General features: G+C 35.2%; 3 protein-coding genes across 3 annotated transcripts; 1 reads left to right on the top strand and 2 right to left on the bottom strand.

Annotated features, from left to right (window-relative positions):
• Positions 1-1,762: 1,762 nt before the first annotated feature.
• On the top strand, positions 1,763-4,956 carry LOC108765933 (retinol dehydrogenase 12). Its single transcript, XM_018514850.1, has 6 exons — positions 1,763-2,022; positions 2,715-2,796; positions 2,948-3,252; positions 3,356-3,475; positions 3,644-3,860; positions 4,769-4,956. The coding sequence occupies exons 1-6, from the start codon at positions 1,905-1,907 to the stop codon at positions 4,914-4,916; spliced, it is 990 nt and encodes a 329-aa protein (XP_018370352.1). The 5' UTR covers positions 1,763-1,904; the 3' UTR covers positions 4,917-4,956.
• Positions 4,957-11,896: 6,940 nt separating this feature from the next.
• LOC108765186 (uncharacterized) lies at positions 11,897-15,901 on the bottom strand. Its single transcript, XM_018513776.1, has 2 exons — positions 12,614-15,901; positions 11,897-11,986 (listed from the first exon to the last, which is right to left on the bottom strand). Exons 1-2 carry the CDS (start codon positions 15,899-15,901, stop codon positions 11,897-11,899), a joined length of 3,378 nt encoding a protein of 1,125 aa, XP_018369278.1.
• Positions 15,902-44,474: 28,573 nt separating this feature from the next.
• LOC108765987 (uncharacterized) lies at positions 44,475-57,182 on the bottom strand. The gene is made up of 12 exons (XM_018514974.1): positions 55,694-57,182; positions 53,946-55,229; positions 52,621-53,112; positions 50,967-51,092; positions 50,599-50,774; positions 49,591-49,763; positions 48,156-48,346; positions 46,970-47,220; positions 46,428-46,691; positions 45,776-46,095; positions 45,488-45,646; positions 44,475-44,581 (listed from the first exon to the last, which is right to left on the bottom strand). The coding sequence occupies exons 1-12, from the start codon at positions 56,842-56,844 to the stop codon at positions 44,543-44,545; spliced, it is 4,626 nt and encodes a 1,541-aa protein (XP_018370476.1). The 5' UTR covers positions 56,845-57,182; the 3' UTR covers positions 44,475-44,542.
• Between the last annotated feature and the right edge of the window lie 14,907 nt (positions 57,183-72,089).

The following is a 72,089-nucleotide window of genomic DNA, read 5'->3' as shown; positions in this document are numbered from 1 at the left end:
TTACCAGAATTGTACTTGCCCCTACTTAACGAATAATTTAAAACTTCCTTCCTACTCCTTTCATTTTTCCCTTTTTAATTTTTCTAGAGAATATAAATACCGAAGGACAAAACATAGAGGAACACAAAAATTCTTTTAACAAGTAATGTTCTAGAAAATTTCTTCCATTCTTAATAATTTAAAATTAAAATATAAAGACTGTAAACCTGCCAGTGAATAATTGTAACTCCTATCACATACGAGTAAAGGTATTTTAAGTAATCGTTGTCACTAATTGTAATCATGATTTTATAAAAATTTATATAAATATTTAATTGTAAATTCTTATTAGAACTTGGAAATTCTTTATGACACGGGGTCTTGCAATTGATAACGAACCAATATTAACAGTCACACAAAAATCAACTAATTTACAAGAACTTTTTACGATACATTCAACTTTTTATATTAAATGACCATCGTATATTATAAATGACTGAGATTTATTCTCTCATAATATTTAAATTGAAATTTTATTTTATATAATTTTCGACTTAAAAAATTATATTTTAGAACATACTGATGAAGGCTGAATATCGGCCGAAACATTTATAAATTTTAATTTTGTAATAATCAAAGAATTGGAAAAAATACGGGCGTTAGGGATCAAGCGCAGAAGACGTGGCGCAAATAATACACCTATGAAGCTTGAAATTTCTTTATTCAACAAACGCGCTTACATGTTTCGGCTCATTTTTTAGCCTTCCTCAGAGCAAATACAAACTAACATATATAAACTAAAAGTTATCCTGTCATGGTGAGCTCTCCTACATCGAGAATTTAAATGTCAGAACTAAATAAAAAGAATTTAAATGTTAGAGAATTAAACAAAAATACTAGCTAATAACTAAAAAGTGACTCACTGTGTCTGGCCGACTGGCCAACATATCAGGAACCGGTTTTTGAATTATTCGTGGTAATGTGTGCGACATGGTGCTTTGTAATCGTGATGAGCGTCCTTATTTTCGAGATAATTAATTATATTCTTAAAGTGTTTTGATAAATTAGTTTCTATATTCTCTAATTCGACATTTTTTATATTTCCCTTCTTTTTCATTTTCCTTTTCTTTCTTTTTGTTTAATTCTGGCATTTAAATTCTCGATGTAGGGGAGCCCACCATGACAGGATAACTTTCAGTTTATATATGTTAGTTTGTGTTTGCACTGAGGAAGGCTAAAAAATGAGCCGAAACATATAAGCGCGTTTGTTGAATAAAGAAGTTTCAAGCTTCATAGGTGTATTATTTGCGCGACGTCTTCTGCGCCTGACTGCTAATGCCCGTATTCTTTCAAATTCTTCGATTTATAAGGAGTCTTGACTAGTTTGATTCGCTATATGCTCTTTTTTTAACTTTTGTTTATAAATATCAAGTCGTTATTTACCTCTAAGTTCTACCTAAATATGATCGGAAATTTACAATTTATCCAGTAAATTTCTAATCATATTTATGTAATTTTCCAGTCATAAACATGTAATGTCCATATAAAATTACATGCATTTTTTTCAGTGTGCGAAGATCAGTTCACATGTTTTCAGTGTGAGAATCGCGGCTGTAGCGCGCGATATTTATCTCTACCGTCCTTCATTTTCTCCTACTTCCTATCATTTCCGTCTTTATTATGTAATACCTACGTAATATCTTATATGATTCATCCGTGAGCCAAATGGAAATGGAATAAAATTTTCCGAACAGCATTTCTAATAGACAGTCCGTAAGAATATGAACATACGAACGTGTGACTAGTCAATGAACGTCATCAAGTAATAAAATTGATCGTAAAATCAGTGAAATTGATAGTGAATGAATTCCAGTAAAAATAATCAATAGTATATTAATTAATCGTGAATCAAAAAGGACTATAAAATGTGGTGTTTCAATAAAACATGTACAAGTAAAACACGTCTTGATGGTAAAACTGTTGTGATAACCGGAGCGAGTAGTGGTATCGGCAAGGAGACTGCTAGAGATTTATACGCGAGAGGTAATTTCACTGAAATAATAATTTAAGTTATACTCTTAAACTTAAATAAAAAAAAATTTTTTTAAGAAATTTAAATAAATATTTTATATAAATGTGTGAAATATAAATTTGTTATTGATTAAAAGATAGTGATTGTGCTTCTAAGGCCCAGTTTCACAATTCCACAGATAACTCTTAACCGCGAGGTTCAACTTATTCATTATCTCTTTTCAATTCTAGAATTGGAAAGAGATGAGAAACAGGTTGAATAATACAAATATGATTTGATTAATGACAAGCGTGAAGATATCGGATATCATCATCAATATTTCAAGTAGTATCTCAAATAGTGTTTCAAGATGCTAATACGATCTGCGGTTCTTATTGTTTTGTGATATTTTAGGATCGTACTTAAAATAGTTTTAAATATAAGAACGCACTATGAATACCAGTAAAAGATTTTTTGAGTCCCTCAGTTACACCCTCAGCTGTTAATGATGGTGAAATGAAGTTTTAGGCAAATGATAATGTAATAAAGTCACCCAGAAGATGATAAAAAATTATCGAAAAAAATGGCAATTATTGAATAAAAATACATTTTAAAATATCAATAATTAATATTTTATTTTATTCTTAAAATCTCTATAAACTTTTCGAACAATTCAATAAAATGCATTTTCAAATACATTTATATAAATAATGTGTACATTTAGGTGCTAGAGTAATTCTGGCTTGTAGAAATATGGAAAAGACAAATAAAGCAGTTGAAGATATAAAAAGTAATCCACCTTCAAGGTAAATAGATAAACTGGTAACAAGAATTAATTAAATTCATTACTATATCCTTTAATTTTCTCTTTTTCTCTTTATGAAATATATATTTTAATTAAATTTTTGTATGTTGAAAAAATGACGATGTGGTTTTTAACTTTATGGCTATTTTTAGATTCAGCAAAAGTGAATACAAAAATATCGCTGGTGATCTTGCGATTTATTTTCTGGATCTACGTAGCTTGAAAAGCGTGAGAAATTGCGCAAAAAATTTGCTGACGAACGAAGCAGCTATTCACATACTTATAAATAATGCCGGTGTGGCTGCATATTCAAATGAAAAAACTGAGGATGGAAATCAGACGACACTACAAGTCAACTATCTTGGTCATTTTCTTTTGACACTTCTACTGTTGCCAAAAATGCTGAAGTCTTCTCCCAATTGCAGAATAATCAATGTCTCATCAATTGTACATATTTGTATGCAAAAATGATTATTGTAGTTTAAAAATGAAAAACGAGTGTTTATTATGTTCAGGATTTTCGTTTAAAGTATACAATATAATAAAAAATCTTATTGTAGTTGCTGATATAGACTTCGACGATATTAATTTAGAGAGATCTTATGCACCATTTAAAAGTTATGCACAAACTAAATTAGCGAACATTCTCTTTACCAAGGAACTCGCTCGTCGATTGAAAAGTATACCAAAAAACATTCTTACAAATTGAAAATTATGTTTATTTTATCTATTTCTTTAATCTACTTCTTTTATCTACTTAAAAATTGCTAGTTGATTGTTAATGATTTGTTATGTAATAAAAAAATATGCATAGAAGGTAGATTCTTACACAAGATTTCTGTTTGTAGCAGCAAACATCCACGGAATAAACGTGTATTCTTTACATCCTGGTATTATACCAACTGAGATATCACGATATAGCAGTGATACAATATTTGCAGGTGCAAGTTCTTGTTATACTTTATTTTCGCAATTGCTTTATAAAAATGCTGAACAAGGATCGCAAACAACAATATATTGTTGCATAGATGAAGAGATAGCTAATGAGACTGGACTTTATTACTCGTAAGAGTATATTATACTAAAATAAATAATTTTGTAGTTTTAAGAATAAATCAAATATAAATAAATTGTCCATATGAGGCTCCGCGATTGTTAATATAATATTTAATTAATATATTATTTATAAAGTAATAAAATGTAATTCACAAATATTTAATTAAAATGAAATGAGTGTAAGAACGTTTTTGGACATTTTCAACATTTTTTGGCAGAACAAATAAGTACTTAGTTTACTGAGAGAAAAAAAAATATTGTGGCAACTATAAAGTACAACTCTAAAATTTAAATACTTGCAATTTAAATACTTGCTAGTTTCCAAAAGTAAAAAGAACTAAAGTAGTACTGAATACTATAAAAATATAGTATAGTACTATAAAAATATAGTATTCAGTACTACTTTAGTCCTTATTGCTTTGTAAAACTAGTTGCAAGTACTTAAATTATTAGAATTGTTAATTTAATAGTTGTTAAAAGTTTAAACAAATCCTACAGCACATCTGAAAGTACAAGTACAACTTAAAATCTTTCAAATGAGTTTTTATTCGTGATAATACGATTTATTTTCATCAAGTTATGGCTGTTTGAATTGTTGACCTTCTGTATAATTACGTAGAAACACAGAAAATAACTTTTTTTCTTTTCGAAGTGCCATACCTCGAAAATTTTTTTGCGATGAATACATCATCAGAATTTGCGTAGTACATCAAGATTTTTAATAAATTGGGATAAGCAAAAACCACCCTAATTTTCTAAAAATCCTGATATACTACGCAAATTCTTACGACGGCACCATGTTCAGCGCGAAAAATCTTTGAGATATATGAATTATGATATTTCGAAGAAAAATTTTTTTTCATGTACAATGTAAATACAATTATATTTAATTTCGTATTATCTTTGTTTATATTTAGAAATTGCGGTGTTACCACTCCATATCGAAAGGCAAACAAACATCAATACCTCGAAAAATTGTGGAATGTATCCTGTCGACTTTTACATCTGGAACCTGAAGAAGATTTTACCACATTTTTGGAAACTGTTTCACGTCAAATGCTTTAAAAAATATCTTTATTCGTGAACGAATTTGAAATAAAATCTTTTTTATTTTAATTTTTAACAGATTAATTAAGGCCAATGTTTTTTCTGATAAATTGTATGATAATTCAGGTAATGGATAAAAGAAAGGGAGAAAGTTATTTATATGTATAATGATCGTATTATTTAAGAATTTTATTTACAACAGTGGATCTATGTTCTTGAATTTTACATGTGATTAATAACGACTCATATTGTTGAAAGAATTTCTTTGTAATAGTTTTAAGATAGTCTTCTTAAGATAGTACTCTTATTAGAGAAAGCCTTAGATCTTTTTCGTGATAATTGTGACTTTGTTCATTCGATCTTTGTCGTGCGAATGAAATTCAAAGGCTTTTATTAACAGATATTAGTGAAATGCAGAAAAATGTATAAAAGACATTTTTTATTAATAAATAGATAATGTAATTTAGTAGTATTTTACAGTGTCACGAATAATTTCATTAAACAATTATTATTGCATCAGCCATCGTTATTAAATCGTGTTTTGAGACTTCAAGACTATCACGAGAGTTACGAAATTCCAACTCGGATGAAGAGAAATCGAATGTAGAACCTTTTGAATTGTCGACCGAGCGAATAATCGAATGCCTTAAATCCCCGTCTAGAAAACTGTAGTTGACAGCGCGTTTGGACTTGACTTAATCGAAGCTCGAGAGGTGGAGCGAAAGAATTGATCTGCATTCGCGTTGAATCAGGATAAACCATCATATTAATCTGTTCCATTAACATTCGCGAGTGAATGTCGGCTTTATGACCGATTCAAACTAGTGAATCGCAATCCGTCAAAACGCCTTTTTCGCGGGCACGATGAACTTTTGAGAGGGCTATATTGAACGATAAATCGTTGATGTATGCACTACGGCGATACGTTCCGTCGCGTATAACGACGACTGCAGGAATTGCGCCACTCATCTTCCATGTCACGTTCAGAGTTGGTGCATCGAGATAGTCGGCGGGAAAAAAATTGATAGGCGTAAAAAAAAAACACCGATATTCCGGTTAATTATTTTTGTATTTTACATATGTATATGACTTCTATTCTATTATAATCTTATAAGAATATTCAAATTAAAAAGTAAAATTAACTCTTAGTATACACGACGATTCTCCAATCCTTTGCTTCACACGATGAGTCGTTCGTCTCTTAGATAATTTTCACTATTTTTACAGCTATACAAAAATTAAATGATTTTTACATATATTTTAACATATTTTTACATATCCGCATTTATAAGTGTATTTAAAAAATTGTATACAATCATAGACGGCGACTTTTGTGGGGTGTGTGTGGAGTATTCCACACATCAGAATTTTTTATGTTTGGAATTTCACACATAAAAAATTCTTCATAAACAATTTGAAAATAACAAGTGTTAAACTAAAAATAGTTAAATATTTTTGGAACTTTTATTTCTCGAATCTCAATCAAAATTTCAATTACACACACTGAGCGAACCAAGCGCGGCCGATAAAATATACACGCAGTTCTCTTTTAGTAGTTCGTATTTTTCTCCGCGAAGAGCGCTAGTCTATAGTTTTCCGTGCACATTTTAGTAACTAGTCTTTATTTTATTTGTGTCGAAATATACGAATTCATATTCGTATATTCGATCATATTTAGCAGCTATATTGCATGTGCACTCCGAGATTGATGAAACTTTAAATATTGATGCACCTTTGGATGAGTTCATTAAAAAAAATAAAATTCGAAGTTTAACGTTTGCTCTACGAGATTAAATTTATTAAATTTTTTCATTAAGTTTTGTTTTATAAGTTTAAGTATGTTTCAAGTTAAACTATAAATATTTATAAAATATTTATAATTTCGTTGTTCATCATTTTATACGATTATAAAAAGATTTTAATATGGAGATTAATTAAGTTCTGGAAATTTTTTGTCCTCTCCCCTTCCTCACGATCAAGTTGCTCAACTCCATACATGGCAAATCGACAAGTCGCCGCCCCTGCATACAATAAATATTATAACTACTGTTAATACTTGACGCTAGCTTTTCAAAGAAGAAATTTGCAGGATAATGATATAATCGTGTCTATTAAGGGGGCACATTAATTGAGAAAGAAGTTAAGTATAGAAGAAGAAGGTTTAAACATTTTCACAGACTCTTATTTATTCACAGACAGACAATGTCTGACAAACGTAAAATTACACATATTATTTTTAATATACAATAAGTACGAAATTGCATTTTTGCTCGCATTTTTTGCTCGTAGCAAAGAAATTGGTTTTTTATCAACGATGTCTGAAAAGCATGTTAGACCACAATTTGCATGTTCATGCTGACCGCAGACAGAAGAAAATGAGTTTATTACGTCCTTGAAGGTCAACTTTGTAGAGAAAGGAAGAGCACCGGACGACCGAATCTCGTTAAGGGCGAGTCTTGCATTTACCCCCGGCTACCCGAGACGTACTTGCACACGTTGAACAATTTATTGCATCTTTCTTGCGCGTTAAAGCGTACTATGAACCGCATACCTTATGCTTGGTTCCCAGCTGGGTCGAATCATAAATCGTACGGCTTTCTCCTTTGCTCTCTCGGACTTTCGTCCTCTGATCCTCGATCCACCACGGTCACTCTTATTTCTTATACTAGTCAGAAGACTCCTTCGTGCACCTTCAAGTGCAGCAACGTTCAAGCTTGTTCTCGTCGGATGTACGAGTTCTGCTATCTCTACTCGCTCGCGCTAGTTATTTGAATCTTTACTTCATGTGCCTTACGCGAGCTTTTACCACTCGCTTTTACCTTTCGTATGTTTACGAGCCGCTCCATTTGAAATACGAGTGCAAGCTACATCGTTATATGTTCGCAACATTTTATGCAATACTTTCGAAACAAGAACAATGTTTGTGTTAAGGGCTAGTCCATATTAACAAGATATACTTCTGTGTGAGATTTGAAAATATTTTTTTCGTGGATTTTTGGAAACATAAACTTATATTTCATTACATTTTAAATATCTCATAATCAGTGAAATCCTGTATTAATTGGACATGAAAAATATTTTAAACACAAGTACCTATAAAAACCTATAGCAGGATATTTTGAATATTTTCTGTAATTATCCAAATTTTAGTAATATTACGTAATATAAAAGAAATTTTTCGCGTATTGTTGTTAAATGTATAATAATATATAGTGCGAAATATATTGTCATATTATCGTTCTTGTAGCTACACATATACACATTGTAATTGTACTTCCACAATCTGCTTAGTTCCAAACCAAGAAATTATTTTTATTGCATATTGCAAATTTAAAAATGTGTGGACGTTTACAACTATTATAGTGGATCTCAAAATTATCCAGCATAATAGTTATAATTTTACACAATTTTTTACAATGCGCTTGAGATTAGAGAAGCCTCTAGGCTCGTCCGCTATGATTGTTGGTCGTCGATTTAATAAAAGTAACGGAAAAGTAACGAAAAGTTACTTTCTCAAGTAACGGTAACTGTAACGAGTTACTTTTAAAAATCGGTAACTAGTAACGGTAACTTGTTACTTTTCCTACTCGGTAACGAGTAACTGTAACTTGTTACTTTTAAAAAGTAACTTTCCATTCCCTGTGAATATCACTGTGATAGAGAAAAAAGTACAATTTATATAGTTATATCCGAATGCTAATATCTTTCTTCTTTCCTTAATAATTTGACAAAATACAATAATATGAAAAATTCAGACCTATAAGTCAGGCTAATAAGAGTTAACGCAGGTCAAAAAGCGTAAGGATTCTTCTCCCAAAAAGAAAAATTTTCTTCAATCAATTCGATGTTGTTGAATCATCTTTATTAAAAGTCTTGAACATTTCGATTCTCTTTCGAATCTTCTTCAGCAATCATCTTAATATTAATTTAGATTCTGCGACGGACAATATAGGTTACTCACAAGTTTCCAAAGCTGTAGTATTGTCTAAATAATATTTTAAAATTATGAAATGTCAAATTTATAAAAGATTTTTGATAGAGTAACTCACTTATAGCGCTCGCAAAATCCCATAATGAAACTTTGGATATTGAGTTAATATTAGAATTAAATTATACAATTAACAAAATATATTCTCCTTTTGTCTGTTCGGAGTGTCGAGTATTAATAACGGCAAAATTGAATTTAACAAAGGTCAGACACATAGATTTAAGTCATAATAAATAAAATGTTTAAGGTAGTACCATATATTTTCATCGAAACGTTTTAACTTTCGTTTTAAATATGTGATGTCTCTCTTATTTGTCATAGAAAAAATATATACAAGAATGAGAAACTTTAAGTTGGAAATAGTGAACAAGAAAACAAGACAAATTTAGCCGCAAGTATCACATGCAAACTCCTACATACATCACCATCCAAATTCTGTATATATAATTTATCTTGTTGAGCGTATTCTTTTAGTATTAATAACTATTGTATTTCCTCCAAACATTTGGTCTGTTTTTTGTTCCTGCACCAGACTGTTCTAGAACTCTCTTTCTCGCTTTAAACAAATATCAAACGTATATCTATCTCATTTTTAGTTCCAAAAGTGTACACTAGTTCAGCCACAGAAAACAGACCTAATGATGCATAAAAAAATACAATAAATTATTTGTTTTCAGAACGTGTTTTACGTGATGCAATTGTTACATATATAAATAATATACAATTTCTAATAGCTAAGATTTATCTCTGAAAATACTGGACCCTTCTTTGCAGAGAGCCTTTTCTAACATTTCGCAATTTCGTTCTGAAATACGTATACATATACATAGGTATATATATTTCATTGAGGGCGACTATTCGATAAGCAACAGCAAACAAACGTTACAGTATCGAATACATAATTAGTGAAATTCACAGTGAGAATTCTAATAGACAATTATATACGTCGTAGATAGAGAAGCATCATAAAATGTAGTTCTTCTAATTCTTCTTCAATTAGACGTATACGAGCGAACCACATCTTAATGAAAAACAGTTGTGATAATAGAAGCAAATAGTGGCCTCGAAAAAGAGATTGTCAGAGATTTATACGCAAGAAGTGATTTTATCAAATAATATTTTCAATAAAAAAGTTATTCTAAATCTTGAAGTTCAAGCCTTAAAATTACACTAAAAAAATATAGTCAATTTTAATAAATATTTAGTTGAATACTGCCAACTAAATATTTATTAAATATAAAGATATATTTCTTTGATACAAGAATTGTTAATTTGATTTATTATTTTTTTACTGAACAAATATTTATTTACTGTAAGTAAATGTTTAGTTGGCAGTATTGAACTAAATATTTATTAAAATTGGCTTTTTTTTCAGTGTATATACTATATGAAATAAATAAGATATATGTGTTATTAATTAAGAGGTGTCTAGGTCTAAAATATCATTGTAGGACTGTTCGTATTACGTTCACTTTTTGGTTTCGGAATCTTTATTTTCTCTCAATAACATCCGAATACATCTATTATTTCATTTTAAGTATATATAGAAATTTTGGATGATTTCAAACAGTATAATCTATGAGTTATGTATATTTTTGGGATTGTTCAGATAGTATTATTATAATTATAAGTAGTTATTTTATAGAATCACGAATAATTTTCATCAAACATTTATTCATCACGTAACCTACATTTATTGAATTGAGATTGAGACTATCATGAGATTAAGGAATGCAAATTCTAACTCAATCGAAGAAAAATCGAATATAAAATTTTTTGGATTGTCGACTAAGCGAACAGACATCGTGATGAAGTAACGCGTCACCAATACGAAAATATTAGCTATCGATAATGAAATATTTGTGCTTTTCACGTATCCCTATTTCGGGACCTGCGAATTATCCTTCTGCACCCTATATTCCGCCGGGAATGAAATATCACTCCCTCTGGGAGAATTTGATATACTGAGACACGTGCGCAAACCCCATTACATCACGTTTACGGCGACCACAACGTAGAAACTTGATAATTACATTACGTCACAACCCTCTTTTATGACAACTACATACATTACTATGAGGCATATGTGATTACAGTTTATTCCGACGATGCTTTTACACGTACAAAATAATTCAGCTTTAACAGCGATCCGGTTTTTTATAACTCATATAATAAGATGTAAGACTTGATGTATAATGCGATGCAAAATTACTTTTGATCTCTGTAAACAGCTTACATAAATAGTTTGTATAAACGAATAATAATCTTAATAAATCTATTGTATATCTTGATAAGTCTATTCTATAAATGTAAGAAGAATAATTAAACAAGCTGAGATAAACTAAAGCGCGCTAGTGTAATAAAATTGTGGACTGGAATTAAGTATTGTTATCATAATATTTATTTTTAAGATGTGTACAGAGTATATAGTGTTTAGTTTAATATTTTATATTTATACCTTCATGATTATTTAGGATCAATTAATCTTAAACATTATTAGAGATAATTCTAATTCATAATTTTTAGAAATATAGCGCCGTGATTATAAACGACTATAAACAATAGCTTATAAACAGCCAATTATCGTTTTTCGATAATTTTGTAATGATTATTGGTTTTGATTCTGCACAATATTATAATTTCATATTTATTCTATTATAATATATTATAATTAGCTCGATTAATTTCGTTCACGTTGCCGCGATTCAGGAAGTTAGAATTCGCGTTGTTAAATAATTGTCCATTCATTGATAACGCGGTGATACGTAAATATTTTAGTCGTTGTTAATGGCAATTTAGTATATATTTGTTACCAGGTTGAAATAAAGAGCCGAACGAAACGACAACTGCGATTATACACAGGACATGTAATTACCGATAGAGCCGCGGATTCGTCGCACAGGCTATCGTGTAGCAGCACGTATGTAATTATTGGGTTACTGTCAGGCATATCTTGTCGGCGAGTTTTATCGCGATTAAAACGAGATAGAGTTTGTGGCGGTGAAAACAATCAATACGATACCAATGCATCGTGTGTCAATTCACCGAGATTGAATTTCGACCGCGGACAATCTCGCTTTTTTCCGACCAATGTGAATCCCTAAAATGGATAAGTGTCAGTCATATCACACAGTTAATTTGTTAAGTCGATTACACGACGACTTAAGAGATAACAGTTAATGAAGTAATATAAAAGCTTATAAAATTTTATAAATTATTTTAAGATATATCAAATAAATATTACTGTTTCAATAATATATACATATTGACAAAAAATATTTTTAAAAGTTACTTTATGTTTTTTTATATATTTTTACTTTATATTTTTTTCCAAGTTTAATACAGTATTGTGTTTTTTCAAATTTTTGATAGAGATATTTCTATTTAAAGAAAATATCTTTTTCAGAATTGAAAAAAAAGGAAGAACAACATATAAATAGATCATAATTGTTATAACAATTTCCTTAAATACTGGAAATTAATTAACTCATAGCATAGTGTCTCTGTTATTAATATTGATATATATTAACATCAAGATGATAATATATAACATACAGTTGAATAAATCGTCAATTGATAAATTAGCATTTATTTATTTCGTCGACGATTCATTAAAAAGATTGTTTTATTCACATAATTTATATCAGATTCATATTTTTTTCATAGCGAGATCTATCGAACTATCGCAATGTACTAGCCTAATATAAAAAATTATAATGTCACTCACCGTCTTCAGCGTCTCGAAGTTTCCTCTCTTCAACATATCTATTAACCTCTGATGTTCCATTTCCTCCTTTGTCATATACATCTTCTTATTCTTCAACTTCTCGTTTTCATAATCGTCGCACAAGATATTGTGAAAATTCACCTGCTGTACCACATGATCCGGTTTTGTTTGCTCGACGGGATTTTCCGGCAGATCTTGCTCAAATTGCAGGTTCTTAACGAGAACTTCATTAACCACTGCACCACGTTCGTCAGCATTTTTTGTCATTTCTTCAACTACGCATTCTTGCAACTTTTCATCGAACTGAAGTTTATTCCGAGAAAGTTCTTCCTCAGCTTTCAACCTCGAGTCTTTCTGACTCTCTAGTTCATCGACAGGAATTGTAGCGGTTGATAAATTGCTATTCTCTCGCGAATGAATCGTCAGTTGGTTCTGATCTTCTCGTGAAGCGTCCTCGTAAACGCCCACGAGATCTTGGAGGATTGTCAACTCGTCTGGATCTTGTCTAATCTCTTCGTGACCTCTGGATTCTTTCATCTCTGGAGATCGAGACCTGATACTTGATTTAATGTCATCCTGACAAGATGACGCTGATTGGAAAGTGGCAAAAGTTCTCGCGGGTTCATTAAAAACAACCTGCTGCTGTGGATTCCACTTAACATAAATTGGATTTTCCTTTCTCTTATCCGATTTGCCGTTTGGTAAACTCTTCTGCACCTTCAGACACTGCTTCAATCCGATCTCCGGATACCTACAGACCAAGTTTTCGCTCTTTCGATCGTCCTCCTCAATTGTTTCAAGATATTCGTGTCGTAACTCGCCAGTTTTGTCGAACGTCTCGTCCTCGAGCGTCAATGGCGTTTCTTTGGCAGTTGATTCTCGATCTTTAGAAACGCCGACCTTTTCACCGTAAGGTGATGTTTGCAGAGAAGGTCGAAGAATTGATTCAAGGTCATCTGCGTGGATTACTTGTGGTTGCAGGCTACGTTCGTAGATCCTCTCCACGTGATCGGGAGAAGCATAACGCGTGATTCTGACGGACGGAACGATTTCGCAGACAGCAATCTTGGATCTTGTAGCATTCTGCTCATTCGATTGTTGCTGCGAATCATTGATCGTGGTGTAAACTCGGTTGTTTGGTTTGAAGCTGGATGAAGGTGTGCTAATTGACATATTCGCTCGATCTTGCGATCCTGCATCTTGCGAAGATACACCAAGATCTTTGCGCGGTAGGATCAATGGTCTTTTAGCCTCCATCGATGCTCCTGCGACCTGTTGACACCTGTTTCGCGGAGTACGTGACTCCACTTGACCTTGAAGAGCTCTAACACGAGCACTAACAGCTGAGCCATAAATCGGTTGTTCGTGTCGCGATTGATCGATCGATCTAGGCTCTTTTCGGACGTCGCTACAAAACTGAAGTCGGCGTCGCGGCGATTCGATCGCGACGCGGTCAGATTCCGCCGACGAAACGATCCTCGAGCTACCTCGTGAATAGTTTGCAGCGCATCTCGCCGACACTTCCGTCGATTTACAAGTCACCTCGACCGTTTTATCGGCAGCGCCGGGTTGCGGCGTCAGCCTGCTTGCCGTAGCAGCCGGCCGCCTACTTTCTCCGTCCTTATTTGGTGAGATCGGTTCGCCTTGGTCACTAAAGCTGCCTCCAAGCAATGGTAGGCCCTTCGTGGGGCCCGGCTCGCACGACGGGTCCATCTCCTCCTTAGCAAGTGAGTGCGCAGCAGCCGCCGACGCACAGTTTTCATCCATTCCGTTTCCAGAACGCTTCAAGGACGGCCTCCTATAGGAAATAATTGATGATGTCGTTGTCGTTGCTGTCGCCATCGTCGTCGTACCGATAGACATCTCGATTATCTTCGAATTGCTGTTAATACTTGTCCTACTGTGATCAGACTCACTTATCACCTTTGTCAAATTCATAATCCTACTCGATGCTGTAGGTTTCTCTTCAAGATTCGCTTCGACACGCCTGGACTTGAAACTCGAACCAAGGAGTCCTCTCTGAGGGATCCTGGAGGCTGGATTGGAATCACCAAATTTCGATGATGTGATATTCGACTGAGCACTGAAGCCATAATCCTGCTGCTTACTTCTCACCGCCAAGTACTCTTTGTACGTGCCTTTACTGGTGTTCACACCGACGTTCACCTTCTCCGGCCTGACGCGCTCCAACCTGCGATTCACGCGAGTCAGGTCGTCATAACTCGACGAGGTTCCTCCATTTAATCTGTCCTTCGCTTCGTCGGTCGATGTCCGAGATCGTGATTCTTGACCACGATATCTTCGCTGATTCTTCTCAGCGCTGCTGTTGGACCTCGTCAAAGGTTTTTCACGAGGAGCTGCCGGAAAGTTTTGACTGTGCGCTTGATTCAACCATTCGTCTACCCTTTTCTGGACTTCTCCTTTGCGTAGTAAGATCTCAGGCATCTTCGAACGACTACTTTCGATTGTATCCATTGTAACTGGCGGCGAAACATAACAGATATCTTGTTGATGTCCTTTATTAAAGTCCTTCTGTCTATCCCGCGAACGCTGTCTCACTTGAGTCTGCTGGTTCACCTTTAGCACCGCTTGAATTTTTTCCCTCGTCGGAATAGATTTAGTTTGAATCTTTGCACTGGATTTTACCTGCTTTGACTTTACCTGCTGCCGTTTCTGCTGATTCATCATTATTGCCTCGAAATTTGTCACACTGATATTACCAACATCACTGAGGTCCGATGATCTACGATAGTCTAGATCCTCGTATTCATCCAGAATATTATTCACCGATTGAGTGTCAATCGAGCTGATGCTCTTCGACTTGTTTCTCGCGACACTCTCGTCGCTGCTCGAGTAATTGCTCTGTTGCTGCTGCTGACGCTCTCGGCTGATCTGTCGCTTGGGACGTAGCTTTGACTTCTGATATTTTATCACCGCGTTTTCGAAATGCGACGAAGCGCCTTCGATCTCTGCGCTTTGGTCCGTCTTCGAAGCGGACGATTGACGCGCGTAACGTTGCTGAGACGACTCCCGCCGATGATTGAGCATCTTGCCGTCGTCAGACATCGGCAAGTCCCGCCTAGCAATTGCCGATAAACCGGAAGCCCGGAAGGTCGTGAAGTTCTGCACGTTCCGCGAACACGTGTCCTCCTCGACGTTCGTCAACCCTTTCGACGTGATCCATGAAGTGATCGGACGAGAGGCGCCGCCGTCCACATTGATCGCATCCTCATCGGCCAAAGGAATGTTGCTGCCGACATTGGATTTTGAAATGATCTCATCGTTCATCTTCTATCGCAAAACGGCATTTTAGTAGTATCTTCTCAAAGAGAATAGGAACGAATACTGATGACTCGAAGAGATCCTGAAATGGAAATATTTAAATATATAGATTCTGGTAAAAATGTTTGAGAAGAAAAAGAGAAAATAAATTTGAGTCTTTATAAAATTATATTTGATACACACTGAGAAAAATGTTCTAATTGGATCAACAAGAAGTATTTAAAAAAACGAATTCTGATTATATGAATCAGAATAAACATTTTTCCGGTTTAAAATTTTGAAATTGTGGAAGAAAGTTTAAAAAAAAATATTTTACAGATGATTTTTGCTTAAATGTCAAATAATTTTTCCTAACATCGTATATAATATTGATTTGTTCCGGAATTATGATTTAACATGAAAAATCTACAGTTTCTAAATAGACAACTATCGTGTAGAATACACCAAGAAAAAAAATTAACTAATTAAATTTTAATAAATATTAATATACAATGATAATAATAATAAAATGTCTAACTGGGCGTTAGGAATCAGCGCCGGATATAATATTGCGCAAAGCTAACTAATACCTATTCATAAATCAAAAATTCACTTTTGGACGTTTCGTTAATAAATATTTCTTTGAATAGTCCTAGCGGAATATTTACTAAATGTAAACACATATTTATTAGATACGAGAACCATTGATTTAACTATTTTTTCATTTATCATTTTTTACATTTTTTTCATTTATTTAAATATTTATTTACCGTAAACATTCTGCTAGGACTATTCAAAGAAATGTTTATTAAAATTTAATAGTTATTTTTCTCAGTGTGTATGAAAACACATATCATTATATAGACGTGCACGGTTATTTTAGATACACTGAGAATGGAGAAAATTAACGCAATTTGTCAACTAATTTTATCAGCTTTGATAACGGAATTAACTACGTAAAATTGTAGAAACTGCTCCTCCATGACTGCTTGCATACGAGTAGCAAAAATTATCCACTAGAAACATTCATGCAGGAACTGTTCCCGCAAATTCAACGTAATAAAGTCTCAAACTCGCAGATGCGTGACGTGAAGTGAAGGAACGTTCTCCTCATTAATTTTTCAACCTGCACGAAATTTACGTGCGTGTGCCGCTAAATGATACCGCCGCGGCTGCATTTCCGCTTGAACTCTATATGCGCATTATGCGCCATTTTAATTTACGGACACAGACTATTGTTTTGCCAGTGAGTCAACAAAGTCACAATAATTTAATGACAAAGGTCGGTGAAATGATTTCCGCAAATTTTGAAAAAAAAATGTCTGAAAAATTTCTGGGAAAAATCTGTGGTAGAAATGTATGCAATTTTTTTAGACACCCATCCTGTTATTGTCTAGTATTACTGTATTCTCATTAATTGTAACAGTACTATGTAGAAAATGGACAAGAACTTGATAGAATTTTATTCAGTGCTGAAACTTTTCCTAATAAAACTTTGCGTGGACACACACCTGCCCAGTTATTTTTTACTATTAAGTAGATTCATTAATTAAAGTACTGCGTAGTCCATTTATTGTCCTGTTTTTGTTCAGTAAAAAGTGTACAGATTTTGCGCATCTTTTATGCGCAGTAACCACAGGCAGAGCATTACATCTTGATTAGAGTTCTAAGTAGTTTCACTTCTCATTTATTAAACAGGGTTAATATAATTCCTTTGAGTAACTGCTAAAAAAATGCGTGAAATTTCTACCAAAGATTTAACAACATTTAATTCTGCAAATGAAAAAGTACGTGTCTGGGCTATGAGAATCAGAGCTATCTTACGAGATAGTGTTAAGTTTAAGATTAAAATTCCCCTCGGCAAAATTCGCTATTTCGAACTCAACCACGTTTCAGAAATCTCGCCGATCAGCGATAAATAGCAGAAGGCGCGCTTCCGTAACGATTGCAGCGATCCGACGCCGCCATCGTTTGCCAACATTGGAGGCACGTTTTATCGTTCGTGGAATTTCCGGTAGCTGACCGGTATCCGGTTTGAATTAATTCGGTTCCTGAGCTCGAGGACATTAAATATTATAATGTGTTTGCCCTGAGGAAGTCGTGCGTAGAATCCTTAAGAAACTCAAGAGATTAACGGAATTTAATATACCGGCAGAGAGAAAGAGAGAGAGAGAGAGAAAGAGAGAGAAACCGTGCGAAACAACATTATTTCTTCGTAAAGTCAGTTTACAAGTTTATGTAGCGCCTTGTACATTATTAGGAAAATATCATCAACGCGTCTAAGGAAATTTTTAAGCAATGAAAATAGTACTTTCTTTGTTAAAGCATATAAACATTCATTTCAAGCTTATAATATTTCATGCAAAATTGAATTTATAAAATATAGTAATGTACCTAAAATACTTATCTATATTAATATCTTCCCTAGCTCGACCGAAGTGATTTTCTTCTAAGAATTTTTTTTATATATTATAAAATATATAAAAAAGGAAATTAAAATGAATAATTTTATACATCTACAAATATACTAGTTAATTGTATTTCATAGCTTAAAGACTAAACTAACATTATATAACTAAAATATTAATACAAAATACAGCGACAGTAGACAAATTAGCTCAGACAAGTTTAGAAAAATTCTTTAAATAAGCAAGTTTTAGATGTTCTTATTCCGCTTTACATATTTTCAACGTGTGAAATGCAAATCAATTTCGAAAAGCATTCTCTTTGTGTATAACTGCGTTTTTATGTCAATTACCAACAATATACTTCTTTCCTAAAATTACACGTCGATAATGTATTTGTATATAATTAACAAGATGTAATTCGTGAAAATCTGGTTTACAGTTGAGAGATCATATATGTATATAGCAAAATAGTCTCGAATACAAATCGAACGAAATCGTGATTAATGAGATGAAAATACGAAAATTCGTGCTACTTATCGGACTCATCAACTGGATTAATTGCAAATTGCGTATTTTCGGCAAACAATCGGTTTTCAGCGATGATGTATCGCTCGACAAAAATAAAGATCGGCCCGGCGATAAATATTCATAAAACAATACACGATAAGGGTATGAGGCAGCTATGTAATCCGATAATATTCACGAGCGGCATAAAAAGGGAATGGTGGATTTTATTCCATTTAATTAGAATCCATTGCGCGATAGCTATCGCCGATATAATTTAACAATGCGTTAAAATCAGCGAACGCATAAAGTAAATATCAAACGAGAATCGCTCAGAACATCGGGAACATCGTCACGGGGAGGGTGGATGCAACTCATATGAGGCTGTAAGATCGTGCGCGCGAGTGGTGTAAATTAAATTAAACTGTCGCGGTTTCGCTGCTGTATTACTGCGAGCTCTTCTGGCACTCTAATGATTCCCATACAAGCACAGGCTTTGAAGCCCCCTGGCTGGAATTCTACTTTTAGATCGCAGATAACGCGTAACCCACCACGTCGTAACGAAACATGCGTGAATCATGCGTGACATGGTAACGTCGGCGTTAAATTGACCTTAAAATTCGGCAGAATTACAAGTCCCCTTGTTCGTTTGGCCAAAATTATTTGATTAATTTCATTTTAATTGAATTCGTTTGTATTCGCGTGTGCCATCCAATTACAAAAATTTTACATAAAAACAGATTTCTCTATAACTTTATCAAATTCATATCGCAAGTCCTCATGCGTTGGACCAGAATTATTTGATTAATTTAATCTTAATTTGATTCGTTTATATTCGCGTGTGCTATCCAGTTTACAAAAATTTCACATAAAAATAAATTGCTTTGTAACTTTATCAAATTCATGAAAAATAATGTATTACAATAGATTTATGCTTTTCGTATTATGAAATATGCAACGAAAGAATGGAGGCTGTCAAAATAAACTGAGAAAAAAATAGAAGTGCAGATAATCAAGGCAGCCCGACAGAAAAAGATATATCAGAATAAATTTCTCTCTGAAAAATGTTTTTATTAAAAGTTTTAATTACGTCATTGCGTAATATGTAAATGAGAGTAAGGATTGTGCTTACACTTGATAATATCCGTTTCCTGATAAAAGTATTTACCGTGTGTACCCCAGGAATGCGAGCCATAGATGTGCTAGCTAGCGTAATTAACGGTACTGGAAAATTCAGGTGTTTCCGCGAATGCACTGACCCGAATCCTCTACGCGCGCACTAACACGCGATGCACGAAGGTGACTACGATCTGCGGTGATTATCGCGATTTATCGTCTATGGACACTCGTCGCGATTCAACTCATGATATGATCTCGTTAGCAAGCCCTTAGTATTCGCCGTTGCGCAATGCTATTCCTTGCAACTTACAGCAGTTAGAAGCAAGATATTATGGTGTCAGAAGGAAAATATAACATAAATGACATGTAACTTTTTCTACTACATCTTGAAATAAATAATTTTCCACATATGTTTAAACAGGAACTTTCATCATTTTTAACGTAATCGTAAATATATGAGTGTGTATGTATTTATTTATGTTTTATTTTTGTAATATATGTATATATAACATACAATATATGACATGCGTACAATTTGGGCCATGACAACCTGATAAAAAAATAAAAAATTTATCGAATTTAATACTCGTAAAATATGTATAGGGTAACTCCAGTATATATATACGCCGCACCTATCAAAAACTTAATTTATTAAGTATTATTTACTATGTTTAAAATAAACGAACTATATCAGTAAAAACTTTGTACTGTCTACTACTAAGAAAAAAATATTAGAAATCCGAAATATTTAGTTTTCGTATTAAAAAATAAACTTTTTGAAATCTTGCATTTTTGCTATATATAGATAATGGGTGGATATATGGCAAAAATGCAAGGGTTTCAACAAACTAAACAAAAAATACGAAAGCAAAGCACTTGTATTTTGCTAAAACATGCTTTACTATTCCTCTACACGTATGTATCACGAAATAACCACTAGGTCTTTTACACACCTTACAGTAATTATTTTATGTAGATTATAATTTATGATGATGCTACTTGTTACATATACAGTGACAAATCGGTTCAACTCATAATAATTTCATTAATATTAATAGTAAGAAGCTAAAAAATTATAACTCAATACTAATATAACATAAAGGCATGTAACAAAGTAGTTGCGAGAAAATTACCCCCACTCCTTCTATTTTTTCTGACTTTCGCGGCGTAAATCCCACCGCGACGTATATACCGGAGTTACCCTATACGGAATATACATTATATTCCGTATGTACGAGTAATAATATATGTACATACATTACAGCTATAATCTCAGAAAGTTCTATTTCGCAAAATGCCTTTGCAGATTTGTTCTCACTATTTGCAAAAAGCAATATATTCCGCTAAGAACTGCGAGATGTTCACGGCGAATCGGTGCCGCGCATATACATAATTCATCGATTGACATTCCCGAATGAATTGCAGCGTTAGAATCGCGGTGAGACGACAATGGAATGCAAAAATGATCGCGTGGGCTTAACGACCATGGCACGGTTGCGTAAAAACGAGGGATGGTAATCGACCTACGATCGCGAAAAGCAAATACCTACTTTGGGAACTGACTCGTTAGCCGAGCGCGAGGTACTGTACACGCTATTTAAACCTTTTAACCTTTCAATTAATCGGGTAACGAGATCTTTGATCTCGTCCATCTAAGGTTGGCTACGGATCATCTGGATTATTTATGCTGGCCGGTGCTTTAAATTTCTTCTAATTTTGGAAAACTAAAAATAAATTAACTAAAAATAAAACATAAAATTTTATTCGGGTGCAAATGTACACATACATAATGTAATATGTTATAATGAAAAATATATAACAGCAAAATCAAGTATAAACAATTTTAATATTACTATTTAAAAAATTATTATTTTTAAATTTATATATTATTTAAAAAATTTTACAATTTTAATGTTATTTTAAAATATTAACGCTTTTATCTTTCTTTTTTCTTCTTTCAATCCTCTGCTTGGATTTGGACTCAATATGAAGGGTCACAGTACCATGCGATAACTTATTTTTCTTTTAATGGAATTTTCATTAAATGCTCTTAAAAGTAATAATAATATATACCGAAAAAAAGAGAGTAAGAGAGAGAGAGAGAGAACGAATATAAAAATACATATAAAATTTCTTATCATTAATCTCAACATAAAAATTAGATTGTATATTATGATCACTATTGGCCCCAAGGAATATTATCTATAAAAATTTTGTTGGAAGTACTCTCATAATATTAATTACAGGAAAGTATAATGGTCAATAATGAAAATAAAGAAAAACGAAATTATTAAGTATCATAATGTATAAAAATATATAGAACGTTTGTATAAAAAAAAAATTTATTTTCGTGTTATATTTTCTATAATATTTATTCTAAAAACATTGAAAATAAGATAAAATGAGAAAATTATTTATTTAAACGCGACAAGTTGTTGCAGTTTAATCGAGTACTTTATCAACATGTTATTTTATCAATATTTAACGTGCATTAACATGCATTCATTGTTAAACATCTAAATATAGCGTTAAATTATTGTAAGAGAAACTAATTTACTTGAATACTCTGATGAAAATGTTATAGTTTATTCTATTGAAATATTGAGATATAATCGATTTTTATTTTTCTCTCAAAATAAAATCTAGTGCAGAGCAAATAAAAACGTTTTATACGCAAAAGAAGAAATATTTATTTGATTTCACACTTGCTTATGAAAATGTTATATTTAATTTGGTTTAAATATTGATATTATTCCGACCAATCTATTGTTGTTTGTCTCTTAAAATAAAACGCAATGCAACAAATGGCAACATATTAAGAAGGAATAATCATGCGGACGGTGACACTTACACGCGCGGAAATCAGCTTTCAGGGTACTCAATCGTAATCGCGGGTGTTTTGTCAATTACTTCGTTCAACCGACAATACTTCTCGTGTAGAGACCGGAAGACACGGTCGTTTCCTGCGGTAGCGCCGTAATAAAACGTACACCGCACGTCTCGTAGCGCACACGAGAGCAATCTTATCGAGGATCGAGTACTCTGTGCGCGTTTAGCATACGTGCGCGCGTGTATGCGTATGTGATTAAGCGCCGTCGAGCAGCAACATTATCTGGCGATATGTAGGTGAGCACCAATCCTTTAGGAAGATTAATGACCCCGTATTATCTGGTCGATATAGTGTGGTGGTCAGGCTGAGACTTTTTAAACGTGCGGGAAGACCTTCGCCTTGGACTCTACTTCACCGCCGTTCGTTTATCATCCCGACGAGTACTTGTCGCGCGATATTTCCAATCGCGTATCTCGTATCGCTCGTAATTCAGATTTGCCGTTCGTTATGTGTCTACCATTCGTATGTATTACGAACTATTATGCTGCGCACGTCTGGTATCCCTCAGGCGTTCGCCGATGGTCGATTTTAATATCGCACATGTCACCATTATGCACGACATTATTTTCGAATTAAATAATACGAGTACGCACCTCAGGCAACAAAATAAATCAAGCTCGGGACTGCTTCAGCTTCAGTTTTTCCATCCTATTTTCCAAAGATAGAACAATCAGTCATTCACCGTCTATCTTTGGTTGCGATATAAAAATACGAATGTTCGTTAAATGGCTTTATAGTTTGCTCTACTGTAAAGTTTGTTTGCATATTTTATACACAATCTAACAGAAAATTTCTCTTATAAAATTTCTTTTCATATTTTAACACGTAATCTAACATAGAATTCTACTGAAGTAACGTTACGTTGAACAAGTCATCAATTTTTTATCGGACTCAAAAATCAGATCTATGATGCTTATAGGCTTATACCGGTAAGATTACACTGTTGGGATATGATTCTTGGTTGCTCAAGAGAGCCAAACTACCTCATATATTTCTTTCTTCTAGATATAATTTCTCTGACAACGATATATCGATTTTATCCGACCGCTAGCGTCTTTGCTAACTATTCTTTTAGGTAGTATATACCGATCCCTTCCGGCGAGTGGTCTCTGAAAACGTTGCGGTCCTCTTTCACAATCCTCTCTTGCCTCTTCCCTTCTTCTAAAGTCTAAACCGTTGGGCTATTCACGTCTTTGACAGAGTTGCCTTCAGGGTGGATAACCCGACCGCAGCTACGTGGGGCCTACGCACTCGAATTTTTCAAATGACTCGCTGTTTCTACTCATGTGAAGGAGTAGACAATTTCATAATTTTTTTATGCATAGAAACATAATAATTAATAATCTAGAAGTCTAGTTTAAATAAATGGACAAAATTTTTGTGGATTAAAATTTATTTAAAAATTATGAAAGTATTGTGTGTTTACATAAATACAGTGATCTAAAATAATTGTTATGGGAATATAAAATAATATTACGATTGTTTATTATAATAGTCGCACATCAAAATAATAGAGAAATTACTTAAATTATATTATAATATAACTATTTTATAATAATGCATAAGTACATATATGCATTATATTTCTACACGCTTCATAATCTTTCTGTAAAAAGTTTCGATTTCCGACAGAGTTGTCTCTCTTACGACGGCTCCAAGAAGTACTTCGCAACCTTTTTGCTCGTCTTAACATTCTCCGCGTAGGTCCCTTCGCTCTGGGTTGCACATGCGGCCCCCAAAGCCCGGTTCCCCCATTCTTTTGTTCTCGCCATGCTCTCTCTCTCTCTGTTATTTTTTTCTCCTATCCCCACGACGTACGACCGTACGAGATCTGCCAGAAGAGACTCGCTTTTTTCGACAAACAAACCACACGAACAAACAAATGTTATGAGCCGCCCGAGACACTGCAAAGCTAAACATTAGCTTGCTCTTTTTTCACGCAGCTAATTAACGTTCGCACATTACTATTACGTGTGAAAATGGAATTTATAGTGCTTCGACACGCGCGTTTTTTAATTTTGTTGTTTCTCTTTCCGAGCGGCAAATTCTTTTTATTGCCGTGTTTTAACAAAACTGTTAAACCATTTTAATTATTTAACATAATGAAAGAAGGTTAATTGTTCAGAATTCTAAATGACGTAATATTTATAAATAAATAAACGTGTGCTGAATTTGTTTCATTAAATTAGTTTTTAAATCAATGTGGGCCGGTATTTGTACACTTAAAAATACTAGATTTTAATAAATATTTATTTAAATAGTTTTAAGTAAACATTGACTACATGTAAACATATATTTATTTGATACAAAAATCATTAATTTGATTTAACTATTATTATTTTATTGAATAAATATTTATTTACTGTAAATAAATATTTATTTAATGTTATTAAAAAAAATATGTATTAAGATTTAATAAATTTTTTAGTAAACTTTTTTTCAGTGTACTAGATTCTTATTTTATTTTAAGACCGTTTTAAATTATGTCAAGATACTAATGATTCTGCGATTGATTTATGACTATCTTAAGATTATACTTCAAACAATCTTAAATGTAAGAACTAATGAATATTGGTCTTAAATAATTCAGTGAAATATAATAGGCTTGTTCTTTTTAGTTAAACTTCTTGCAAGGTTCATTTTTTCTCTTTTTCTCCCCAACGTGAAGAAAAAAGGAAGAAAGATGAACCGTGTAAGAACTTTAGCTAAAAAGAATAGATTTATGAAGTAAGATACATAAATACGATATAAGGATGTTCCCTTGGCACAGATCGGGCAAGTGCATTGGTTATCGATAGAATATTGAAGCCAAACTGAGGTACTAAAACGCAAGAACGAGAGATGACGTTTAATTCTTCGCATCGGATTGAAAGAATGTCTTTGAACTCAGTTTGGAACCGGATATGCTCGTTACAGGCCGCTCCTCGCTTCTATCGTTCTCCCCCCCCCCCCCCCCCCCTCCTCTCTCTTTCTCTCTTTGAGACAAACGGACGATCGGCAGCAAGTGCATTCACACGTAGATAACGCACACTAATAGTAATGAATGCGTCACACTCGTGTTGTGAGACTCATTCATGCTGATAATAGCACGACGCGCATGAATCGCTCAATGCGAGTGATACGCTTTTTATCGCACAATATGGATACGTACACAAACGTGTGCTTTTGTCTACTGTATGTATGTGTAAGTACGTATTTATTGCAAGCATGATCATTACGTTCACTTCAAACTATATCCCTCTTCCGAGGGATTTAACTCATTAATGCAAAATTACCATTTATATCTTTGTTATACTGTAACAGAAGCTACATATGCTTTTATTTTTGACTTGTTACGTGATATTGCAATGATATGGAATATCCGAACAGTAAAATGGATATCGTACATACACGGAGAGAAATTGGATGCATAAAATTATATTAAATATTAAAATAACAATATAATTTTTAATGAATCACGAAAAATGGTCGAATTATTTTACATTTTTATTATTTTACATCTTTATTATTTTGTATAACTTATTATTTTTTTTATTGTTCAATGTCACATTATTTTACGATGTCGATTATAAAAAATGATTCCTTGTTCTCGTAGTGTCACATAAATTAAATAACGGTTTCGAATAGACACACATCAATCTTAGAATACTGTTAGAGGATAGAAGATTTATTACTTATTGTTACATCATCACGTGCATAAGCTTTGATTACTGAAATAAACACCTCCTACATACTATTGCACTTTCCTTAACGGGACGATTAAATGTTCTCTTCCTCCTCCTCAAATCCTCCGCAGTTTCTGACTACTAACCGCGAAGCCGATTCTATTCCTAAAGTTAATGCAACTCGCTAGGTTGTATGTACATTGAGCTCCAAACCCGCTCAGTAGTCACTCAGTGTATCCAGAATAAACATACTGAATAAATATCTGACCATACATCTCTGTATTTCAAAAAGTATATATATATATAAATACAATTTTAATATATATTATATATGTTATAGGTTTCTCTCGAACTGGAGAGAATACAATTTTTTCTATAACTCTACGTGAATCGATTTATAAAAAGTAGATAATAGAAGAATTTATATGTGTACTAAATGTTAGAGAGAGTAATAATAATAATTATATCTCTCTCTCGTAAATTATTAATGATTAATATTCAGAGGAAACTTTTTTACAGACACGCAAAGATATATATTATAGGAAAAAGGGACTCTACAATAATTATGTAGAAAATTGGGATCCCGGTGAAATGAATTGGTTTTCACGCATACCTAATGCAGCTTTCATGTATAATGTGATAAATAAAAGATGTCATTATAGCTCAATAATGGATAGTTATAACGTATCAAAAGTGCTCTTCTGTGAGCACAAGTTTTACATCACACCTCAAAAACTATTCATTATCGAGGCTTGTCTATATAATAACTTTTATTTTTTACCATATTATCAGTCAGATGATCATAATCCGTGAAAAGTAAGTAAGTCATTTTACCGGAATTCAATTTTCCATATTAGTGCGGGGTCTTTTAAAATTTGGCAATTTTAATACATTTGAAAAAGTACGCATTTATTTGTTAGAAACGCACCTTACATATCATCTCTCGTCTGTTGAAAGGAGCCGTTATATTATCCTCAATAAACTACCGTGGTTGCGTATCCGGACGATTTCAGGTCACGCAGCGTAATCGACGCGGTGCAATTCCGTGTCGGGCGACCGGCCGGTATTAACCGAGAAACATCACTCCGCCAGTCAATGCCGCGCGACATCGACGGTACCAGTTGTCGATTGCACCCCGATTTTGCAATCTCTAATCCAACACCACGTCGCGGATTCGCTCCAACGCCAACGGTTGCATATCATCAAGCTGCATTATTGCTCGCCGCGCTCCATATATGGATTACCTTGAAGCGCGCAACGAAAACTTGTTCAATTCCCATCCGACCATCCAAGTTCTTCGAGTCACGAGCGCACCTCTCCGAGTTGCACTCGATGCATTTCTTCCAAGGTACCCCACCGTTCCGCGGATTCCGCGGAGCGTTGTAACGCGATTCGCCACGCAAAGGATAACTTCTCGCGCGGTGTCCTTCGACGTCGATGTCGACTGTGTACTCTCGTACACGACCGTGCGGTTTCCCGCGGCTCCGGTTTCCTCGAAGACTCAGATTATTGCCGTTCGAGATTGCACGGTGGATTTACGCGCGACCGATGAATTCCCGAAAAAGAGGTTCGTGGAAGAGAAGCCCTTGGCATCGTTGCTTGCTCACGCAATGCAGTATGAAAAGTGGAAAGGTGGAATTCCGTCTTTTCGTCTTGCCAATGATCAATAAATGGAAACGATAATTTTTAGCGAAACTTTATACTAATTTTCTTTAGGTACAACGTGCAGACTCGATGACTCATTAATAGTTACTGCAATCAGAAACATAAATAGAAAAACAGTTGAATTTTTCTAATAAATGGTCACAATATCTTGACAAGAAATTTACTTTTGCCATCGATTTTCTAAAAATATCTTCAAGTACACTAAGGAGATTAGCAATAATCATTGCTTTATATTGAATACACTTTTACAATATCCATCACACAATGCCACTCGCTTGCAACTTGGAACAAGGGACGTTGTTTACCGTCGTTGGAATTGGTCGACCGGTCTTAAATTTAGGAACCCAATTTCGGTTTTGTAGCGAGTTCTGTCAGCGAGCATTATCGAAGCAAATTAGCGAAACGCGCCGCACCAGCGGAGCAGAAACAATCCATAGCTGCGGCAAGCTGCGAAACTATTACTCTGCGGCGGAAACTGCCATTTGAAGTACCGCGAAATTCACCGTAGAAGGTAACATTGTATCGCGAGCCAAACCGATACTCGCAGCGCGTGTCCACGTGAAAATTGCAGTAAACTCGTCGCCGATATATGTCAAGAGATCCCTGACTGTGCGAAAAATTGTTAATGAATTTTCCAAAGTTCCACGCGTGAAACATGAATCTCAAAATGTGAAGAGTCCTTTTCGGCTGCTGATCAAACTGTTACCCTAGTAGTCACAATGGAGGCGGAAATAACCATCGTCCGTTACATCATTATTTCAAGATGTTCCATTTCACGTGTGGAAAAATGTCCGAGGATGCGCGTCGCGCTATGCGCAATAACGTTCGTTGCGATAACGTTGTCTTAAAGCTTTTAAACTTTCTCTCCAATCGCACACAATAGCATTGTTCCCAATTAGACCGCGGACATAATTGTACGTTTCCGTCGAGATTTTTTGCAGACCGGTATATCGCAGGAAGTCAAGTGCCGTTATCGTGTAGAGAGAGCACCGCAATTTAGAGGAATGGTACACTTCGCGGTACACTGATTGCTTCGTGACACCAAGCCGGTGATAGTCCCGATTTCACGAACGCGGCGTAACGATCGATAGCCTTCTCTATTTTTCCGCCGCGGCCGTTCCGATATCGCGTAAGAAGTACATCGGGAAATTACCGGCGCGACTAGGCTACGTCTCGTTCCGCGAATTTCACAGTCCCGTAACGGCAAATCGCCGCGTTAATCGCATCCTTTCATCCGCGATCCGCGCGAGGCGGACTGGCAGCGACGTCGCCGCGCCGCGGCGCGTATCGCGAGGAGGTAATTGTGGCCGCTTGTGTAGCACTTCGAAAGAGGATCCACCACTATCGCGTCAAATTATCCACTATTACCAGAATCGAGAGAATATACGCGATCTCGATATCTATGCAATGTTAAAACGTACATCACGTCGCCACTGTAAATCAAGGATAATCGTTGTGTCAAACGTAGATCTCTTAGAAAATTTACGGAGGTTTCAATTTTATAACTTATGTATTGTTTCGATAATTGCTTGTAACTTAATTATTTTGCGCACGCACGTAACTTAATGTTATTATTAGTTCCAGGACAAGCAAGTTGACACGTTTAGTTTAAACTTGGAGACGGAAAGTTCGGCATAATTTGTGAGGAATTTACGTTAATAACATAGAGATTAAACGACAGCTCTCGAGGAGAGTCCTTAAGAAACTAGTAACAAGCTCGAACTTGTCTGCTTTAATATTCGCGAATCTGTCATGAATTATGACTATGCAAGGATAATGCAGGGGTGCTCTAGTTCTAGTATGATTCAATCCTCGTCTTAACGAAGCGTACTAACAGATCATAAGATTATTGTACCACGTATCCATTATATAAATTTACGAAATAATTCGTGGGCTTCCAAATATTTAGACTTTCAAAGCTGACCGTCAGCACAATTTCGGGACTCGAAATATCTAAGAGATAATAATTATCGTTCTGAAAAAGTCACAATGTCGGAAAGTCGTGACAGCTGCGCTGATATATGCGAGGATGCAATTTCGCGAGCGGGAAAAGCCGCGGAAAAAGTAATGCACGGCGGAAGAACGAGGGAATGTTGAGGGAAATGAACACGGATGTAAACACCGAGCGATAGACAGAGACAAATGGGACGCGTTGCATGCCGCGAGATAAATTGAATTAACATATTAACGGGCGACGAATAAAAAATGCCGCGCGCCATTCAACGTCCGCCTTTCTCTCGCCATTGTACAAGATTAATCGAAAAAATTGTAAGATTAAAGGTATATCATCGAAAAATATCGAGAGTCCTCTCGGCGTTATGACAATTTTGATTAATCGTTAATTATTCCAAGGTCTCATTCGTTTTTTTTTATGCCGGGAGATTGGTAGAATTTTGTTCGATGGACTCGATGTGGATTATACAAATAAAAAATTATTTTTTTGATGAGCATTTATAAAAAAATTTCATAAGTAAACGAAAAAGGTTAAAGAATAAAGTTATACATGAATTACTTGTCATACAAGCATGGCGTAGCGTGACTCAATAGAAAGATAATAAAGATAAGTTAAAAGAAGATAAAGATAAGTCAACGGAATTGGAGCGATACACTTAATGGAATATCGTGCAGATACGTGCGAGTTACGCGGTCAATTGAAATCTAAATCGAGCGTAATAAGTAGTCGTTCGAGGCAATGCGAGCCATGATCTCGTGAGAAGAAGAAGGAAGCCCTTAATCGGCGCTCATTAATTTAATCTCGAATTAATGATAGATAAGAGAGAGCTTTGTGTACTTGGTCGCTATGCTCGAGAAAAAATATATCCGAATAAATTCACCGCGAGGATGAAAATGTAAGCACCGAACCGTTTGACAGATTCTTGGCGCAGAAATATACGATGGGGAAAAATGGGGAAAATCTCACGAATTTGCTCGAGGGGTTTAATTCATTTGGGACAAACGAACGAGTTCCGTCGCAGTAGTGAATTTATTAATCCGCGAACCTCCGGCAGATTGCAGGGGATCTACGTGACACATCCAGCAAGTAATAGCACAAATGGAGATACGCATCACTGTCGAATCCACTTTATTATTGATCTCTGTTAATTCTATTGAGAATCACTGTACATTCGATTTCTCGAATCGGAGCACCGATGCGCCAGAACTATGTAGCATCGATCCTCTCGATCGCGCTGGCGCGGCAAGACTGGCCGCCATGGATCAGGATCTTGATCGAGGGACAACGACCAGGGACGGCATAAAGCAGGGTTCAGGGACGAAATGCTATTAGCGATTTGTGAATAATATACTGCTCAAAGGATGTTTAAACTATATTCGATTGTTTCGCATTGATCTCGGAATTTAATGAGCTTTCCGAAAGTTTAAATGAGTAATATCGAGAAAGTATATATTGTATCGATTTAACGCTGTACATTTTGGAGCAAACTATAATAATTTCGTGCAAATGTGGTGCATAAATTTATAGAAGTTACCTTATAAAAGTTACAAAAAGATCACACAAATTCTGTAACAAAATCTTAAATTATAAAGTTGGACAATTTTGTAAATCCGAATTTAGACTTTGTCCGAAAAAACAAAGATTTATGAAAGAGAATAAATTAATTTTCAATTCGAACATTAATTAAAGATATAATTTAATCGGTGTTTACATCCAATGCAGCTGAGAATTTAATCTTCAAAATTAATTTTAACGATGAGAAACAGAAATATCCGATGTGTTATCGCAGTGTTAATTTATTATGACAGATTTCTATCGTTTTTCTGTGTTGCTTTGTGAATTCGTGTTTCGTAACTCGTATTGCATGTGAGACATGTGCGTATTGATGGAAGAGAAAGAATCGGAAATGTTATATAATTTTTCCATTGAGCAAATTCTTCATGAAGCAAAATACATATCGTTATAGAAAAAAGAGACTGGTCAAATTTATCGAGTAAAAATACGTGCATGAAATGTAAAGAGAGATATTTTTAAAATATATCTTAAAAAAAGATATTTATAAAGTATAAATAATATATTGCGAAGATTTAAAAGAATATGAAGCTTATGTCCATTAATGTAGATTACTTTTAATGTAGGTTTAACTTATTATACTCTTCATCTTTTTCTAGTTTTAAGAATTGTACTGAGATTAAAGTTAATCTGCATTAATAGAAACGGGCATTAATTGGAACTTATATTGATTATCTGATAGGAATACGCTTTATTCTTTTATTTTTTTAACATCTTCGTAACATTGAGAGAAAATTTTTTGATATTTATTTGTTATATAATCATATGTTATATATAACATTTCCATAATTATGATTATTACTACAATATTAGTTATAATAATTATGTATATTTAGTTCTCTATCAACAAATATATAAAATTAGTAATTAAAAGTAATTATAATAATTATTATTATAAAATATGTAATTATAACATGTAATTATAATTACAAATATCTCAAATTTTACTCTTTTTCAGTATAATCTAATTATATCTTTCTAAATTCGTAAAATTTAAATCTAAACGATTTATACTTTAATTTAATTTGTCAATTATTAAAATGGGACACAGAAATCTTTTATAAGAGCATCTTATTAACAAATATAAAAGAATCATTAACGTCAATGTTTATTGCGTAGATTGTGTAGATTGTGAGGAAACTTGGAATTCTCAATTCGCGAGGACGTGAGCGGAGAATCGCTCGAGCTGAAAGACACAAAACGCAAAGTTCTCAAGTTGTCAGAGGGAATGCGGCGAGGCTGGGTACCCTGCAGTTCTCTGTGGACGCCCTAGCCGCGTGCCCACATGGGCACGTACCTGTTCCCGCGGTATGCGTGGTACCCGCACCACTACCATCATCACCACAAGCACGCCGCGCCGAGATGCACACGCACGTATATAAATACGAGCATCTCTCCCTCATTAAGGTACTCGACTGGTTTGGCCCACGGCGCGTACGATGCTTTTCGCGCACATGCACGGTACGCGAAAGTGGCAGGTACACACGCGCGTTACAACTCTCACGAGGCCTTCCTCACGTGGTCGTTCGTATTTAATCCCGGCTTTATTTTCACGCGGTTCATTAACGACGGATCGTGACACCCTGTGAATATGTTTAATTAAAGAGACGAAATTATGAAAGGAGTCACGACGCGAAAAGTGGCCGCTTAGACGCATTACGCAAATTAACCCCTTTTCAAGGTCTTTTTTTACTAAATTTGAGAAAATATAGTACCACATATGAGGCTTTGTATTTAATTTATACAAAGAGATTTAAGGATATGTATTACATATATTCTCAAAGTAATGAAAACGTTATGAATAATTAAAAGGACGGAATTATGAAAGAAATCGGCGCGAAAAATGGCCGTTTAGAGGAGACGCATTACGCAAATTAATCCCTTTTCAAGGTCTTTTTTTATTCAATTTAAGAAAATATAGTATCACGTATGAGGTTTTTTATTTAATTTATACTAAGAGATTTAAGGATGTATAATGCATATTCTCAAAATAATGAAAATGTTATGAAAAAGTTACAGATTATTTTAGATCACATATTTAAATAAAGTATTTATTTCTTCCAAATCTTTGTAACTAATCTTTGAATCCCACTGAAATTTTGCTATAAATTGTTCTGAATACTTAAAGTACTTACATAAAAAGATTAAAATTTTTATTTTTCAATTTTAATTTATAACGATAAAAATAATGACAAATAAAATAAATAAAAACATGTTATTTAAGAAAAATATATTGTCAGAAACAAAAATGTTATATGTATATAGTTTATTTAAAGTATAAATATTAATAGATACATTTGTAAAACTAGATATAATATACCCTAAAAATTACACAGAAACGTCTTTATTTCTTTATAATCTTTATTTGATATTCTATTAATTTTAAATCTATTTGTTAAATAATATTCCAACATTATTAATCGAATAATATTGTTCATGATAACATTAATAACATTTATCCAACAACACTATTGGATATAACACTCAGAATGCATATTCAAACTTGAGACATATATAGGCAAGATGTACTTACATATCCGTCTGCAGACATGTTACATTCGCAGAAGGATACGGGAGTTTGACTATCGCAGCAGTTGCAGCAGTAGCATGTTACGCAGGTACAAGGAAGTGGAATATCGTTTTGCGAGCTGGCTGGATCAGGGGTTGCTGTGTCGTTTGGGAACGATGACGCCGTATTGTGCGGATACCGAGCGTCTAAGCGAGAGATACTTCCGTTCGCTGATGTTTCTTCATGATGCTCCCTGCAGCATCGTCCTTCGTCGGCAGCGGATGTGTCGTATCGTCAACGACTTTTGGCTCTCACCGTAACGAGTTTCCGCTGGCGCCAGCATTAGGACGAATCGTCGTACCAGTTGCTCCTTCGTTCTCGAGGCCCTTTCGTATTCTGTTCCCTTATTTTTGGCGAGATAAAGTAATTTTATCCAGCTAGCTTTTGTAATTTAGAAGACATAAAGCTGCAAATTATTGAAATTATACTTTAATAAAACTTAATTTGAAAATTAACAAGTTCGTACAGTGTATCTTTAAAGAATTTGTAATAAATTTTTCGTGGACGAAAATGTCAAAGTCATTTAAAATTATGAATTGTTAATATAAGTTTTTATATGTAAAATGATGAAACTTTATTTTTTTTAATTATTCCAACAAGACTTTTACTTCTTCAGAAAATTTTGTAATTAGTTTTTACCACCAAGATATTTAATGTCGAATTTTGAAAATTAAGAAAAAGAGATAAAGATAACGCGGTATACGTATATAAACTTTTGATAGTAAATTCAAATTTTAGAGAACTATTAGACTGTTACGTAAAATTGAGTTTACGAGTGTTAGGACATTGCGTTTAATGTTATATATGCATTTTGTCAGGTGTACTGTGTTTGATTTAATTCATGACAGCAGCCTCATTAGACATTTTAACACCAAGATTTGCACGCAACATTATTTATGGCAACTCGTGTGCGTAATTCGTAGCGTGTTAACCGGTTCATTGCATGTCGCATACGTAGTTGTAATATACATGCGTATTTGTAACCGCATTGCGTATATTTCGTGCCGGACAGAGGACTCTCAAATTTGCGATTAATGCAACACGCGATGCCGAACTTTATTTGTGCAATGAGAAATTATTTAAAAAAAAAACAGATATTTCACCAAATATATTTTTAAAGAAACATCTATACTTATATATAATGTGTTTTCCATATTTCACTAGTCAATACTGACATTATTCTAAAATTAAAGCGGAAATATACATGGAAAAAAGATTTGGCTAAAGTATCTAAAAATTTAGCTACACTGGAAAAAATAAATTTCAACAGCATTATTTTAATTGAAAATAATTTTATTGTTTCAATAACATTGTTAATGAAACAAATATGCCATGCTCTTGTTTTGATAAAATTTCATTTGTTTTATTAACAGTGTTACTGACAATAAAATTTTTAATTAAAATAATGCAGTTGTATAACGTTATTTTTTTAGTATAGATATAGATCTAAAAAAATAATTATATAGGAATCTGAAGCATGATAAACAATGTTGCAAAACGTTTTGACATTCTAGCAATCAGTTTGAACGTCCTACATAATTATTTTGATAGTCCAACAAAATTATTTTTAGATCTGTAGAAAAACATGCATGATCTAGTTATTTTTAGATATTTTAGCGAAACCTGTCCTTCCCAAGTAATCAATCATTAACGTTAATTATTTTAATGATTCGTAAAATTGATTAAGATAATAAATTATTTCAATTGTTATAACAACAAGCAAGTCTGAAATATCGATCGTGAAAGCAGCAAAGAAAGAGAGAAGAATTATAGTTCACCTGTTTGTCTCAATGATATTTCAGTCATTGTCCGGCGAAGACGGGCAATGCCTAGATAACTTTATAATTTCGTTGTAAATTATAGGGAAAGAGCATGCTAGTGATGTGTATTTACTCAAACCGGTTTCGACGCGCTCAAATCTTTTCGGTCGTGAAGAGACCTCTCTCGCGGTCACACAACCGAAGGCGGTTAGCATTTCATGCCGTATGTCTTTCGGTATCAACGATGTAATCTCCGTGAAATTCTTAATTCAAGCGTTGCAGTCGTATACTACTTTGTAATTTCGTCATATACAACTTCCAGAACGGACGAACAACTTTGCCGACAATTTTAATGTAAGCGATCATGATTTAATGTAACCGTCATGTTTTTCTACACAAGTAAATGAGTACATAAATGCACATAAACGATTTCTAAACACATTTTCTCTAACGTAATTATGTTTAACATTGATAAAATAACCATCATTCTAAGTTACATATAATATCTTGATGATACGAAATCTAGGACGACAAGTTTCGATATTTTTCGTGCGCGTAAACCGCAAAATGCAATCGGATTTATGGAAAATCTAAACGATCGATTTATGGTTAATTTAAAACGAACCATGAGAAGCAACGGCTATTTCTTATCGTTTATCTACTTGGATTACTCACGAGATGGTAATTTAGGTGTGCTGCGCGAAAAGCGTCGTGATTCAAGTCCAAGGAAAAACTGGATAAAGCACACGGCGCAAATCGCGATTTATTGGGACATGCAAAATGAGGGGAATTGCGTTCTATATCTTTACGAGCCGCAGAAGAAGTCGCGGAACGGCGTGGCGCGACGTCATCCTCTCTCGGTAGAACGCCCTGATATCCCTGAATAATTTCCCGCATCGCCGGGATCACGAGCGTTACGTAACGGGTTATGGGAAGCCGGCCATACACTCGATTCGTTATATGGATAATGGTAATAGAGATTAGAGCAACCGCGCGATAACGGAAGTGGGTAACTCAGTCGCGATCAGCACATCGACATAAAAACATTCATCGTCAGCAGCCTCGTGAATACCAGCTTTATTTTACCGCCGCGCCGCTGCGATAAGCGTGTGAGTGACAATATTTTATTATACTCTGAGATAAAATCTTTTTCGAGCGACTGATTATAGGCCACCGAGATAAAATTATCGACCATGAATTATGAAATTATTATGTGCCAACCATTACACGAATGAAGTCCGAACGTATCAAGTAAAAATAATTATAATGCATTAAGTAAAGATAAAATTACGATACGGCAAATTGTGATGGGATAAATGGGTAGCGCGGCAATGTCCAAATAACAAAATTAATAATTCGAACGTCTTTTAGATAGTTTTTGCAAAAATGTATTTTACTCTCTAGTGAAAAAAATATTATTCTTCAAACGTCATGGGTTCACTGGATCTTGATTTTTCAAAGGCTAATAAAACTCATTATAATCTTGAAAATATTTTTATTCTACCTATTTGATTTATCTATTTTGCAATCAAAACTAATAGGGGGGAAACTAATAATCAATCTTGCATTGATCTTTATTTAAAGTATAGTTAATAAACCTTCTACTAACAAAATTTGATACGAGTTCAATGGACTCACGACACTAATTAAGTCCGGTTCCACCAATGTAAGATTAACTTAGATCCCGTTTCTACCAATGTAATGTAATATTAATCTTGGTTTAATTAACTCCTTTTTCTAGTTCTAAGAGCCAGTTCTACAAATGTAAGATTAACTTTAATCTTGATTCTTACTCCTCACCTTGGAAAAAATGAAAAGCAAGTTGAACCGAGGTTAAAGTTAATCTACATTGTTAGAAACGGACATTAGATATCTTTTAGACTTCTTATAAGACATCTTGTGTCCCGAATTTGAAATTTGTTTTCTGTAATTTTCTCTAGAGAAATCTTTTCAACGTCTCATTTGTCTTTCTCTCATTTCTAACGTGGATACCTATACTTCCTCTTCATATAAACGCCGTTCAATTAGGTAGCGACTTTCCATGCTTCGGATTATGTTACCGAACCGCAAACCAGATCGAATTAAGCCAGTCGAGAAAGGCGGATAAACCTGAGTTAATAATAACACGGCGGATTCCTCTGTCCGGCACAATGGTCTTCGTAGAGGCGATAATCTACGATTCTCCGATAAATAACTTGGGGGGAGAGCGCGACCATTTTCGGCAGCTGAGATTTGTGTGCAATCCTCCCCAGTCGCGTCGTCGAATTATTCCGAATACGAACGGATGCAGCTCGGGCCCAACTCGCCAAATCGCCTGACTTTCGCCGCAGTTTCGCAGTCGGTCGTTTCGAAATTCAGCGTACGCTACCCGGGGGAGAACAATGCGCCACCGCGTCGTACCAAGGCTGTTTCATACTTATCGCCGCGCGGACCGGCCGTGAAGTGGCAAAATCGCGCCTGAATTTACGATGCAATCGTGTGTATACCAGCACAATTTTTCTTTAATCTCTGCAGCACAGTAATTTACGATCTTAAACTTTTGATATCGATATCTAATGTCTGGAGAAATTCTAATAAAAAAAATGGGACTGCGGAAAGTGTGCTGCTCGGAAAGGAAGTTATTCGGTCAAATATCGGCAAGAATTTCACCGAGATTAGAGAAGTAGTTAAGAGAGATTTTTCATACACGCACAATATTTGTTCTTCCGATTATTTTAATTAGTTTTAATATCTGTATTTTTTGTTACAGGTCAGTTTACAAATAGAAAAAGAATTATTTTGATGGTCAAAACAAAATTTGTATAAAACAAGTTTTTCTAATTAAAATACGAATGTCGTGCGTACTAATTTATGAAGATAAATTACATTAAGCTTTTGCCGGTACTTACACAGATGCTTCCGTTTGTGCAGCTTCAGTCGTAATTATTTTATGCGATCCGAAAGTTTCGTTTCATCATTGCGAACGTTCATTACCCGGACATTATGCGACGTCATTGCATGACTATTTTGAGCACGCCTTTTATTCGGCTCACAATAAGCCATTGACGTTGAAATTCAGCAAGTAAAAATACGAGAGGAGTGCTAAAAACGGTAGGAATTATAGACGAGAGGCAAAGAGCAAAAAGTTCGGAGAGTCAACGAAAGGAAGACAAAAGATCGCGAATTGTGAAAAAGGGCGAAGGGAGGGGGAAAAGGGAGTGAGTTGAGGAAAGAAAGAGACTGGCCGCGCACCGGGGTGGCACACTACGAAGGATATATTCACGGTGTTCGCCCTTTTGTTCTCGTAATCACCATTTGTGCGCTCTCAGATGCAGCGCATTCGTTCAGCGGCAGATGTGCGCGCGGCTGTTGCATCTCGCTGCATCGCGAATCGAACCGGTTTGTGCGGTTTTCTTTAATTTCAGCTTATCACGGTAGTACGGACGCCTCTCTGCGGAAAAACATCGCAATCGCACGAACTCGCGGCGCGATCGAAAACGTTTTTACCCGCGCGCGCGTATTATATATCACATAAATCGCCCGGGAAAGTTTTATTCGCGAAACTCTGCGCCGCGGTAGAATTATTTATACGAACGCGATATCTTTACGGCGTGGTAACGTAGGATGCGGCTGTACGATCTTATCTCGACGTTGTGCAATGTTGCAAAACGTATTCCCGGCAGGGAAAAGTTCGATTTTTACACAAATGTAATAAAATACGCAAATATGAATAAAGAAAACAGAGCGCAAGTCTATAGGAAGGAAATAAGCGGCAGTTCGTTCTCCGTGATTATTGTTGGGATTATTGTAAAATGTATTTATTGTTATTGATCTAAACATTGACTTTTTGAGACGTTAAATTTCAACAAACGAAATTGATACGGTACAGTGCGTACCTTAAACTCGTACTGTAAACTCATCGTATTTATCATTCGAACGTGACTTACTTCCGTCAACGACGGAGACGAATGCAGTGTCTCCTATGCATTTCGACGTGTTTACCGGAGGAACGTACCGTCTGAAAGGAAAGGACCTCTAAAAGGGATGACTATATATGTTGGTCGTTACATAAAATTATTTGTTGCGACTGAACGTTATTATATCAGTTTATTTACTCTGTTATCATAATATTATTATACAAGAGAAAAATCATAATTTATTAATTTTATATATGAAATTTCTCTTAACAATATGTCCATTTTTATACATGTCTAAATTTATTTTGAGCACATTTAATGCAAATACAATTTATTAATTAATTAGTCACAAATTTTTGCTAAAAAAAATTCGAATATGAAAAAAAATATATTTAAAAATATATTAAACATATATTAAAAATATATTTATAGAATTATAAATTCTTATTATTATATATTTTTGTTGTTAAAATTTATAAAAAGGGTTGATAAAGGACCTTTCATTTTTAAGTAATTTATAAATTATTTTTAATAATAAAAGTCCTTTATCAACCCTTTTCATAAATTTTATAACAAAAATATACAATAATAAGAATTTATAATTCTATAATAACAAATTCTCCCTAGTTTTTATTAAAGAAATATGTAACAATTTTTATATAAAATAGTGATATATTGAGTAAATGTATTTCCAATTAATCTGTATTTTAACAATCAATTTACATTTGGTAAATATGTTTATTTCTCTTCTCTCTATCTTTAAAACTTATATTTTTATAATACTCGTTAATATAAATACATACACAGCATAAATTTAACATAATACAATATAATACAACTTATATTTTATACAGTAATTAATTTGACATACATTAATTATACATATTAATCATATTTGCTTTACAACATTCGCATAAATAAATAAGGAAGAGAAGGCTCTGCGTAAACGACACACAATCATAAAATGTATTCATTCCGATCACGCATTACAGGTAGGACACTGCTCTACTTTTCATTGTACTGCAAGAACTCACGCGGTCAAAGTCACGCTGTAAATAACACTGTACTGCTGTTATCCTCATTTTCACCAGACACTCTGTAACGGCAACAACAGACGAGCCGCTGCTCGCAACAATCTCATTACTTCGCCGTATTAAAACAAAGCGACGCACGCGAGGAATAGAACTTCCAAGAGCACCGGCGATGCCCCAAGGGTTTCCTGCCACGTTTCAGGCTTCTCGCGATGTACGAAACATCAACATCCGTAGCCCCGGAGCCGCCAAGAACCACGATATCTTCAGCGGGAAGGGAAGTCAGTTTATTTATTTCCGGCATATATAGAAGAGGTGCAGAGCTGCAGCCGCTGCTGCTTTCTTCGAACCAAAGTTGCTTTTATTCTCGGGGGCTTCCTCATATAATCGCAGGTATAAATATTTGGTATGTGCACGGTTGCTTTTCATACGAAGGAAACCTCGCGTTATCTTGTGAGTAACCTTGAATGTCGACACTTTGGAAGCGCATCATTAATTCCTGTCGGTCCCGCGAGTTCATTAACGAAATTCTCAAGTCTCAAATGGTCGACTACGAACTCGCGACTATAAATTACAACAAACGCAATGATCCAACTACATTTACATTTTTGTATTTTTCAAATGACCGCGAGTTTCTGTTCCGAAGATATTAAACGAATAACGATCTCTGTGATAGAATTGTTGCATTTTACACGTGAATTTTATGCCTCGTTACAAAACTTTCGCTTCTTTTGTTGAAATATTTGCTTTCTACGGTTAATAGACCATCGAGAATTTTACGTAAAATAATATAATTTATAGAATACAAGTTTGTTTTACGACAGCTCAGTTTTTTCTATGAATGTTCATTAATATTTATGGAATGTTTATAGCTGTATCTTGTGAAAAATAGTTTCTATCTCTTGAAAAATTCAAAGACAAATATTTATCAATCTAATATTTATTATGTGGCACGTGAGGAAGTTTAATTAGACCGATCGATTAAATTTTGTATTTAGACAATGCTACTAGCGGAGTTACCTCTCTCTCTATTCACGTGCGATAAGATCTTTAATAAGACTCGTTTGCTTGCTCCCTGCCCGACTTTTTTTCATTCAATCTGCGTGAAACATGAATTCAATCATGAAAACTTAAACGATGCATCCTTCTTCTAGCCAACGTTACCCATCTACGCTAGCCATTGTTCCGTTCCGTCCGTATCCATCTATTTACCGTTCTCTTGTGGTCAGTGGAGTACGGCCGATCCAGAGAGAAAGAGCGCCTGGAGGCTACCGAATTACAATGGCAAAAGATCGGCCTTTCTCTGCGCCGCCCCGTACACAAGAACGCGGAAGTCGGCGCAGGTGTGTACATTTGCATAGGCTTTGTGAGATAGTTATGCATTATGAGCATACGCGCAATTTTGCATGAAAACCCAGCAGGAAAGTGAGCCGGCCTTTTTATTCCTATATCGACCAATCTCGTGATGATTGTCGACGTTTAATTGAATACTTTAAATTAATTCTTGAATGCGTCATCAGTCTATTTACGTATTCTTACACGGAGAAAATTTTATATTTAAAATTACTATAATGTGGTAGTAGCTGCGGACATCATGTAAATTACGAGTTTAAATGCTATAGTTATTTTTTTACAAACAATAATGCAATGTAATTTTTACACTTTTTCATAGTAAATCTTTTTTATTACAAAATCACTACTTGTTGAATAAAAGTTAGTATTGTAAAGATAAGTAAAAAATATATACCTAGCAAATTTTGTTTGCGTACCATAGTAAAAATTAACAGTTTTCATGTTAGAATATGGCTTAAGCACTGGTTTAACAAAATAATTACTTTATTTATGTGATAAAAATTAGTATTACCACAGTAAAAGTTATGTCGGAATCATGTTGTGACGGTCCATCGGAAATACTAGACATAGTAAAGTGTAATTTAAAATTGTATTAAAACTTATATATAATATAAAATTTTCTCCGTGTATATTTACGAGCGATTAGATACTTTTGCAACTATATGACTTTTTTTTTATATATTTAAGATTTAATTAATGGAATTATAATTTAATATTTAATTACTTTACTTGTACACTAATATTCCTGTTATAATAATAATACTAATTTTAACAAAGCGTAATTGATATTAATTATATATTTTGATCCGTAAAAAGTGGCTTATATCGATCCCATAAAGTCCTAAATATCTAAATATCTAAATATTGTAGATTTTATAACACCAAAAAATCATTATTTAATTCAGTAATCATTAAACATAATTACAAATAATTAATTGACAATATTAAACATTTGTAGTACAATCAATCAGTGAGTAAAATAATAATTCGATTATTTTTATTAAAAACATAAACCGCAAATACATTTGACAGACTTTCTTTTCTTGTTATAAAGTTTTCTCTTTCTTCAGATAATATTCCAATCAATCTTAAGTTATCTCTCCGCAGATAGTAACTGAATCAATCCTTTTTGAAATTATTTCCCTGCCACGTCAGTTTTTGCAGATCTTTGTTAGGAGACTGTTCGTCGCAGAGTATAAAAATCGACAAATCCGACCGCGAAAGTAGACAAATGTGAGTTACGATAACACAGTTTCCGCCGTACTGAAGTATCGAAGACGGGAATAAAACATCGGCAAGTGTCCGATTGAAGAGAGGTGGAGTCGTATAGCGGACGCACATCTTGCGCAGGTTGAAATTTCAGTTTCCGCGATACGGGCATTTATTTCGATTCGCCGCGGCTAGGAACGCGGCGCACGGCAAATATGCGCGCGCGTCCCGCATGAATATTTACATCCAGATGGTGTACATAAATAGTACTCAACGAAAAAATGGGTTAGACCCGGGGATACACCCACCCGCGCCGTAGATATCCGCCGGAAGCGGTCACAAATTCTCCGAGTCTCGCGGCACAACCGCATTGCGCATAACTTTCGTGAATGTCCTCCTCCCTCTCGTGCTCCTGCGCTTTCTCTCTTCTTCGCTCTTTCAGCCTGCAGCTGTACTCTTGTATATATGAATTATTTTCATTATGGTTGATACTTCTAAAATTAAAAGCTGGCGATGCATCGTCATAATGTAAGCAACAATAATAATAACAGTAATAATAATAAGGATATGTACATAGCACAATTACACATAGGACGGGTATTACAGTTTTACTCCAAATTTTTACAGTTTTTTTTCCAAATTTAATATTGATTAAACGCATACCATTTTTTACTCTCCCGTTTATACTGGGCTTTTTTAGCACAAGGAAAATTTTACTCTCAAATTTTTCCGAAATAAAGAGAAGTCCGGTTTTTCCCTTAAAATATCTTATTAAAAATTTGGTAACGTAATAGAGAGAAGGAAATGTTGACAGGTAATATTGAATTCTTTTTGAATATTTTTTGAAAACCTAGACTTGTAAAAAGCAGATTGCAGACGAAAAGAGTTAATATTATAGAATAAATGATTAATTGTGATTACATTTATTGACTATAATATTTCATACATTACAATATTATTTTAATATTAATATATTAGTGATAGTTATATAAAGATGTCTTCAACTTAAGATCGTTAAGACGACTTTTGAAGATTCTGTGTATTAGTAACGTCAAACTTATTTCAAGTTCTTGTTAATGGCGCGAACGGTATTCTTTTATGGAACTGTTTCTCTGAAAGAATAAAATCACAACAGTATCATTCTCTGCTCAACATTTCTAGTTCAATAAATAACACACTTAATATCCTTAAAGATAACAAATCCAAATGTGTCACTCTTGAATATAAAAAAAACGTAACGCTGATTTCAAATAAGTATGACGGATCTTTCGCTTTTCCAAAATTCCAACGACAGTTTATGACAAATAACATCTACTTTATTGTCGCATTTATGACGAATGGCGGATTACACGTATGCACAAATGAAATATCGCTTTTATCGGGCCAATCGTCGTCGTAGCCCCTCCCCCTCCATTTGCCATTTTGGGGTCACGTACTACCCTATTCGCTGGTGCGCGTTTTAGCATTTATGTTCTTGCTATATTTTACACGTATCCGGTGCTCTAATCTCTCTGCACTCTAATCTCTTTAATCTCCCTATGTGTACTCATATATTCTACTTTTGGTACATAGCGATAAATTGGATTCCCAAATATGGTCCATGGGGTGTTTTTAATTTTAGGTAATCAAAACTAACACGCGATTATTCTCATGTAAAACTCATGAATTAACATACAAATGAGAATTTTATTCTTTTTTTTTTTTTTTTAGGAAAAACACAGAAAATAAGTTGTAAAATACGAATTACGATATTAAATGTATGTAACACTGAATATTATAAATCTTAATTAAAATTATTCTTCCTTTCCTAATAATAATTTAATAAAACATAAAATATTTAATATGTGCAGTTTTTACCAATAAATGGCTCTTCCTTTCTCTCTCTTATTACATATTTTTATAAAGAGCATACAAAAAAATTGTAGATTTATCGCAGATATATTTTATTGTCTATATTTTACACCTATTTATTGTCTCTCTTGTAACTATTATTATTTATTATATTTTTCGTTTCTTACTTTACTTCTAATACGACTGCGTAACGATTCCTCAGATTTCTTCAATTCGTCTACCACGTACTTGGTGTCCTCGATTTCCATCCGCGAATCTCGACTATCGCCATAAGTATTTACGCAGATCGTTCTCGGACGTTCGCTCCTGTCGCTCATCAAACTGATCTAGGAGAGAGAGAGAGAGAGAGAGAGAGAGACGCATTGCATGCCGCAAGGAAAGGCATAAAGATTGTTATGTCGCAAAATTCTGTTTCAATTTAATATGCGACGTAAAGACGAAAAAGGAGTTCTTACTTTAGATCCATCCGAACAACAGCGTCTATGGGCGGGTCGACGAAAAGCCTTCTTAAGACGAATGCAACAAATTGCGAATGGGAAAATCAAAAAGAACATCGCGTTTATGACTATAGTTATCCTATTGTACCTGCTGCATATTCTAACCGTTCTCTTGCGCGTATCCGGATGCACCGGTGCACCGTGCTCATCCATCACCACGCATTTATATTTTAATTCTCGTTCGAAGTACTCAGACATTCCGCTAGTTTCCAACAGAGAATCCAAACCCCAACGACCTACCACCGGTATATACAAGCCGATCGACCATTTTAGAAAACCTGAGAGAAACGTGCACTTTAAAATTCGTGCTATTTTATAATAAATATTTGAAAAATAAATTAGAAAAAGACTTAGGTTCATGAGAAACATATTCTATTTATAAAATATATAATAAATTAGATTAATGAATTAAATTTATATAATACTGAGAAAAAATAATTGTTAGAATATTATATGTTAAATATGAGTTAAGAAAAATAAAAAATATAATGTGTCCAAAATAATTTATTACTTAGAAAAAAATTACAAATCGTAAATAGAAAATATATCTTCGAGGATTAATAGGTAAATTCAGAAACTATTAAGTGAAACGACTGATATGATTACTGACCCATGAAAAGCAGGAGCAGGATCGACAAGACAATGAAAAATAGGATGTCTACAGTTACTACGAAAATTTTGTGGGAGGCTGCAGGAACAGGACCGCGAAATCCAGCGGCGTGATAAAGCTCCGGTGACATCGGTTTGCAGCCAGTGCCACGCGCGTCGCCTACGCATACACATAAGCAGTGCAACATGCAGGAACAATGATCCATTTTCCGTACTTTTATCCTTCTGGTAGCCACTAGTCCTCCGAGACGATTCAACAATTGCACTAGAAACCGTTCAATGTTTGCTTGAATACGCACAATTTTTTATATATATTTTGTACACTACGACAATAAATGCCGCTTGCAATATTCTGCGATAACTTTATGGAAAGTTAAATCAGTTTTTTTCTCTTTTTTTGTCAGATTGAAAAAAATTGCTTCAAATTAAATGAATATAAAATTGGATGTGCATTTGAAAGTCAATATGTTATTTAAATATTTAAATATACGGAACTTTAGAAATGATTATAGTACATTATTCTTATTAGATCGTTAGATTTACCAGAACAATGAAATTCGTTTATGGGTAGTTCGCCGTAGAGATCCAAGCTTATTGATTGATCGCGTCGAGGTTGAATTAATTTCCTAGGAAACGTAGCGTTCACCCAAGACTCTGGAAGACTGTTGGGACATTTCGTGATTCTTGATTGATAGAACATCGAAGTCAGTCCCGTATTGGTTATCACTACTGTCACTACAGTGTGATTAATTGCTCTGCTGTCCACGTGTACTTTGCTGATGCGACCTAGGGGTCTAAGATTAAAAAATTTTAACAATCATAATTCATCGAAAATTGTATTAGAATATCTTTAACATTTTCGTCAAATATTAATTTACCTTAATCTGTAAAACATCTATGGTCTAAAAAATTTGGAAAATTACAGAGTGATAAAAAAGTTTGACCACAAAGTTTTATGAATGTAATCAAATTATTATCCAAGTAGCAAACTGACATTATATTTGTTGTCATTTTGATATCAAAATAATGATAAATAACGTCAGCTTAATTGTTATCTTGGCTAGTAATGTATATTTAAAAAAACAAATTCTGAAATGTTAGTTACATCTTATCATTAAATATCAAAAAATCTGCAAAAGATTTTCATCGGTTGATTAACTGAAAATCGCATGAGAGAATTTATCCGCAGAAATGCTATCGTTGATGCGTTCCCAAAACATCTTGAAGCTTATATCAAAATTAAAAATGGCTATTTTTTATGTTAATTATATATTCTTCATATTTAATAAAATATAACTGACATTCCAAAGTTTTTTTTTTAATATACATTACTAGTTATTTAATAAACACAAAACTTTGTAACTAAACTTTTTTATCTGTGTACAATAAAGAGCACTCTTAGATTTTATCATTAAAAAAGTATCTATTCTATTTATAAAATATCATTATACACGATATCGAAAACTCGAAACATTTGTTAACATTTTAACATAGATTATTTATCGACATGAAAGGAATTTATTGACGCATTTCTGTTCGTTATTCCCGTAACGTTAAACTTCTTTCAAAGAAGAGATACCCAGCAACCAACTCCGAGCTATTCGGAGTAATTACAAAATCGGATTACGAAGGAATTAGCGCACGAAGTGTAAGCGAACTGGTTAGTTGGTAATCTCTAGTTAGTCGTCTATGGATAGATAGATATCGTTCCTCTCAAGACTCAACTCACCCTTCCATGAGCGCGGCATTGTAACTCGCCTCGATTTCGATGTCGATCGCAGACACGTGCGGCGAATGGTACTTCAGAGCGAGGAACTCGTGACTTCCGCTTCCGTTCGCGCTGTACTTGATGGGCTCGCTCGGCACGGATGCGAAATTGCTCAAGAAGTAGCAACCAGGTCGCCCGGCCGCGCGAGCTTCCTGTCGACATGTGACACTAGATCGAACAGCGGCCCGACCTTCGACAGCCGGTTGGCGGAAATGTTCGCGGGTATGCTAGGTGGTTTCCGGCATATGTTCGTGACGCGCGATCGTCGTCTGCTTTCGCCGATAAACCTCGCGATGACGTACAGTTTTGACGTAGTTCTGGAGTTTGACAAGCTTGAAACCTGATCGATAGATCTTACCCTTTCCCGGTAAAAGTTGTTTAATCTTTAATATTTTGATATTAATATAATCTCTCAAACTCTTGCTAAAATTGCGAAACCTAATCGAGAGATCTTGCTCTTTTCCAATAAAAGTATTGCTATTTACACAATCTTTTGTTTATAATCTTCAATATTTTAATATTCACGAAAAGAACGATTTCTACTAAAATATTAAAAAATTTTAATACAGATCTGAAAATAATTTTGTTGTACTATTAAAATATATAATTATGTAGAAAATATAATAAGCGATGCTGCAAAAAATTTTGACATTCTAGTAACCAGTTTGAGCATCCTACATAATTATTTTGACGGTCCAACAAAATTTTTTTTTAGATCTGTATCTAGCTAAATTTTTAGATGCTTCAGCAAAACCGTTCTTTCCGTGTTTCGCAAATTCTTGTTCTAAAATTTTAGTTTTCCCATTTTAAAGACCCAATATAGAGAAATGTCAAATTATTCATAAACTCTTTGAAGCAGAAACTGCTTAATGTTGATTAAAAAAACCCAAAGCTATAAAAAATCTTGGATGAATCCCAAATTTGCATGTTGTAAAACTCGTGTAACGTGGAATGTGTCGTATCACAATAGAATTCAGGAGAAAAACGTGAATTCGGAATAGAATGATTCGAAACGTAACAACGGGCATTCGCAGCGACAGTCGCTGCGGACATTTATGAACGCGAGACAGATTCGATATTTCGCCCAAACGAGACGGCTCGAATTCCTCGTCTCGCGTATCACACAGAGCCGACATACAAAAATCCACGTTGTCCCTCTACCCGACGACCGATTTGTATGCGACTGTCCGTTCCCGTCGCTGGGACAAATCTCCCCTCGCAACGTTTTATACGGGTATAAGTATTAAATTCGTGCGCGATAAATCATGTTACACGGCGAGCGCCGCACTTAAAGCGTCTCGCGCTCGCTCACACGAAGCTCAACGCGACGGCCGCGGATAGCTCGAGGACAGGCCATTTCCAGCGTTGTTTCATTTATTGCACCTGTCATACGTACCGCGTCGTGCCTACGGTAGGCCAGAGGCTGATTTTTCAAACAGGTTCCTCTTACACGTTCGCACCGGTCCAATTGCCTCGCGAACGCCGCGAATCCCACGCCCGCTTTGTCGCACTCGTCTCCACTCTCGTTGATGCTGCTCGCTGGTATCACGAGATATTCGCCCGACTCGCCTACGTTCAACATCAAAATATCATTTGATAAAGTATCTCATATTGAATGTATAATTACTCAAGCTTCTTAACTTGACTACTTTGCAAAGTCAACTAATTAGTAATGTAACAAGATTACAAATAGTTGCACGGTATAAGGACGATTTTGCTAAAGTATATGAAAATTTAGTTATATCCGAAAATAATTTTGTTTAAATTATCAAAATAATTACACTGGACGTTCAAATTAGTTGTTAGAATATTAAAATTTTTGCAATATTGTCATTAATATTTAAGCGTTCATAATTATTTTGATAGTCTAGCAAAATTATTCTTAAATCTGTATCTAGCTTTAAATTTTTTAATACTTTAGCAAAATCATTCTTTCTGTGTAAGTATTATTTTACAAATATTAAAATTCTAAACTGCTTACGGCAAATTTTATTGTATTACATTATTTATTATATTTATTATGTTATTATTATTATTATATATTATTAAATTTTATTAAATTGACATAATAATTTGAATTGAAATTTTTCTATACATTATAATACACATTTTATAACTCCATATTTTTTAATATTTGATTCGCTGTTTGAAAATCTCAATTAAATTTTTAATAAGAAAAATTAATTAAAATTTAAATGAAATTGTAACTTTACATTTTTGGCATATCTTAAATTAAATGCATTTGATCTTTTTAATTACGGAGAAAAAATGTGAAATTACTCTTTTAGATATTCAGATATATCTATAATTATTTTGCTTTCCGTTTTGTACAATAATTTTCGAAAATACAAACTCGCGTGTGCGATTTTAATAGGAAGGCGTTGAAACATTTCAGGTTCGATACCTTCGGCAGGATATTCAGAGCCTTTTGATGTCACCGACGACGGTACTAAAAGACGATCACGAACGACATCCAAATTAGGAATTTCGTCCTCCTCTCGTCCTAGCATTTTCACTTCCTTGTAGGCGAAAGCGATCGTATCTTGGCTGCCTCTATGGTGCCTGTTGAACGTGCCCAATCTGATGGCATAAACGACCTGTCTAGCGTGAAGTTTATCGGGCCGTTTCGAACATACTCGAGTGCGCATTTAAATTCTCTCTCTCTCTCTCTCTCTCCCCCCCTCTCCCTCTCCCTCTCTCTCTCTCTCTCTCCCCCCCCCTCTCCCTCTCCCTCTCCCCCTCTCTCTCCCTCTCCCCCCCTCTCTCTCTCACCTGACTACGGAATCTCCGGTGAGATCTTTCCAGTAAGTCGATCCGTTCGCTAAAACGCGTTTTTCGTAAACCTGAAGATACACCGCATGATCGACGATGGGATCTTCCAACTGATACACGGAATACCTAAAGAATTTTTCTGACGTTTATTTCCATAAAATTTTGACAGTTTTGAGATTTATAAAATGATAAATTCATAATCGATAAATAGAAAGTTATGATAGTCGATTTAATACGGGATAAGGTGGCACAAGTTTGAACATGATATAATTCTGACCGAAGTGAGATTTGAATTTAATTTTTGAAGTTCAAGTTTAATCTTTTCTCCTGTTTGGTACTCTTTAGTATTTTCCACACAATGAGAGTTATCAAACTTAAACCTTGAAAATTGGATTTAAATTTTATTTTGTTCAAAATTGTACCATATTCAAAATTGTACCACCTTAGTCTACAGAGCAGAGTTTCCTAAACTTTTGTGAATCGCGATCCATTTTTTATAATAGCAAACTCCACGACTCACCTAGCTAGGTGAATATGGAAAAACGGAGGAGGTTGAGAATTGATTATTTATTTACACTTAATTTTACTGCTCTCCTTTTTTATTAAATACATTTTATTAAACACTTTTATTAATATATTTTTCACATGTATGAGATGTACGTGAAAAATGCGCTTGTTTCCTATATTTATGTATTAATAACAGCCTTAATTCGAGCTGGACATTGATACGTAATTTTCAAGCACAATGAGTTTGATAATTATAATTTATTTCGCAATTTGGTTTTAATTCCTATCATCGCTAAAAAGCCAATTTCACACATAAACGAAGTCGTAAAAGAGCGCAGCACCCTTAATATAATGAAATGTACTTTAACATTCTAAAATTTTTCGCGACTAAAACTCGGCTTGCGATCCACATTTTGGGAATCCTTGCTATAGAGACTTTTGAAATGTGTATGTGACGGACACTATAAAATGTCTTCCTAGCGATTATCTGTTAATTAATTTACGTCATGTCAACTACAGAAAACCATCAGAAGCGCGAAACAAAGCACTCATCTTTGTTTTTGTTACGTCTGTACTCTGCAATTGTTGCCGCGCGTAACATTGTGTGTAAAAATGAAAATAAGTGATCGAGAGCCATTGGCCGTCATTTTAATGCTTTAATAAACCATTGGTTCATATCGCTATTATATGCATGACTGCCTCGTAATGTTTTTAATAAACTTTATTGACAGGTAAAGCTACATACTCATTGCAACAAATGAAATAAGTTTTTTATTTTTTATTAAATAATGGTATTGTTTGCAGTCAGTGAATTTACAAAAATTATACCGCTATACTTACATTTTTATATTTTGTATTTACGATTTATGTATGAAAAATCATACATTCTCTATTTTTTCTCTCCTCTGATCTTTTTATCTCAATTTATTGTTACTCTATTAACATTTATCTCTTTCTCATACTTTCGAATGTTACCACATTTTCTTTATATTTTCCGTTATAATCGCTATAACTTTATCGCGTTCGGGATTGATAAGCGTCGAGAAAAAGTTTGCATTCGGTTACATTCTTTTTCTCAATGAAACCAGCGTTATATGCGTTATGAATCACAGCCCACGATCCCTTTAAATCCCCATAGGCGACCTACCATAAATCACTAAAGCGCAAACAATGCGCGGATTCGAGATATTTGGCCGCATCGATATTCGGTGGGTGTCGACGATCCGTGCAGTCTTGACCACCGCGGATTTGCGCCGTGCTGGGATCGGCTTCCGATCCATCGACCGTCCGACTTCCGTCGCGTTCGCGCCGCCGTCTTACGTTGCTTCCCGCGGACTTCCGAAAGTTCTCAGCGTTTCTTTTCTCCGCGGCGACGTAGCGTCTCGAAAATCTTGCCGTGGCATCATCGGCGTCATACTCCGGCTCAAGAGACATCATTAATAAGTGTCTTCTGAAACGCCACTGGTTTTCAGTCTCCGAAATAACTTTCGTCCGCTGACTGCCTTTCTTCCTCTTCTTTTTCCTCCGCTGCTTTGTCTTCCTCCTCGTCGGACTTGAAGCTTTCTGGCGTTTCCTAAGTACGCGATTACCTTTCCAGAAATCGTGACGCTCGCTGACATCTCGTTTCTTGTTTGGAACGCTACGAGACAATGTGAGATTACGGGATCCGTCATGTGAAAAGATAATAAAGCTAATTACTCAAAGTTCTTGGACAATGTTAAATTTTTCCTCTATAACTGAATGTCTTCTTTAAAATAATTTACTTACACTGAGAAAACATTTGTTAACTTGCCGAAATGTGATTTGTTCATAATGATTATTTAGTTCAAGTATTTATATATTTAGATTAACAAAATCTTGTAATTTAAAACATGTTATTTGTTTGAATTAACAAATATTGCTTAACAGCTTGTGACTATCGCATTTAATTGGTATTGATTTATTAATATTTTTTTAAAACAGTAACTTTTTCTCAGTGTAGAAATTTTCACAATAAAATTTTTAATAAAATGATGAAAAATTAATATAAACAGGATAGTTACAAAACTAGAAATTAGGAAAATATCAGGGAAATTTAAAAAATTCAGGGAAATTGGAGAAAAGGTTTTATAAAATTTTTTGGAAAATTAAAAATCTTTGTCTTGAAGAAATTTAACATCATATCTTTAAATGCAAGCAATATCAATCAAATTAATAGTAATTTACATTGCTATGTTAAATTGCTCTCTCATTAAAATAGTTCGCGGTTCCCAAATCAAAACGAAAATACAAAAAATTTTAAAATATTATAGGAAATATCAGGAAAAATTTAAAAAAAAATGAAATATTTTTTTTAAATAAATGAAAAGTTATGGAACTTTAGGATTAGGAATTTGCGATAACCCTGAAATAATGCAAATCCTCTCCCCAATTAAATAAAATATTTTATACTAAATTTTTTTAAATTAATCTTATTAATTCTTTGTGACAGACCTTATATGTTCATGCACGATTTCTTTGTCAGTTCTAGAAATGCCAATATTATCGTTCATTAATGAAGAAGTTGACGAATATCGAATAGAGGTATCTTCTCTTTTTAACGAACTTAATCCTCCGTCGACAGTGGATAAAGCATCATTGGTCGAAAGTTTTGCCAGAGGGCCATTTCCGACGACGTTCCCTTCGATCTTAAACGAATCACTTCTACCGCTAACGAGATTTGGGTCAGGAGGGCGGTTAATCTTGCCGCGGACGCGCCGAAATACGACTTTTCCCGGCATTGCAGTTCCGCCCGGTACTTTGCGCGATTCCCGCAGTTTCTTATCGATCGACAGTCGCCGCGTGGGTGCCCGATGTTCCCCGATCCAATCTCCCGGAGGACCTTCTCTCATGGAACAGTTAAGCAATTTCATTCTCGTTTCGGCGCACCGATCTGATATCCCCGCCTGCCTGATCCTCTTCGACTTCGAATACTCGGGCCTGTTTTCTCTCATGGCACCAATTCTATCTAATAAAGTATTTCGCGAGACATCGATATCACGCGGAAGTGTCAGCCTGACGGTGTCGTTTGCGGCACCCGTCGATTCCGATCGCCGAAACCCGGTATTTTTATTCCTTGCCAAATATTTCTTCTGGAAAGATTCGATTTTATCCTCGGAATTTGTCACGGAAGCAATCCCTTGTTTACCAAAGTGAAGTCGATCGACGGAGCTACGAATTTGGTCCCGTGGCCACGAAGACGAACGATTCGTTTGGCTGCCGTCCAATCGAGATTTATTTCCTCCCAACTCGTCTTTTGAATCTTTAAAGGAAACGTTTAAATTTTGTTTTACACCCGTTAGGTCAACTTTGGTATTTTTCCGAGAGGCTTCTTTGCGAAGAGACTTTCGTCCGGGCTCGTAAAATAGAAAGGACTTAGGCGTCACAGAAGAAGTCGTGCTCGATAAAGTGGAGGTGTATACTTCCTTTCTCGTGGAAGTCTCAAAGAGCGTGAATAGCCCTTCGCCCTTGAACATTTTATCGGAAGAGGTTGGCAAGGTGGATGCTGCCGGATGAGAAGGTGCTTCAGTAAAGGACTCAAAAGTACTGTCACCCAAAGGCGATGATTCCTCGCGTATCCTTTCCGTAATTGTCGATCGCCACTCAGTGGTCAGAAGATCCTGTCTCGTTCTTCCTGATTTTATTACCGTCCTATCAGTAGCACTTTTCTGCCGTTCCACGTGACTTGGGACATTAATAATATTCTTCACATGAATCACCGTCTCGCCAATCTGAGTTCTACATCATTGGAAAAGTGTTAAATTTAACACATTTCCCAAATAGTCCACTCAAATTTATGTGTTAATTTGACACAAGATGAATATATTAAAAGGTAACACAAATATTATTCAAGAAGCTTAAACATAAAAAAAGACAATACTGACACAGTTTATAAACAAACCGTGGAAGCATAATTTCTTCAGTAAAATTAATATTTATGATATGTTAAATTAACATATTTTACTCATTCATCTTAAAATTTACATCTTAAAACACATTATTTTTATGTTATTTGTTTTCTTACTCGTAAATTGTGTTATTTTGACACTAAGAAATGTTGAATATAAATTCAACACAAACTATTTAAGTAACATAATCATATTATGTTAAATTAACACTCGAATATGTTAAAAAATTCAACACAAAAGTTTAGTAAGAACTTGAGTGGATCGTTTCCAAAACAAATACGTAATATTTTTTACTGTATAGGACAAGGCTCTTCATCCTCCGCGATGATCTTCAGCAGTTTCATCATGAATCTTACGATGGCCATCATGTTTCTCACGCGAATTGCATTAATCGATTTATCATTGCATTTATTAGATTCAGATGGTGTCACGGTAGAACAGGTTTCATTCGTCGTGCATTTAATTGCAGCTTCAAGAATACCGTTCTGCAATTGCGTTGACGGAGAGGACTCCATGGTTACCGCATTCTGGTCGTTTACAGTCGTTTCGTAGAGTTTTGGCGGAAAAGTTTCAGTGGGATCATCGTCTCGATAATTGCTCAAAGTTTGCAACTCGCGCGAAGTCTTCTCTGTAATTTCAAGTTTCCGAACGGTTACGGGCATCTTGTAACAACCGCCAAAGCTAGCGTTCCACGAGTCCTCGCAAGGACAACACACCGTCTTAGTTTTCCCGTTATTTGCTAAATCGGCGTTCGGCTTTTCGATACCGATGTGCACCAACGGTACGACGTGCAGAGTAACATTCGGGTCAGTCGGGTTGGATCGGTTCGTTTCGATCGTAGGAACGTCGATTCGATGTCGAGATTCTTTGCTATCCTGATCTTTTAAACTATCGTTGTTGACCAAGACAGATCCCAAAATATCCGGAAAATACACCGGATTCGCGGATGAACGAGAATCCAATTTGTCGGTTGCCCCGCCAGTTCGCCCGGAAATCACCCTTCCGTTCGTTCTGTCCACTTTCCCGTTCGATTCGATCGAGTAATCCGTTAGAAAAACTTGCTTGGGCGATCTCGAGTTCGCGTTATGCTTATCCAATCGCTTCTCGATGCTGAAGGGATTTTTTTTTACCGACTTTCGTTCCTCCTCACTTCTTTTCATCAGATCGAAAAACTTCTCGGGAGACTTTATCGAAACTTGGTTCACATTCGTCTTCCCAACTTCCTGACTTTCGTCCGTTATCGTATTTAGTGAATCACTCGCTTCGTCATTTGCACGTTCGCTTATAGACAAGAGATCAAACGGTTGAGATTCCACGTTTGAATCATTCAGAAGGAGATTAATGACGGTAGTTTCAATCGCCCTGATAGTGTTCAACAATCCTGTGGAAACTGAGGCCTGTGTAGCTGAAAATCCGTCGGGAATGGCATCAAAGCTTATCAGCATCGGCGTTCGATTGAAACCGTCGTGTATCTGAATCTTCCCAATTAACGAAATTTTGATTCCTTCGTTTTGTGACACTGCCGAGTCTTGTAATAAATCGTTCGATATTTTTCCAGCATTCGATAGATTGTGATTATTTACAATAGGGAAGTTTGTAATTTCTCTTGTATTAAATATTGGCTGGGTTCCGTAAAAAGATTCATCTTGTAAATAATTTTCGTTAATATTCTTAGGGAATGAAAAAGACTCCTTGTTAATCTCTTCGTAAGAGCGAGAGTTTCTTAAAATATTTCTAGAATTATCAAAACTTTTTTCTTGTACTGAGTTATTATTATTGATAGTTCTTTGGATAATAAATTTTTCTTCTGCTTCGAGAGGAACTTTTAACATTTTATCGTCGTTAAAGTTCGCAGGATCAGACGATTCGGGAACAACTTTGATATCACGCGGTCTTTTCGAAGAGTTTGTATTCTTATTCTTAACTTTCTTCTTGTTATTCCTGTAATTACTATCATAATTAATAGCAATATTAATTAATGGCTTTATTATGTATAGACCATTATATTATATTAATTATATATTAATGATACATATTAACAATATATAAGCCATAATTATATATAGTTAAATATTATTTTTGTATTGTATCTTTATATTACTTAAAGTAAAAATTGTTGCAACGGACGTAACGAAGTAATAGTCAACTAATTTGACTCATATTTTACCTTGATGATGTTAAGGTCCTGGAATGTCTATTAGCGAAAACAGAATTTGAAAAAGTTAAGTCGGTTTTGAGAAATTTTACAGATAGACGGCCAGACTAACTGTGAAATCATAAAATAGCTTGCTACGCTGCACTGCTTATTAATAATTATCACGAATGTTTTTAATAATGAAATGAGTTTTCCTCAATTTTCTACATTGCTTCTCCATGTTCTCGTCAAATAATTTTAATATTACTATAAAGCATTAATAATCAGTAGTATTATCAAATGTATGAATAATATCAATATGTAATCAACTTTTGAAAATTCGTACGAAGTTATAAAAAATTATGCACAGATAACTCGTTTCCATACAAATAAAAAAAGAATATTAATTAATCTATACGTGTACACTGAAATAAATACTAACTTTTAATATATATTTATTTGAGTAATTCTGAATAAATATTTACTACATGTAAACATGTTTATATTTATTTGATACAAAAACCAGTAATTTGACTATTTTTTTATTAAGTAAATATTTATTACTGTAAGTAAATACTTGGTACTATTCAAAGAAATATGTATTAAGAATTAGTAATTTTTCTTCAATATAGAGTACTACATAATAGAAATTTTTGCATCAATGAGAATCCCGATTGTAAAATCAAAATTAATATCTAGTATTAATAACCTTGAGATTGCCTCTTCGCTATTCGCCTGCATATCGTCAGAAAGCATCGCTACATCGTAGGCAGCAACTGTTCTTTCCTCCGGCATCATAGGTCGTGTAACATCGGCATTCTGGTATGCCAATCGATCCGTCTTGGCCACCAATTTCCGCGGATCACGATTCTCGCCCCGGCCAGGCGGATTCTCGAGATACAATAAATCATCCCTCCTGGCAATAGCTTCATTATCGCTCGAATCATTCTCTCGATCTGTTTCGCTTTCATCGTTCGCGTAATATTCGTCGTTGACATCGTCGATATTCTCGATGTAGTTAGATCCTCCACTCGACAACAGTCGTCTACCCGATCGATGCCAATCCAATCGAGCGGCACGTTTCTCACTTTCCACGAGACTCTTCTCGGTGTTTGCCTTATCCGATACCGATGATGACTTCCCTTTGATCTTATCGATTATTTTACGGACAATGTCATGCACTTTGCCTCGAGGACGTCGAAGGTATTGTTTCTCGGCGGAAACGCGACTTTCTCGGGAATCTGCAAGATTTTCATTAATCTTCCTCGTGTCCTCGTGTCCCCGTTGTCGTGCGAGACCGTTGGAGAACAGCGGCGAGATCTTTTTATCGACACTTTTAGCCGCGACGTCGAGCTCGCCCTTATCGTTCGGTATCATCAATTTCACACCGCGAATGACAGTATCCGTTTCACGACTTTTGTCCTGGTATCCGAGACTTCTTGCGCAAGTCGATAATATCCCACCCGCGGATGATTTTTCCTGTGGTTCTGCGCCGCGATCCGACAAATCGTTTGCGCTCGCACTAGCGGTTCTTGCGTTCTCCGACACGTTCACCGCGATTTTTCGCACCACCGCGATTCTGTCGATCTCGGCCTCCATTCGCTCACCGAATGCCTTTTCCGATCTCCGATCTATTTCCAATTTTTCGCGCACCGATCCGGAAAGGTCCGTTCGTAACGGTGGAATTTTTATCGGGCCTGCAGGCGAAGTACCGAGCGACATCGATGTAATTTCACGATTTCGCGAATAAATGTTTTTGTCCAATTTACGAACCGTGCCGTTTTTTAGCTTTGTAACGGTGAAGTTCTTCAGATTATCTTGCCTATCTCGTTTCTTTTCTTGCACGTGCGAATCGAGATTATCTTCAACGGTACGAAACCTAACATTACGTCTTACAATATCTTGAAGAGCAGCATTGAGCTTTTGTGTCTCATCTCGATTTTCGCGACTACTTCGAGAGAATCCTCGGCTCGCAGGATAATCCAATTCGCCGGCTAATCTTTTTTCAATTCTAGAACGTAATTCAGTCAGCTCTGTTATATTCGGAGACTTTCCGTTTTTATTCAAACCCGTTCTTCCATTTCGCTGAGCCTCTTCATCTTCACTGTCGTAGTCGTAGAAGATCAAGGAATCGCGATTGCCTCCCGCGTGGTTAAAGTCCGATCTCTTGCCTCTCGTCTGTGTGACACCGGAAGAAACTGTCGTTGATGAAGTCCATCCTGAGGAAGTGTTCTGAAAATAATCTACCGACTTGTAGCGGTGCTTCCTTTCTCCTTTAATCTTCTGAATAGGTTCAGATCGATTCGCTGCGATTATCTGCTGCATTTCTGTAGTGCGATACCAAGGGTGCTCCTCAACCTCCTTTTCCGCATCCATTATTTTCATGCTTGTAACGTAATTGGTAATTTCCTGTCGTCGTTTTCCGTTTTTCTCAGTTTTGTTCGACACTCTTCGTGTTTTTGTTTTGAGCGAGGTGCTCGCGTTAGGCCTTCTAGGTTGAAATTTTGATTTAGGAACAGTTATTTCATGAGTGATAGTTGTTGCTTCCGTTTCCTCCATGAAGGTAGTCTCGTCCAGAGAGATCTCATCATGCATCTCTTCCGAAAGTGGTATTGTTTTCAGCGGACGGATCGAAGGTCGGAAAGCTACGTCCGTGATCTTGGTGGTGGTCATCAAGGTCGTCGTGAATTGAGTGACGGTCGTCTCTTCTTCAAGCGGCAAGGTTTCCGCTTCCGTGATTTCGTCGAAGGTCGGCATGCCCGGCATGATGGGCGTGTATACCGCGTGTTGTCTCACGATCCGATCCACTAGCTTGGCAATTTCCTCTTTCTCTCGGGACCTTTCTAGGAAACCCTCCGAATTTTCCAGAAGCGGTTCTTTGGTATAATAAAAATCTGTTTCTTTCCTGCTCAACGAAATTTCTTCAGGTTCAGTAACCGACGCACTACCGCGTGATGAAAGCATCGGATCGATCGGCGAGCCTTCAGGCTTCATGGAATTGCCAGCAATTATCCGCGGAGAGTTGTTATTAAGTTCGAGGAATCTCACGTTCTTCGTTTCAACTCGCTCGCCCTCGTTTCGAGTGTTCAATGCTTTAGGAGACGTCGTTTCCGTGGAACTGTTTGCCCAACTGCTAGATAATGTTCTAAGTGAATCACCAGTGACCTCGAAATAGTCACTGACATTTTCGTTCCATGAAGTATCCGACAAAAGTTTCTGCGTGAAAACTTCCGTCTGCCTCATTGCGAATTCGGTTGCATAAATTGGATTTTTTGATTCATTAAAATTAAATTCTCTTGAGACATTAAACTTCCTCGTAATCGGTGATGGCAGAAAAGGACCGATGACGAGTTTGAGAAAGACAGATTCTTTATAGTCGGTGGAATCTGTTTGCTTAATTAATGATGTAATTGTAACTTCATTGCTTGTCATCGTAAATTCCGCGAATGAATTTTCATTCACAGTTGATCGCTGACATTTATTAATTAATTCTGCGGGTTTATCGCCATGAATCACAAACCGCTCGCTCGATCTGTCGTTTCCTCGCGAAAGCGAATTGTGTCCTAGTTCATTCTGAATTTTAGGGATATCAGCTTTTGTGATTTCGCTCTTTGTAACTACTTTGAAATTCTTTGGAGTTTCTTGAATAATTTTTGTAGAGTCTTCCTCGGTAGAATCTTCCTTCAGGACGTTGCTTATTCGCATGAACTTGTCCTCGATCCGCTTATCAACGCTGTTCTTTTCGCCGTCTTTATTGTTGAAGTAGAAGGGATTATCGTTCTCTTCGAATTGGACTTTCCTATGAGAATGACCGGATTCTAAAATCACTTGTTTCTTCGGACTTTTACTACCTCCAGTATTTGGTGTTTGCTTAGAGTAAGCCTCAGGTCGAGTATAATCAATAAAGCCTTGCGTTTTGCAGCGCGAGGCTTCATCTGTCAGACTGTTGCTCCGATTGTGAGCGTCTACTATATTAAAAACTTTCTTTCCGGTTTGGAGATGTCTTCGAAAACGTCTATCGCGCTTCGAAAATTTGTTCCGCAAACTGTCGCGTTTAAAGTCCGGCAACGCGTGCTTCCGCGTCAGTCCACGGCCCGACTTCCCGAAGCGCTTCAACTTCTCTCCGACAACGTCCTTGTCTCCGCGAAACTTCTCGGCGCTCTTCGACTTCCGCAACTTCCGGCGGGTCTTCCAGAATTTGTAACTGTTTTTCAAGTTCACGTCTTTCGGCGCTAGCTCGGACGAGTTACACATTTTGTACGATTCTCGGTCTTTGTGTAAATCCTCGAAGGGAAATCCTTGTATCTCGTTGGCTAGTAACGAACTGCGAGTTTCTGATTCCAGGATTTTCGTCAATGATTTATCTGCGGAACGAGCGGCGATGGTGGACACGGATAATTCTTCCAGCCGCGAGATTCCATTGGAAGAGGAGAGATTTTGTAATCTTGTAAAAGCAGGAGTGGTCGAGATTCGCGTCGATACATTAGCATTTTCCGTTTTTCTCTCCTTGCTGCTCGTATTACCTCTTCGAATCGCGGCTGCACTTAAGTTCTTTCTTACGATCGAAGCGTTTCTCAATGCGTTATCAGAGATGTTCTCCGACGTTCTAAATCCACATTGTCTCTCTTCACCTTCCGTCGACGAGCGCGTTTCCGATATCACAATTTTCGATAATAGCGCGAATATATTCTCCTCGAAACTATTCGATTCTATCGTTGATGATGCGATACCATAATTAATATTCTCATCGGTATCGTTTCTGAACGAAATCCCAGGTCGAATAAAAAATTCAATGGTCGTGGGAATACTTCTGTTATCAAGCAGCGCATTATCACCGTTGGAGAACGCATTCTTCTCCGTTCGTCTCGAAAATGGACTCTCTTCCGGAATTCGTGACGAGTGTATTGCTAGGAACGTCGATGTGTAATCGAAGGTATTTTCTGGGTGAGCTGCACCACAAAATCGATCTCTTGCCATTTCCTCGTGAATTTCACTTTCTGAAAAATTCACCGACCTGTCGCACTTCTCCAGCTTGAGAAACTCCCGATTATCCTCTTTGCTGCCCGTTTTCAAAGCCTGTTCACCTTCCAACCTCGTTAGTTTCGCTGAAGGATCATCCACAGCTGATCCTTGAATCAAAGCTCGATTGTCGCTCTGATGATCAAGGAATTGCGGGTTAAATTTAGAAGATTTTAATTTGTTAGACCCATGATCGACTACATTCGTGAATTTTATAATTGTATTTTGAAAATTATCCGTAACTGATCTATAAAGCGAAGATTGACCGTCGCTGGTCTGCCGATCGAGGATCCGTTGATCCAATTTTCGAAATCTATCCTTCAAATCGCCAAGACTTCCAGCTGATAAATCGTTTTTATCCAATAAATCCTTATCGCTTTCGTATTTTATGGCTTGTTTCATGGCTCTCTCCTTCATGGCTTGCTCGTACACGGCATCAATATAAGCCTCAATCTTGCCTTTGCTCGGCGATGGATTGGAGAACACGTTCGTCAGAATGGACGGTAGGGTTTCCACGCGATTCGCGTTCTCCATCCTGGGAAATCCTTGAAATGGTCGAGTGCGCTGTCGAACCGAATTGTTTTTAAGCTGTTCTTTTTCTTGTTGTTTCCGAAGAGGAGACGCTTGCTCGCCAAGTGGGCCATTAACGGCGGAAGTATTGCGGCTCGTTACTCGTCCTAGCGCATCGTTGTTCTCGACTTGGTTGTGCTCCTCGTTCCTGCTCCTCGTTTCGACCTGGCGCTGTGCCTCCGAATTGTCAAATAAATTCGCGCTCGACACGGACCTGTTGCGAGCTCTATTTGCGCCATCGTCCCGCTGGTAATAGTTTGACTTGGCGGCGACCGAGCGGAAACTTTCGGCACGCTGCGCGTCCTCACAAGAACAGCAGAAACCCTGAAAGCGATCCGTTGTCTTGTTGCGCACGGCTCTTACTGCAGGGACATAACTTGCCTAAAGTTTAATTAAATGGCTCGCCATTGTCGGAGAAGTTTGAATAGACTGTCGTGTAAACGATGGCATCTCAAAATTATTTTTGTCCTTTAAGGCAATTTGATTCAATCGTTATAATAATTACATAATATTTAGTAGTAATAATAGCTTCGATTCATTAAGTGTAACACACGAAACCAGTGAAATGCAAATATTAATTAGTAATGCATAACATAGAAACAATAGATAACAATTTGAATGCTAAATTGATATATTATTATAATGTATAGAAAAAGATGGTATTATGGTTATTTACATTTTATACGATAACTTTGTTAATAATCAATATTTACATTTAAAGCTTAATGATTATGGCTGCATTCTGTTATTTGCTGAAAATCTATAGTATTACGTATACTATAGATTTTTAGTACTCGCAGTGAATAATAGAACGCAGCCTGCATTCGTCAAAATATTGTTTCATCGATCCTAGCCTCAAAGTTATGAAATATGTAATAATTACTTAGGTCATTATTCATAAGAATGTGTCGATATTGCATATTGAATCGAAGAGAAACAAATGTGGTAATATGACTTCTCACAAAAATAGATTTTAAAAATTAGTTTTATTTTAAAACTGTATTTAGTTATAAAATTTTATATTTGTAAAAAGGTAAAATATTGAAGAATGTATGCAAATGTACATACACAAATGTATGGACACAATTCCTTCCATATATAGGACTCATTACTAAAATTCTATAAATTTATATCATTACAATTTGCTATTTAATGACGGAAATATTAGGAAGGACTATTATATCTACTATGGCCATAATATCAACTTCTTCTTACGAAACTTTGTTTGACATACCTAAACTAAATATTTTTAAAAAATTAATACTTTACTAAAATTGTCGTAATTATTTTGTTCATCTTTACTGATAGTTTGCTTCTTGTTTAATTTATTTGTTTTGGAAAAAGATGTCCTTCTTTAGCTGTACTTTTAGAATTTTTCTACATAATCTGTCATCCATATATTATTTTCTTATTGAAAAAAAATAAAACTTTTGTACAATAATGAATCCTAATTTTATAATTTTAAATTCAACAAAATTAATCTTTGATTTAAATAATGTTGATAAATGCTTTTTATAGATATTTTATGTAAATATATTTGTTTTTTTATGTTATTCTTACTTGACTAAATGGTATTGGTTCTTCATTAACTAACATTTGACCGCAAGTTGGATTGTCTAGACCATCATTACATCCAGTAAAGTTTGCTCGATGATTATTAATGACTTCTTCTTTTGCCTCTGCGTTGACAACCTTATTCCAAAGCAATCAACGTGTCAGGAAAAAAGTTCTTTTTCTGGCTACATCGGTTTGGACGCTCACTCTGTAAGCTTCAGTCTGTCTTTCTTCAGCATGTAATGAGCGATAAAGAATGAAGTTCACAGTATATGAACGTCCAAACCGAACACAGTTTCTATTATACAAGTGCACAGATAATTGAAACAGCGCGAATTTATCATCGGTTAATACGTATTTCTATATCAAAAGTAGATAATCCAGATTACACTAATGGAAACTATTTTGTCGACCTCAATCAACAAATCGTTGACGAACTTAATTGATAATTTGTTCGGAAAATTTTTATAGAAAAATAGTTTCGTCCAGTATTATTACATATTATTAGCAATAAAATCCCATTTTATTATTTTTTTTTAAATTTGCTGCAAAAACGGTGGTATTGTCAATTAAAGACTGTCATATATATCAAACTGATATAAATTAATTAATACACACACTTACACCTTGAAATTTTAGTCCATACAAATGTAACAGAGGTTCTTGACGGACTTTTATGACGTATGGATTACGCAATCGAACTTTACGCATTTTTACCGGATCCAATACATGATCCACCAACACGAATTCTTCTCGCGTGTTTGTCTAATGGAATATGTTATTTTATAATAAATATTTATGATAAAAGTCAAAACTTAAAAAAAATCTAAAATAAAATTACAATTATATATACACCATATATATATATATATATACAATTTTTTAACTGAAATAATAATTTAAACAATATAGGTAGATTAATATATATTTAACAATACCTTTCCAACATTGTTAATCTTCATGCTAATAATCACTTTTCTTCTGCAATTTTTTATCGATTGCGTACGAGATGTTTCTCTACTATCAGTATAATAATTAAAAATATTAAAATCAATTACTTTATGAATAATTCTAACTCCAATAATTTTAATATTGCGTTTGCCTACATTTCTTTCCATGTTAGTGAACAATGAACCAGAACAGCTCTGATTTCAATCCATGGATGATTGACAAGTGGTTCTTTGAATGAGGAATGTCGACCATCCTCATGCTCAAATTGGTCATTGTAAAACTCATGTTGCAGCCATCGTGATGTGCAGTCAGGATTCCTCGATGGATGATACTGAGGAATGTAGCGAAACTCCGATATGTAGGGGTGTAAATGCGGGGAAACAGGATGAGGGCCAATTAACGGGAGTACCATCTGAGTATATATATTTCAATTACTTACGACGATGTCAAGATTAATAATAGAATAATCAGTAATTGCTTATTTTTATAAATCTGCTCTACTTCTACTATTGCTATATTTCTGTTAAAATAATTAATGAATCTTAAAAAAAATTATCGTATAAAGAAAATGAAGTTGCCAAACGAGAGTCTATATTAGGAGATACCTGCAATGTTATCCAAAGAATCTTGAAAGGACGCAAATGAGCTGGTGACATGTTAGATTATCCAGTGCGACATTGTTATCACTTACCGAGCTCATTTTAGATGCAAAACAGCATCGAGCACACTATTGCACAGTCTATCTTAAATCTTGACGTGACGCACATGTCGTAATCTTTAATAACGAAACAAATATATAGATCAATCAAATTTCCGACCGAATGAATTAAATACTCTCGTAATGTGCACCTCGAAAATAGATTTCTTTTCGTATTTCAATACGTAGTTTAAGTCAAACAGAATTTTCGAGGATGTAAGGTTATGATTTCATTAAAATCGAAGTATAATTCGATATCAATGATGAACCTATTTGTCTAACAACTCGATAAATTTAGATCCTTGTTTGTCAATTAATTTGAAAATTAATCAGATTATAACATAATGAAATATACGGGATGTTCATAGATCAGATATATATATATATATTTATAATAAATTTAAACGGTTAATTAGTTATGTCATTTATTTAAAAAATGATGATTTGCTATTTAGTTATAAAAAATGAAGTTTATCTTTATTTTGAATAAATATTTATAGTTAGTTAAATAAATTACGTAATTAAAAAAAATTTTTTATGTAATGAAAAAAAATTAAGATATTGATTTTCATTTCGCACAAATTAAGAGAGAATTTCATACACAAAGTTTACAAATTGGCAAAGATAATAGAATAAAGTTTTGAAGCATTTTTTAAATAATCTGTGTATTTCTTAATATTTTTTTAGTATAAATATTAAAAAATGCTTTATTATTTTACGTAAAAGCTGCAATCAATTTGTCTCAACGCAACTTGTTCAAAATTCATATTGTTTTATCAAGGCTATTATTTAATCAACGCCCGCATGTGAACAAAACTAGCAGTTGATTCATCCTTCGTAGACAAGACATTTAAATACATTTTAATTCACATTCAGGAGCGTTTATAAAATATTTTAAAAACAGAGATTTAATAGAACCTCTGTTTATTTATTTATTTATTTTTAAAAGCTTAAACCATTATTAGACGATACATAAAGATTCTTGATCGTTTTGCTTAATTAATTCACAAAATTAGCAGATCGCAAGAATATACGTAACAAGTAATTATCATAACGCAACGATTTTCCTGTTGCTTAATAAATAGGGAATAAATGAGAAATAAATAAGACGGAATAAATAAGAAATAAATATAGATAATTTTTTTCATTATTAGTTTATTCTGACATTTTAAGATGTATGGACAATTATTACATAATAATTTTATATAATGAAAGGTTCTCCATGGTGGTAACTTTATATAATGAGACGTTTCACTCTTTTTTTTATTTTAATCTTTTGTGCTTAACACTCGCCCTTTGCACCCCTGTTGATCATCCCCCTCGCGCGTAATAAGATTCTTACACATCATTCTTTCGCAACGGAAATCAAATAATGATTATTAAACTATGAATGCATCATGAAATACGTGCGTTCTTGATTATTGATCGTCAATTAAACGTCATTATTCACTTGTTTTGTAGTTATCTTTATCATTACCAGTGTGTTATAATAATTACCATTAATCATTATAATTACGATATAACGCTATAATTAATCCTCCCACACAATTTACTGCAATTCGCTCGCTTTTAACCGTGATAACGGCAGAGAGAGAGCACGTTTTTTCTTTATTATATGATAGGATGCATAGCGAATGTGTCGCAGCTGTTATCGGCACAGTAAATTTCACCTCGCCTCGCATTATAGTCGTCATTATAGTGGATTTTCACCGGGAGGCCATGTATCTTCGAAAGAATCCTCGTCGTCCCTTTCGACTTCTTTCGCGAACGCAAGCCCTTCAGGGCGGCCTAGCCACGTTCCCTCCGACTTCCTTCTTCTCGCGACAGATTAAAGAAAAGAAAAGAAACTGACAGATAAAAAAAAATATAACCGTAAAAAAATAAGTAGATCGGATAAAAAGTAATCTCTGGTAGAAAATCTGCTTGGAAATGCAACGTTTTATACGGCTCACAGTCTCTAAGAGGTTGACGTGATCCTTCACGTCGTGTCTCGATCAATCGCGGTCCTTTCCTTTTCCTCGTACGTGAGAAGCGCGCAATTATACTCGCAATTATACTGTATACAGGATGTACCGAATCTCCCAGAAATTATTTTACGGATGGACGTTCCAACCAATTTGACAATTTTGCAATTTTCAGCTTTTTAAGTCTCGATTCTAGAATCGATGAAGAACAAAGCATATTTGTCATCGATCGCTTCGTATGAAAAGAACTTTTATATTTTAAATATAATGCGATAATTAAATGACAGCTCTTTTATGCCCGACTTAATTTATCTCCGCTGAGTCGACTTCAAATTCGTCGCAAAACTCGTCCGTAAAGTATTTCTCGGCGGGTCCGGGACACGCTGTGCACAATTGAAATGAGCGAACAATGTCAGGTATACACGTGTACGTATGTACATGTACGCGTAGACATTTAGTTGTTACGTTTAGTTTTTCTTTTTTTTTTTTGGTGCGATTACATGACTAGAAATGCTTATACACATACGTGTCATCCATTCGTCCACGCGGCCACACGCATACACACATAAAAGTAGTATAACTAATACGTGACTTAGCAGTAGTATAACTAATACGTATCTCTATGTTTATATATGTATAATTATATATTTTTGTATGTATAATTATATATATATTACTCGTCACAATAGCTTCTACCGGCTGTCTGTGTATTAAGCTAATTTTACAACAATATGGCAATCATGGTGAATAATGAATAATACAGCTACGTTATCGCGAGACTACACAGTCAGTAACACTAATCTTAGGGACAGTAATACAAAATAAAAAGATTCTCGCATCACGGATACAGTTTTGCCAAGCGAAATTAAGTCGCGTGTTGTACGACGAAGCAACTCGCGCTATCACACGGGCTATGATATTCTCGGATTCATCGTGAAAACCTTGCAACTTTAATTCGCTACAAAAGCGACCTGTATTTTTAATAGATAAAAATAACGTCGAGATTGAATACTTTTAATAAAAATAACCAGCAAACTGCACTGAACCCCTCGAGGTATAATCCATCTTTATAATACATTTTTTCCTGCAGAGAAAAACATTTTATATGTGAAAAACTACTATACAAAAAAACTCCTACTATTTCACGCCACAAAGTTGCAACGTTTTCACGCGGGCGTTCCGTGCTGTCGCAATAAACAAAGACGAAAAAGTAATTTCTCATCGATCTCACTCCGCAAAGCATTAGCTGTCGATTCAAGTTCTCTCTTCCATCAACAAGATTTATCTCGGACAGATTCTTTGCGGCATGACTCTCTCAGATTCTCAATTCCACACTCCTGATCAAGTTACCTCGTCAATGAAATCACGACCGCGCTAAGCAACTTTTCTTTCGCGCTGTTTTCCCCGTTTACCGCGACTTGTAGATTGATATGAAAATGACATGAATCATTGCGCGCAATCGCCATAACGCTCTACGTATAAAACTTCTCTAAGATACATCTGAATAAAAACTGTCCGGAAAAACGCCTTGGTGAATTAAAAATAATCGCTGTTTTTCCTTCCATACAAATAAAATAAACAGAAATAGAATAAAATAAAATAAAAAACGATAAAAAATCTTCGATTTTATCACAAACGTTTAAACGTGAAGATGTTGAAAAGGTACCGCAATTTTTCAAACGTTTCTCATAGACAACTCTTGAATCGTGTGAAACATTTCGTCGTTAAATAAATCGCTTAGAAGGAAAACTTCAATTTCCCGATGTTGAAGCACGAACTAGGCCACCCTGGCGAAATTATCTCGGACGACATCCAAGATATCGGATCGTCACACTTAGTCCGATGGTGAAGCCCGTTACGATCGGTTGTGAGACGAATGTGAGGTGATACGAAATGAAATGTGCGTCGCGTAGTGTGCCTCGAAGGGAGAGAGCTCGCTTATACCAGTGAGCTCTATAACATATTGGAGCAAGTCATCGAGGAGTGAAGGTGTCTCAATTCCTAAACAAGAACACTCTAATGCAAAGTTGGTACTGTTTTCTTTATCAGGAATTCGCTGATTGGCGAATGCTGTTTTACTATACCATAAGTAGAAAAGAGTCAGAAAGACCAATATTGTTTGTCTTCTTTTTTTTCATCGAGCCGCAGTTTTCTATAGTTTAGCACAGGGAAGGCTCGCTCCAATATATTATAGAGCTCACTGGCTTATACACGCGTGCAATGAGAAACAGCAGAGTGAAAGACGCGAAAAGAAACGCGGTGATGAGACTCGTCGATCCGATCGTGCGGCATGAGCTTTATGCTCGTTACGACCTGTATCCCGATTCTGTAATCTTAACGTCAGTGTCGGTATCGTAATATTGTCGTTGCATTACTTTTTATCATATATAATACCTGCGCAACACTATATAACGATACCGTCACTAGTCTTCTTTTTTTCAATTGAACTTTTTGCATGATTTACTTCTCCTTTTCTCTTCACGTTAGAGAATTAAAAAAAAAGTTCAGTTAAAAGTGCAAAAAGTTCTGTTAAAAAAAGAACGAGTCTAATGTTATTAATACCCGTTTCTGCCAATGTAATTAACTTTAATCACTGTTCAACTTACTCTTCATCTTTTTCCAATTCTTAGAACTAGAAAAAGATGAAGAGTTAGTTGAACCGAGATTAAAATTAAACTACATTGGTAAAAATGGGCATAAGAGAATCGGAGTACTGAACACAAAGATTGTCGTAACTTGTAACTATTTCGGACAGAGTCGTAACTCAACGTAAAAATTTATCGTAATTGTTTCCAACAATCTTCGTGCTCAGGCCTCAGGCCCTTACACACGATACGCAGCAATACGCGACAGGGTGGTCCCGCGAGTCTCGAGCGTATATTACTCACATTTAATATAGTATCACACATAATACTATATTATTATTATATATTATATAGAATTATATTATATATACAGACTCGAGATATCTGTCCACCTGTCTCGCCGCAGCGCGATCAACTGATCGCTTGTCTTTCGATCTCGTCTACCGTCTTTTGCAATGGTCGTCTTATCAATTAATTTCGGATCGGATCTGCCGATCTTTGCGAATGTCGGTCTCCCATGTCGCAAGGCCAATAGGCAATACATTGAACGCTTTACAGATCTTTCTTTCGATTTTGCTGAAAAAAGCTAGTACTCATGGCCGCCATTTCCTGTCTCGAACTCGCAACGGTTCTGTATTTCTACTAGTTTATCGCAAACCATTCGCTCGCGTACAACCGTCCGTTTCGCCTAAGTATCTCGTCTAAGCACTCATCAAGGAAACATGCATCTTGCATACAGAAACATCGCTTATATCGCTTCTTAATGCTGAATCATGTACAAGCTAGCAACGCAGTAAATCGGTAGACTTACAAATATACTCTCATATATTCTTGTTCACGACCCCCGTACTTGATATCTACGAACATTTCACTTAAATTAACGCGTGCGAACTCTCCTCCCTCCCAGATCTCCCTCTCTCTCCTAAATATATTCTCGGTAAAACAATTTCACCGACATGTGTCGTCGACGAGCTCCTCGATAGATTGACTAGAGCCGAAAAACGATCATCTTCACGCATGATTTCGATTTAGTTACGTTACACCGCGGGTTGCTCGATCTCTTACTAAATCTTAGATTCGTGTGGAATCAGTACAAATCGAGCAACGTCGAGAGATGAATCTTTGGCTCTTGTCGGACGAGACGTCTCCCAGACGGTTTTTGCTCGATTTTGTTTCCTGTTTTGCTTTCTCAATTTTACGCGTCCATCGTATTTAT

This window comes from Trachymyrmex cornetzi, unplaced genomic scaffold (assembly GCF_001594075.2).
Source record: "Trachymyrmex cornetzi isolate Tcor2-1 unplaced genomic scaffold, Tcor1.1 scaffold117, whole genome shotgun sequence".
Classification (NCBI taxonomy): Eukaryota; Metazoa; Arthropoda; class Insecta; order Hymenoptera; family Formicidae; genus Trachymyrmex; species Trachymyrmex cornetzi.
The sequence above is the reverse complement of the archived record's forward strand: the minus strand, read 5'-3'. Positions and strand labels throughout refer to the sequence as shown.

What these genes read in the sequence shown, in the direction of transcription:
- LOC108765933 (XM_018514850.1), top strand. Translation starts at nt 1,905, where the DNA reads ATGTGGTGTTTCAATAAAACATGTACAAGTAAAACACGTCTTGATGGT. An exon ending in AAAAGTAATCCACCTTCAAG is followed by an intron (nt 2,797 to 2,947) that starts GTAAATAGATAA and finishes GGCTATTTTTAG; the next exon opens with ATTCAGCAAAAGTGAATACA. An exon ending in GAGACTGGACTTTATTACTC is followed by an intron (nt 3,861 to 4,768) that starts GTAAGAGTATAT and finishes GTTTATATTTAG; the next exon opens with AAATTGCGGTGTTACCACTC.
- LOC108765186 (XM_018513776.1), bottom strand. Translation starts at nt 15,901, where the DNA reads ATGAACGATGAGATCATTTCAAAATCCAATGTCGGCAGCAACATTCCT. An exon ending in ACTTCGAGACGCTGAAGACG is followed by an intron (nt 11,987 to 12,613) that starts GTGAGTGACATT and finishes TATCCATTTTAG; the next exon opens with GGATTCACATTGGTCGGAAA.
- LOC108765987 (XM_018514974.1), bottom strand. Translation starts at nt 56,844, where the DNA reads ATGCTGATAAGCTTTGATGCCATTCCCGACGGATTTTCAGCTACACAG. An exon ending in TTGCGCTTTAGTGATTTATG is followed by an intron (nt 51,093 to 52,620) that starts GTAGGTCGCCTA and finishes AAAATTCTTTAG; the next exon opens with GTATTCCGTGTATCAGTTGG. An exon ending in GTTGTTCGGATGGATCTAAA is followed by an intron (nt 45,647 to 45,775) that starts GTAAGAACTCCT and finishes TCTCTCTCCTAG; the next exon opens with ATCAGTTTGATGAGCGACAG.